Here is a 69,441-nt window from a genome sequence, read left to right as displayed (position 1 = left end):
CCTCGACATCCCAACAATTATGAAGATCCAAATCAATTTTCCTGCCCACGTCCTCAAAATCGCAACAATTATGAAGATCCAAATCAATTTTCCTACCCACGTCCTCAAAATCCCAACAATTATCAAGATTCAAATCAATTTTCCTACCCATGTCCTCAAAATCCCAACAATTTTGCACCAAATTCCAACCAGTTATCCTTTCATCCCTCTATGAGATATCCATCTCAAACACCCCCGTCTAGTGGTCATATGCCAATGGTGAATGAAAATTTTCCAAGTGTTGATGCACCTGAATTTCCCGAATTTTCAACACAAATGACTCTTGGTGGCATGACAGCTGCTAATCAATTCACTCCAAATCAAGAGGATACAACTCCTAAGAGCAAGAAAATCCAGTCACCAGCATGGAACACTGCACAAAATTTGGTGCTAATTAGTGGGTGGATTAACTGTGGAACAAGTAGTGTTGTGGGGAAAAACCAGAGAGGAGAAACATTTTGGAGAGATATTGCTGAGTATTGTAATCATTCGATCCTCCGCGTGATGGAAATGCATGCCGAAACCGCTGGAATTATATGAACAAAATACTGGGTAAATGGATTGGCGCTTATGATGCCGCTAAGCGTCAGCAAGCAAGCGGTTGGTCGGATAATGATGTTTTGGCAAAAGCGCGGGAATTATTCGCATGTGGGAAGAATGTTCAATTTACTTTGATGGAAGAATGGATACAACTCCGTGATCTGCCACGTTTTTGTAGTCAAGTAGGAGGAAATAATGGCTTAGCAAGTAGTGGATCTAAGAGATCTCACGACAGTGATGCATGTGGCTCAACCTCTATAGGATCAATTCCTCGTCCAATCGGTAGGGAGGCAGCTAAAAGAAAGAATAAAAAGAAAAGTAGAGAAGCTCCCTTGGAGGAGGACAAAGGTTGGGGTTGGGATAAATACGAAAATTTCAAGGAGAAAGAGCTTGTACGATTGGAGAAGATAGCATCGGTGCAAGAAGAGACTAACCAATTGATGAAAACCAATTTGTATCTAAGGCTAACTTCCGAAGAGAACCTCGATGACCATAAGAAAGAGCTGTTGAAGAAGTTGTCCCAAGAGCTATTTGAGAATTAATTTCAATCGAGTATTTGTCTGTATTCGGACAAATTTGTCAGTGGTGTCAAGTCTGTACTGTTTGCTTTAATAACTTGTCAGTGGTGTCAAGTCTGTAGTGTTTGCTTTAATAATTTGTCAATGGTGTCAAGTCTGTAGTGTTTGACTTTAATGTATGGATTATTGTGTTTGAATATGTTCCACTCAATTCGAATCTTGTCCTTTTCCGATTATTAACTCTAGTTGATAACTTATTTCGAATCCGCCAGTGGTGTCAAGTCTGTAGTGCTTGGCTTTAATGTATGGGTTATTGTGTTTGAATATGTTCCACTAAATTCGAATCTTGTCCTTTTCCGATTATTAACTCTAGTTGATAACTTATTTCGAATCCGCCAGTGGTGTCAAGTCTGTAGTGTTTGACTTTAATGTATGGGTTATTGTGTTTGAATATGTTCCACTCAATTCAAATCTTGTCCTTTTCCGATTATTAACTCTAGTTGATAACTTATTTCGAATCCGCTAGTGGTGTCAAGTCTGTAGTGCTTGGCTTTAATGTATGGGTTATTGTGTTTGAATATGTTCCACTCAATTCGAATATAGTCCTTTTTCGATTATTAACTCTAGTTGATAACTTATTTCGAATCCGCCAGTGTCCACCATTCAATGTACTTATATATATGGATTCATAGATCCATTGATGTACCAATATCCCAAATCTCTTCCAGTCTACTTCGAATTCTTGTGAAAATCACAACAACCAATATCCCAAATCTCTTCCAATTTCACAACAAATGGATCCTTTTGAAAATCCAGTTCAAAATCCTTTTGATATGGCAACATACCTTCAAAATTCTGAACTTGAAGAAGCTTATATACTCAACCAAGTTAGGGAGCGTTGAAACAAAATATTGGAAGATAGGGCACCTCGTAGCAGAAAATATGTCAGTAGAGATCATGCAGCGGCAAACCGAAGGCTAATTGACGACTACTTTGCCAATGAGCCTACATATGACGATGCAATGTTTCGTCGTCAGTACCGGATGCAAAAACATGTTTTCCTTCAAATCGTTGCGGACCTTTCAAGTAGTGATAACTACTTCACCCAGCGAGTTGATGCAGCCTATAAAGAAGGAATATCACCCTTAGCAAAATGTACCACAGCAATGCGAATGTTAGCATATGGTGTGGCAGCAGATGCAGTCGATGAGTACATCAAAATCGGAGGTACTACAGCACTAGAGTGTTTACGTAGATTCTGTAAAGGAATCATACGATTGTATGAGCACAAGTACCTTAGAGCACCAACCGAAGATGACCTGCAAAAAATACTACATGTTAGTGAAATGCGGGGGTTCCCAGGCATGATCGGGAGTATTGACTGCATGCACTGGGAGTGGAAAAATTGTCATAAAGCATGGGAAGGTCAATTTACTAGAGGGGATAAGGGAACCACAACAGTTATTCTTGAAGCAGTTGCATCTCATGATCTATGGATCTAGCATGCCTTTTTTGGATGTCCAGAAACGTTGAACGACATAAACATTCTAGATCGGTCACCAGTGTTTGATGACGTGGAACAAGGAAAGGCTCCAAATGTGAATTTCTTTGTGAATCAACGTCCCTATAATATGGCATACTATCTAGCTGATTGTATCTACCCTTCTTATCCAACTTTCGTCAAATCGATTAGACTTCCTCAAAGTGAACCCGATAAGTTGTTTGCACAATATCAGGAGGGATGTCGGAAGGACATCGAACGTGCATTTGGAGTGCTTCAAGCTCGTTTTAAAATCATCCGTGAACCAGCTCGTTTGTGGGACATAGCTGATTTGGGTATCATTATGAGGTCATGCATCATATTACATAATATGATTGTTGAGGATGAACGAGATTCATATGCTCAACGATGGACCGATTTTGAGCAATCTGGAGAAGGTGGATCTAGTACACCGCAATCATACTCGACCGAGGTGTTACCCGCTTTTGCAAATCATGTGCGTGCTAGATCCGAGTTGCGTGATTCGAACGTTCATCACGAACTGCAAGCAGATCTAGTGAAACACATATGGACAAAGTTTGCAAATGCTTCGTGATGGAAGATGATTTGTATCATACTAATTACGTTATTTGTGTGTTGTGTGCTTAGTTTGTTGTCTTGCATTTTAAGTTAAGAAAATAAAATAAATTATTGTGTGCTTAGTTTGTCGTATTCCATTTTTTAGTTAAGGAAATAAAATAAATTATTGTCTATATTAAAAAAAAATTAATTTGTTAAGTGTTTATTGTTTAATTTAATTTAAAACAATAATTGTAATTTTATATAAATAATAAAAAAAATATAAAATTAAATAAAAATATGAAATAAAAAAGTGGTGGGGTAGGGTGAGTGGTGGGGTAGGGTGTTGAGAGAGAAAATCATTGGAGTGGGTAATTGTTGAGAGTGTGTTGAATTGGAGAGAAAAGATGATGTGGAGTGTTGGGAAGAGAAAAAGTGGTGTTGAGAGGGGGTAAATTGTTGAGACCATTGTACATGGTCTAAGGTGTGCATGTATCCACATCCGATGTGGAATGCAAATCTAATTGCCAAATAAAAGTACCATATCGGGTCATCATTTTCCCCTTAGAAAATTGAGTATTTGATTTATATAGTTGATGTGAGAGTTGTATTAATGGACATCCTATTAATATCTTTTTAAATTTTAAATGATATATATGTAGTTCTAGAGGCATGCTCTGCTTATGGATGAAAATTGGACGGGGCAGGAACGGAGAGTGCTTCCCCACTTCCCGTCTCACTTTCCTCATATGTTCTCATCCTCACTTATTTCCATGCAATGTAATTTTTTCCGGCATTCGCATCCTCATTTCCTACCCCCTTGTGAGTTCATGTGGGAATCCCCAAGATGCCATTAAAAATTAAAAATATATAGAAAATAGATAAATAAATACACGTATTTTCCCAGCATACTCTTTTTATTTACTCCCTTTAGTATTATGAATTGGGTTAGCAACACACTCTCATACACATTTTTTTGTAATTGACTATTTCTTAATTATCTAAATCACCCACGATTAGAATCACATTAGTTGAAGGGAGTCCCCGAGGGTTAGCTCAAGTGGTAAGAGCTATGGGACATACGGGTTGGGGAGGGGAAGGTCCAGGGTTCGAATCCTGGAAGAGAAATTTGAAGGAATTTTATAACTTACTAACAACTAATCACTAACCTTTGCCTATAAAAAAACATTAGTTGAAGTGGTCTAATAATAAACTAGTGTGATGACCCGTGCGTTGCACGGAAATTTTAGGTTATTTATTTTTTTTATATATGAATGAATAAACTTAAATTCATTTAAATTGTGATAATATATTTTTTTTTTGTTGAAGAAAACATGATAGTATGTATCTTACATGTTACTTGTGTTGTTTAATAGTAAAAATTTCTAATATGTAAACTGGATGATTTACCTTTTTTTTAGAAAGTTAAATATATATATATATATATATATATAATAATAATAATAATAATAATAATAATAATAATAATAATAATATCAAAAGGCTTGAGAGCAAACTCTTAAGCATGCAATACAAACCAACCAACACCGGCGGCAAAAACCTAAAAACACACCCAAAGACCGAGCCAGACGAAAACCAATCAGAAGAAACCCCAAGACAGAAAGATAGGAAAAGCTAGAAAAGGCCGGAAAGTAAACAGGACAGAGCAAACAACCCAAAAACCCAACGCCCTGAACTGGATAATTTTCTTAGTAAAAATAAGTAAATACATGTTCGTTCAATACAACAAACGTTAATTTTCCTATGCACAAAAAACAAATACGACAAACATTATCAAAAACTTCCTTATACACTACATGCAAGGTAGAAGTAAGTATGTTTCTTGCATCATACAATATACAATTTTAAGCCCCCTCTTTGATCGTACTCTAGAGAGTTCTACGTACAACTGACCGTGAAGAAGAGAAAAAGGAGAGTATACAAATTTTAAGACCCCTCTTTGATCGTACTCTATAGAGTGCTACGTACAACTAATCGTGAAGAATAGGACATCAAAGTGGTACATACAACTTCTAAATTACTTTGCTAATGAATTTATTTTAAAATTACTTACTATAAATTTGTTTAACTACTGCAACCAACAATGAAAAAAGGTAATGTCATGCGATCCAACTAAAATCCATCAATTTGGCATGACATACTTAAATTCGAACTTAAAAACACTTCAATAGTGCGCTCATCATATTCATTATTATTGTTGCTTCTTACATCAGATTCATAGGTGTAATTTTTTTGCTTTGGCAAGACAATCATTCTCTCGACTTGTATAAGGCTCATAGACTCAAAAGGCTCTGGGTTCAAAAGGCTCATCAAATTTGTCCAAGCCTTTACCTCGTCTCATTTCTCCCTTTGAAATTCATGCATAAAGTTAAAAGGATAAGCACGATGGGATGCAAGAATTTTGGAGTCAAGCTCATTGATATTATCTACGTCCGTCAATCTAAAGAATTCAGTCTCATGCTACCATCAACAACATCAGTGATGTCTAACATTCGACGATTGCAAACCAAAAACTCCTTCTAGAACATGGGTGTGCTAGTATCAAGCCCCTTGTCCTTGAGAGCTGACATATCCCCAATGAATTGTGTAATGATGATTGACGATAGATCTTCCACCGGCACCCTAGATTATAGTCTCAAATCCTCAATTGAGAGTCCTTCAAAATTAATCATAGCCAATGTTTAAAACACAGACAGTTCAAAAATCTAAATAAACCTCAATCTAATACACAATATTTTTAATTCATAAATGTGGTGTATTAAACCAATAGGTAGCAAAAAAAACATTACAGATACATAAGATAAAAATGGTCTTGATTCCTTTCCTATGTACTCTGGTCTAACTTCAAATTCTTCTTCTTGGTGCCCACCGACACTTGCAACTTCTTTGCATCTGGATATTTAGATCAAATAGGGTTTCTTTTGTCAACACCATCATTCTCATGACTAACTTCATTGTTGAATAGTCAATGAAGTTAGCTATATGTTTCACTAAAGTATATTATGAAATTGAATCCTCAATCCGGAGCAAGCTTGGAATAAATCTAGCAAGGAAACCATCAGAAGCAAGTACACATCAAAAAACTTGGATAATTATACAAATAAGAGAAAAAGGGCTTTAATAAAGAAAAGTGCATGAATATTAATGATTTAACTTCATCTTGTCTATCATGCTCAATGACGCCTTGACTAAAGGCAAGTTGAAGATTTCCTTCAAATGCATTGCTAGTGTGGGTGCATATCAGAATGAGTGTTAGAACAATTTAAAAATTGGAGGGTCCTTAGGGTACATTTTTCAGTAGATGTTTAATGGGTTAAAGCACAATTATAATTCGTACATGAATAGTGTCACCAAAAGGATCAATTATGTACCAATGTTCATTAATAAACTCTCAACCCAAAATCATAGAATTCTCTCTAGTCATAATAGTTTGCAAACAATTTTAAGTGAAACTATTAATTTACCAAATACCAGTTTCAAAGGTTGGAAACATGGTTCTCAAATGGAATTTGAAAGAAAAACAAAAGGAATAGTCACAGAAGGGAACAAAACTATGGTAATCATATTTTGACATCTCCATCATCTATAAAATAACAAAACTTCAAAACAAACATCTAAAAGTTACACTCAAGGAAACCACTGCTATCCGACCTGAGGAAAAATATAAAAATATTGCATTATTATAGGACCAATAATCATAAATTCAAATTAGCTCTTAATAGCAAAGTGTCATAAACAACATTAATATAGATCTTCAAGTATAAGTTTCCTGCAAGGAAGATGATGAAAACTAAATAATAAAAAAAGTATTAGTGTAGATAGGAAAGAAATTCTCACTGTAAAGCTACATCCTAGGTAAGAAAAGATTCTAGTTTTTGAAACTATGGCATGCTTTTGAATGTCCTCTTGCATCAGTCCATTAGGTTTCTTTAATTTCAATTTCAAATGACCTCTTTCATTTTGATTAGGTTTGAAATTCAACAGACAGTGGTCTTTCAAAAAAAAAAAATTCAACAGACAATAAGGAAGGAAAGTGAATGAGAAACGTAAGAATAGGAGGTGACCACCAAGTCATATCCTCTATAATTATTGAAAGGAAACAAATTGAAAGAGAAACGTAGGTATCCACAAAATCAACCATATGCACATATCAATACTATCAGTCAAGTAGTCAATTAATAACGGTGATTACATATATATTAGTACTTTCTAATATGCACACAACATACTTTTACTTTACATTAGTTATAATAGTATATTTATTCATGAAATTATTTAATTAATTTCAAATTTATGTACTATATATTTATTAATTCCAGTATTTCGCAATTAAAAAAATAATAAAAATGATAATATATTATTAAAATTATTTAAAATTTTAGAAAATTTTATATTAAAAATAATAACTTTAAAGTGTGGATTTATTTTAAGAATAAGAATCTTAATATACTTGAAGTGCTGTAATAATATTGAAAGTTTTATTAGTTTTTACATTAAATGTTTTTATGTAAAATGTTCTTCTCGTGAAAGTTTTTATCCTGTAATCTAAAGAAAAGTAAATATAGAATATATATTAATGTTTTTTTTCTTCGTACGACATATTTTCACTTTCAATTTAACATAATATTATTTGTATAAACTCTTAATTTTTTAAAAAAATATGAAAAAATTCTTAATATAAACATTATTTTTATATTAGTTTTAATATGAAAATAGTTTGATGAAAAATGTTCCTCCTTGCGAAAGTTTTTTACTCTTTAATTTGTACACTAATGAAACCAAACTATATTATTATATAGAACACTTTGAATCTGAAATTATCTGGTAAAGTAGAAAAAATTATTAAAATTTAAAAGAGAAGTGCAAGCAATACTCTCCTTTGAACACTCTTCAACACACTCTTATTAATTAATTGAAATTCATGTAAAGGTATATACTTGTTGTTTCATTATGTTAGCTTTTAGTTGCATTCTCTTAGAATTCATTTAGAAGTGAAGTTAGGACCCTAGAAAATGAAGACAAAAGAGGTTTAAGAAAGAATTATCAGGTACATTACAAAAGGTTGAACTCATAAATGGATAATAAATTATTCCCAACGTATACACCTTCCCAAAGTGTTTCTCCTTTTTGTCTCAAACTAATAATGATAGAGAATGCATACCTCTAATTTAATTTGCCTCTATTTACCAATCAAATTATTTTATTAAAAAACTGAAAATGCTCCAATTTATTCTTGAAATCAGAACAAATACAATTAGGAACCTTCACATGTTGGTTTGGCTAAAAGGCATACTTAATGAGAGATATAATTAAAAGCAAAGATATTTAACAAAAATTGGCATGGGAAAGTAATCGGTGAAGTGAAGTGTTGCAACTGCTACAACTTCAAGTTAATAAAGGACATAAACAGTGGCTAAAAGGTTAGCCCAAGTGAAATGCTTGATTTGTGCAGTTAGAAGGTTAGCCTAAAAGTGACACACAACTACATAAACAAAGGACATAAAAGCAGTAAAAATGAAGCTCTGCCTGCTGCCCTAAATCACCTTCTTAGAGAAGGAGAAAGCAAATATTAAACAAAAATGCAGCAAATATTAAACAAAAATGTAATCTAAAATGGAAAATACAAATTAAAGGAATCAAGAGCATTACACACTGGAACCTGCAGGAGGGTTTCTTGCCAAGGGACCTGCAGGATCAGAACACGCAGTGGCGCGGGATGGTCTTGGAGAGGGGGAGGGGTAGAAGTCGAGGGATTAGGGCTCGAAGGGAGAAACAGCGGCATCATGGAGTGGAAGAGAAAGGCCCTGAAGGAGCATAATCCATCAACTTTGGAGGGGTTTTGGAAGAACACGCTTTGCACGTCAAGCCGAGCCAAAACCATTATGTCAAATGAAACTCCTCTTCGAAATCTCCTAGGTGCCTCTTGACGGAACGGTACAAGAAATACATGCTATATAGCAGCATTCCGTACATGCATTGTGCCTATCTCCCTTAGAAAAGATACATAGCTTAACGTGTCATGCATTTCATTCAAATTAACTAAATGCAATTTGCGATACAACGAACGCCCCTCCACGCCAAAAAAAAAAGATAAAAGAAAAGAGAAAACTAAATCAATAAATGAATCCTACAGTAAATAAAAACTAAATTTTCATTATAGGATTGCATACTTTACGTTTGAACTTTGAATATCTAATTTGTTCAAAAGTTGGTGTGCATAAATCATCAAGATGACATAGTCCAATAACTAAATTCACCTCGTCGTCGTGTTCGTCGCTCTCTCTCTCTGTTCGATTGGGGTTTAGGCCAGATCTGATTTCCCTCACCAGATTTGTTTAAAATGATTAATCGGCAATCTAGCATAGATTTTCAAGTAATGTTTGGTTTTCTTAAGTGTTGGATTTGACTTAACTATATTAAAAAAAGATAATATTAGATTCACGAAAAATATCTACTATCCATACTCATTGTTGTCAATCTCTAGAGATATCTCTTAATCTCTTATGAGATTACGATATCACGTAACAAAAACGAGACTAGCGGGGGTAATAACTTTTTTTCAAATCTCAGCTAATATCTCGAGATATCTCTTAATCTCTTGTAATATTGTGAGATTACCACGAGATTACGAGATTAACTTGTTTTGTTAAAAATGTCAAAAAATGTTTTGTCTAAGGCTATTTCAGTCATTTAACCGACAAATTTTAGGGTTTTCACTCATCTCTGTCGTTCTTTCCGCTTCTTCTCTCATCTTTGCGTGCGCAGCCTTCACACATCTTCTCGCGACCACTAGCGCAACTTCCTCCTCCTTAATTCGACGCGACTTCCTTCTCCTTTTGACGAAATCCAATCGACGATGAATGGATAACTAAAGAGGTAGATGCAGAGGAGAATGATATTGATGGTCATGATGATATTGTGGATATCATTGAATTAGTTCAAGACACCATTGAGAATTTGGTTCTTGATCCTAATGTTGGAGGGTCTAAGTCTATCTCATCTGAGGAAGAACTTTATGCTGATGATGAAGATGATGATTCAAGTTGTTCTAAATACGACGATGTTGTAGGATTTTAAATTTGGATGACTAATGGCTTATTTGTTCTTGTTTTAAGTTTATCATAACTTGTATTGATGTTTTGTTAACTTGTTATGACTTATGTACCTTAGGTTTGGATATTTGATAATTTTTTGCATGATTTTAATTGTCATTGTTGGATAATTTGGATAATTTTTAGTACTATTAGTGTGACTTAATCATTATTATAGTTTTAAAAGTATAATTTTTGCACGAGGTAATCTCTTACACGATTACATTACGAGATTACCTCCCCTCCACGAGATTAGGTAATCTCTAGAGATTGACAGCCATGCCCATATTAACTACGTCCCTTCCATTCCAAACCATATTTTGCTGGGTAATGATATATACACACCTCATCTTTTAAACACTTCATTTCCACCTATTTTTGTTTCTACCTCTCTCCTCTTATCATCCATCACATCTCATACTTTATCTCTCTTACTTTTTCTTTTCTTCCTATCTCTCTCCTCCTCCACCTCCTTCCACCTCAAAATGAGGTGTGAAGAAAACATTTTCCTATTTTGCTATAAACATGCCTTGTCTATAAACCCGAACCATATTTTTTTTCAGAGTAGATATGGTATAGAGATAAAAGAATACCATATTGTGTTGATGAATTATGGGAAAATAAATGTATGCTCACATAATAACATTGAAAATGCTAGCAATACACTCTTCAAAACATTTCAAATATTTTCTAATTTTAATTTAATTATAATATGATAAAATTATACCACCAAATTAATTGAATATATGTGTAAACTACTAAACTTATTTACTGATCAATCGGTGTATAGTTAACAATCTGTGCAAAACCTAATTGAATCGGATATAACTTATTTCGGTTTATAGATTCAATTTAAAACAACTAATTGGATTAATCAATCAGGCAACTTATTATCATAGGGACAATTATTAAAGTAGCGACTTTACTATTAATTTATTAAATAACACACGCCAGCTTTCCCTGACTTTATAATTATTCATCCTTCTAACATGAGACACCCTCTTTAGTCTTTACTAGTATTATATTGAGCGTTTATTCATAAGTAGAACTAAAAAGATATAGCTAGCTATTAATAGAAGGACAACTTTCTGCTTAAAGTCCATGAAAAAGAATCACATTTCAATTTGACTTTTTAATCCAACAATTTTCATCCTCATAAGACTTATCTTTGGTATAACGCACGCCTTTAGAACATCGAACAATAGATTGATCTGATCTTATTCTCAAACAACTTTGTTAGGTCATGAATAGGTGTACTATACACCAGTACATTTTTTTGTTATTTAATGCAGATTTTCTTCTTTATTTCTCTTTTTTTATGGGGTATATGTGGTCTTATCAATTATGATGTATAATAGTAGATGGGAAAGTTCTTATCATAAAAATTCATAACAAAAAAAAGGTTCTTTTCACAAAAGAGAGGGGAAAGTAGCAAAGGGGATTAGGGGAATGATAAAGGAGCCGGATGAGGATGCCAGTATGCCACTGTTAATAGGTCAAAGTTAACTTTAACTTCTAGAGCTACCTTAATTGGGCAACATTTGTCATTTTGTGTTTAAACCAAATTTAGCAATGAATATGAAGTTCAACGGTAGTGAAAGGTGAAAGGTAGGAAAATTTATACATATCACTAAAATTCAAATGGTCCATAGAGCCAACTCCAAAAGTATGAATTATATATTTTTTTCCTTTTCATGTTATTTACGGCTCCAAAAACGTACCTTTTACGTTGAATAAATTTCCGTATTTGTCTACTATGAACCAATAAAAATTTGGCTAAAAAATTAAAAAAGTTTCTTTTATAAATTAATTTTAACACATAATAATAACATCCAAATAACTTATGGATTAACTTTTCATTCAAAAAAAAACTTATGGATTAACTTTTCAAAACCAATGTTTCAAAAAAAAAAAACAAACTTTTCAAAACCAAAACCTACATAAAGTCTATTAAAATATTATGTTGTCCCCATAACTACTTGATTGTTTAGATCATCGCCCATTAACAACTCCTCTTCTTGTGTGATGTATTGAACAACACTATCTAGATTCTTCAAAAACTTTCTTTCAGAGAAACTTCTGATCTGACTTGAGAAGTGTAAGAACTTATGATATTGATAGTCTCTTGAGCCATCTAACATTTTAGAGATAAGATTCAGCCTCAAATTGTTTAACGCTCACCCCATTCTTGTTCTAGTTATTGTTCCACAATAATACACGCGCGCACCACTTTGACCTTCCCTATGTATCAAAGCTTAAATCTCGTGGCACCACTTTTTCTACCATATTAACACACATCTACTAAAATACATTCTTCTAAATTTAATTCCTCCTAACTTAATTAATCATGTCAAATTAAATTATGCTCAACTTCAAAACCAACTTAAATTAACTAATTTTCTAGCATTTAAAGGTTTATTGCCGGCTTTAAAGAAACAACCCAGTCATGAAGCTTAAAGGCATTTGACTTGCATTTGCAACAACTAGGTATATCCCAAAGGACTAAGATATTAACATGAGACTGATCCTAGTATGGACTTCTTGTTCAAATTTTCATTGTATATTTAGTTAATGTACCTCTATATATACTAAATAATGGAATGATTTTATGAGTATAATTTTTTTATGGACTTCTCTATTGTGGATTAAGAAAAATATGATTCAAATATGAAAAAACTTCACTATAAATTATTTTTAACATATTAAAAACATATTATAAATTACATATTAAGTAAATATTAGTTTTATAACAAATAAAAATATGCATCATAAATTGATCAATATTTTTTTACATTGTCGGGCACAAAATTACATTTTCTTTTATAATGGTCATATCTCATAACTGGATTTGATCATATAAGTTGCCAATCACATAAATTATGACAATTTCAATCAGAAAATATTAAGAAGAAAGCAACAATGCTGGTGTGAAGAAAATATATGCAATTTTTTTTTTTGAGGAATACTAACTTTAATTTATTCTTCACATTCACGTACATTTTCATATTATTTAATTTCCGGTTTTTATATATATATATATATTTTTTTATCACATCATTTATTATATTTATCTATCTTTTTTATATTTCTATAAAATAAAATTGAGGTATAAATGAATTATTTTTGCTGTAAAAAGTAAAAACAACAACAACAAAAAAAGGAAAAAGAAAAAAAGCTTTGGCTGGCCTAACAAAGTGGACCCCGTTTACACATCATCATCTCATTCTTTGTATCAGGAAAAACAGGGTACTAGACACCAGATAATTTGATGTCCTGAAACAACAACATATATAACGTAGAAAGTGATGGATAACATGAGTAGTTATGTCAATTTTAGTTTTTCAAAAGGCATGAACGCTTTAAAGGTTGGAAACAACAATCTACTCACATGTGGGGCAAAGCACATGAAAGAGAAATGACAGATCTGGACAACTTTCTTGAATGAGTAGTGATATGATATGTGAACCTGTGTTTTTGGACTTACAATCGGTATATTTCTTTAGCTACGACTAAACACAATGAATTAAATACAACATTTTAAAGGTTTCAAAAACCTAGGAAAAAAATGCAATTAATTTTGAAGCGGGTTGTGCGCAGAGTTTCTAAACTGTGAGAAAACTTTAAAAAAAATGTTTAGCATGGGATGCTAAAATTTCCGCAAAATAAACAAAATAACTTTGTGCAATCTCCCAAATCGTTAGAATTTTTTCACATATTTTGTAAATTGTGACTGTTAAAAATCTGCGATTCTTGAATAACTAATTTTTTAAATAGAAAAAGTTATGTTACTAATTGTAGTACTGAAGAATATTAACATTCTCTTGTTAAAATTTCACATAAATTTTTCTTATCTATCTCGTTTTCCATCATTACTAAAATTCCCCTTTCAAAAAAAAAATCATTACTAAAATTCTAAGAGGATTATATTATATCAAATTGCGTAAATAATTAAAAAAAGAGAAATAGACGCAAAATAATATAAGAAAATCACATAAAATTTTAAAATAAGATGATATTTTCCGAATGAAACTGGCCTCTTTCATGAGCTAAGCATGCAAACTTAGGACACGTCTGAAATATCTAAAACTTATCACGAAGAACATCTTCCACTTGTATTAGTGAGAATAAAGAATTTGAAAACAATTAAAAGGACATTACGACAAACAGATGGGTGGACAGTTAAAATAATATTAGTATACTTGGCCACGTTCCCCAACTTGTTCTTGCCTTGCACAATTCTATTTTTGGTTTAAGATGTAAAAAATGAAGAAAGAGGTAGCTAGAGCAGGAAGTAGTATCCCTATAAATAGTGGAAAAGGATTAGTGGCAATGTTTGGGTAAATAGCCAAGTTGGTCCCTGAATGTGTCAACCGCCTTTAAGTTGGTCCCTAAACTTCTAAAATGCATCCCGCAATCCTTGGATGTGGCAAAATGCATTCAAGTTAGTCCAGACGTTAAAAATCTTAACAGGGGTTAACGGAATGCTGACATGGATTTTTTTTTTGTCAAGGCTGAAGCTTAGGTGACATTTGTATGTTGAGAAAGTTTTTAAAGGTTTCAATTTACTCCCTATGGTTGAAAAAAATTTCATTCACTCCCCCATCTTCCTCTACCTCTCCCCACCACCATCACCCCCTCTCTTCCTCCCACCTTCCTCCTCAACCGACCACCCACTCCACCACCACCACTCTAAAATCCCAACTCAAAAACCATAAACCATAAACCAAAAACCCCCAAATTTATGGAAGAAGGATGAGCTTAACACACTTTATATCACAACCCCATTTGGAGACTACAGACTACAGAGTTGGAATTGGGTCTCCCACCTCACCTTGAGCTCCTCCCTCCGCTGTTGGATTTGTAGCAGATATCCAGAAACAATAACCAAAACCCAGAAACCACAACTCCTACTCCTTCATGCTTCATGTGGAAGCATTGCTAATTAACATAGGTCTTACCTTATATATACTGATGCATATGTTTGAGTTGACATCAAAGTTGCTAAACAGTTTTATTAATATGAACCGGGTAATTGAAAGAGAGATATATTTTGTACCCAAAGCTCAGGGTCTGGGCAGATACAAATTAAAGCTGCAAAGAAAGGGAAAAGCATTGCTAAGAGACAATAACTTTGTCTCTCATACAAGGACAATGTACACATGATTGTTTCCTTTTTTCCTTTCATGTGAATCAATGTATAGAGCTATATTCATTACCAATTTGTAGTGCAATGAAAATAAGTCTCCAAATGCAGCCGTTTATTTCTCCTTGTCTTTGGCAGATAAAAAAATTACCGCCCCATTCCACAAAGTGATGAAAGATCCCCTGTCTCTTCCCGGAACCGCCATGTTCAACCCAGAAATGGAAACATCGATTCAAAAATCCCAAAAACACTAATTTAAAATCCCTAAATTCAAACTCATAAACAATAACGTCTAAACACTAAGATAGTGATATTGCATATTGATTCAAGGCTCTGGTGAGGCCAAACAGAGATTGAGAGAGAACGGGGTAGAGCGAGAGAGAGAGGGAGAGCGACAACCGACTTTCCCAAGTGACTCAAACCCTCCAAAGCTTTCAAATTTCACCCTTAGACAACACAGATCGAACATAATACCTCCCTCACCCGTCAAACAACACGAGTTTGAGAAGATCGAAGTCGTTGGAGTCCAGTGCGATGTGGCGTCGTGGTTTAGAGGGAAGTGAGAGAGGAAGAGGCAGCGGGAGTGGAGGTCTTAGGCGGCGATGACGCCGAACTGAGGGAGGCTCAGAACGATGAACGGTGGTCGATGGTTCTAGATTGAGCATAGAGGATGTATCTCTAGGGTTTGAGATACAGACTACAGTGTTGGAATTGGGTGTTTATTTTCGATGTTGTTGGTGAATGGTGAGTGGTTGGTGCAGTTGGTGGTGGTGAATTGTGGAAAACACCAACGTTGGAGATGGGTCGGTGAGTGATTCAACAGCGCAACAGACAAGAGAGGAGCGTAGCTCAAATTTGAAAACTTGCGATAAGCATATGCGATTCACCTGTTTGAAAATTTGGGGGTTTTTTGGTTTATGGATTTTGAGTTGGGATTTTAAAGTGGTGGTAGTGCAGTGGACGGCTGAGGAGGAAGGTGGAAGGAAGAGAGGGTGATGGTGGTGGGGAGAGGAGGAAGATGGGGGAGAGAAAGGTATTTTTTTTAACCATAGGGACTAAATTGAAAATTTATGTTTCGGTCAAATCTCTTTTCCGACGTGGAATTTCCAAGTGGAAAAAAATATGACATGCGAGCCACTCCGTTAACGTCTGTTAAGATTTTTAACGCCAGGGACTAACTTGAATGCATTTTGCCACATTTAGGGACCGTGAGATGCATTTTAGAAGTTTAGGGACCAACATGAAGGCGGTTGACACATTCAGGGACCAACTTGACTATTTACCCGGCAATGTTTGGAGTTCTAAATTAGTACATCTTGGCATGATAAAGTAAGTCATTGAAAAAAGAGAGAGACAGGTGGTAATGCTCAGCTGCTCAAAATAATTTATTTTTTGATAAAACATATTGTAACTAAATTTGATTGAGTGGATATTAGCCTTGGATTTCCAACTTGTACATGGTACATGGTGTACATCATTATATACATGTTTGTTTATGCTATGGGAAATCTCGCAATCCTTTTTGAGAAAAGCTAGTTATACTTTTTGGATGAGTTTCACTTTTATTAGAATTGTTTTTCTTCTATGAGAATTAATAAATCTAGAAGCTACTAGAAAAATTTCTTCATAAAATTAATTCTGTCTTAAAAATTATTTCTAAAAACATTTCCAAACATGCGCAAAATGTAGTTTCTCAAACTATCACACTGTTGAACATACAATTTTGGTCACATTATACCTCGTCACAATATGCAAAATATTTAAAAGAAATCTATCTAAAGATTAGGAAACACTGTATAGATTGCGATTAAACATTTTTTTTATTAACAGAGGTTGAATTTCCTTAAACTTTTTTTTACATTTCATGTTAAAAATGGTCGTTAAACATATATGTCGATTAGATGTCACAAGCTCAAAGAATTTATGTATAAGAACGTAATCCAAACGCACATTACAGCTACAGGGAATTTTTTTGTTAGATAGGACGGCAAAGAATTTAATTTTGATGTATAATAATAATCCAAGTTAGAAATAATATAAAGTAATGAACTAGGCACATAGTACTAAGATGGTGGAGGGTCCTGGTTAAGCATGAAAACCAAACCCCATTGGTGTATTATTTTTGTATGCATTTAATTAATCTCTCTTCTTTCCCAGTTCCACTTTCTCTCACCTTGAGTGTGTGCTTCATATTATACCGACATGGCTCCAATCTAATGGGGTTTTCTCTGCTTAAGGATTCTTGCTGTTTCTTCTTCTGCTTGTCAGTGCACTTTCTTTCTATGTTTCTTCTTCTTCTTCTTGGAGTTTAACTCACTCTATTGAGCTTGACTTTCTGGTTATTTTTGGGGGAGTATATATTTATTTTTCATTAATGCTTTCTCTGTTTTGGTTTTGTTTATGTATCTGGGTTTTGTATTTGGTATGTATGGTTCATTGTTTGTACTTTTCTGTTGGGATTGTTGTTGGACTGTGTCTTTCTTGATTGTAATTCCCACCTTACTTTTGTCTTCTTTCTACTTATGTCCACTCCTATGTCCCCCATGTTCAATTTTTTTAAGTTTCTATTGCTTAGGCTTTCTTGTGTGGTATTGATTTTTTTATATTATTATAGTTATTGATAAGGTGTGGAAATTGAAATTCTGTTTTGTGTATTTTTCAATCCAGCTCCTTTTTTCTGACGTTTATGCTGAAGACTGGATAAAAATCCCAGGTAGAACATACTGTTTTTGCTTTTTCTACCTTCTCTTTTATTGGAAAAATCTGTCCTTTTAGAAGCTGTATAATGTTTCTGGCTCTCAGCCTTGCTAATTGTTTCACTTGTTTTGGTATTTGTTTTTCCATCTTACCTTACAGGAAGTTGTTTAAGGATTAACTTAGAAATAATCTTTTGGATAATTTTGGAGGGTGCATATGGCGATGCAAACTGCTAATCTCATAGAACATGAAGGGATTGCGCACAATTTTGTTGGGCAGTTGTCATCTGCAACTTCAGCACCATGGTGGAGTGCTTTTGGATCTCAAGCTGTTTATGGTGAGTCTTGTGGCCAAATGAAACCCTTTTCGTTGGAGCCGCCTATCTCGGTAGACCAACTTGCTGCCGGTAAGCAATCGGCTAGAGGAGCTGAACAAGTGTTGGCCAAAGGACACACAACTCAGTTTACCATCTTCCCAGGTATTTAATTTGATTGTGGATGTATGATGCACAAACATGTAAATAACACAATAAGTTGGTTTTGGTAAAACTGACCGTAGTAAAAATGAGTTCAAAGTGAAGTGATTTATGTTTGGATGCATTAATGAAATAAGTGAATTTTGTAGGGTAATGTTGTGACATCTAGTTGCAAAATCTCACAATTAATTATGTTCAACGCAAAAGCTACTCTGTCTAGCTTCTAACAAATTGATTTTGGGACTGGAATCAATTGTCCAAGATGACTCCCAAAAATCTATATTGTCATCCGAAAGTGGTTTTACTCGGGGAGAATTGATTCTAAGGGAAGCTGCAAATATCAGTGTAGTTGCACATGATTTGGGACTTCAAAGACAAAGCAAGCAATATTCTTTTCTGCTAAGCTTTTGGCAAGTAAAAACTTTGCAGCATCTCTTGCTATAGTCATATCTTGGGTTCTTTTTATTTCCATGAATGGGACATGGTTAAATATCTTCCATATGAGGGCCCATTTTCATTATAAGTCATTCTTAGTTGAGAGCAGAAAGATATGCAAAGTATAGAGCTTCTTGTTAGAATTCTGAATTGCTTTAAACTATCAGAGAAAAGCTTCTTTTTTCCCATTTGTTTTGAACTTTGAAGTTACAGTTTTTGCTGCACTTGACACCAACTTTCCTGTGGGATTAACTTTTAAGATGTTTCTTCTTCAGATGATTGTAAAGTGTTAGGTAATGCACAGAAGCCTCAGACAACCATATCACTGCAGTCATCACCTACTGATACCCACTCTCGTTTTGAGCTAGGATTTAGTCAGCCTATGGTAAAACCTCTGCAAAACAAAACCACTTTGATGATTTAGTATTTTGTTTGTAGACATATTTTGCTTATGCTTGGTATCTTTTCTTTTGTAGATCTGTGCTAAGTATCCTTACACGGATCAATTTTATGGGCTCTTCTCAACTTATGGACCTCAAATTTCGGTTTGTCTTTTACTTCAGCAAGCTTCTTGATCTACATAATCCAGACTGTGCTTTCATCATGGTTTTGCCTTTAGTTATCATTTGGTGATTGACTGGTAAATTTTTTCCTACTTATTCATCAATGTATGTATCGTGCTTATCAATATAGGGACGTATAATGCTGCCACTTAACCTGACAACCGATGAAGGACCAATTTACGTTAATGCTAAGCAGTACCATGGAATCATTAGGCGTCGGCAGTCTCGTGCCAAAGCTGTGCTTGATCGCAAAATGACTAAACGTCGTAAGGTATGATTCCTCATATGGGTGTCCCAATTTTTTGTCATTCTCAAACATTATTTTGGTTTCAAAGCCCTGTAATATGGAAGCTGCTTTGGTCTCAACTAATTTGAGTTGAATTATGTGGACTCAATTAAGGCCTAAACTCTCCTCATGCTTGTTTTTTCTTTCCACAAAACTTGCACCTGAAACCTTGTTTAAGGAGAACTGAGCATTTTCCAATTTGGACCATCAAGAATTGATTTTGTCATCTTTAAACTAATGAATATAATATGGCTCTAGTCTTGGCTTTAGAACATTTTAGTGTTGATAGGATGGTCTGACCAAATTTATGTGGAAAGTGGTGCACCATCACTGTCAGTGCAAAGTAATTCTGTACTTGACAAGAGCTTTGTTAGCTGTAGGCTGATTACAAATTTCAACTATGTGTGAAATGGTATTGTTTCCTTTTCTCTTCTTTTAAGAGCTATTTGTGTTTGTATTTGTCTTACAGCCCTATTTGCATGAGTCCCGCCATCTCCATGCACTGCGACGACCAAGAGGATGTGGTGGTCGTTTCTTGAACACAAAGGTTTCTGCTAATGGAAATGGCAAAACTGGAAGGGACGTGAAGAAAACTGGTGGTGAACAGCTACAGTCCAGTGGTTCTCAGGGTTCTGATGTCTTTCAATCTGAGGTTGGAACTTTAAACTCTTCGAAAGAGACTAATGGGAGCAGTCCAAATGTTTCTGGTTTAGAGGTGACTAGCATGTATTCAAGGGGAGGTTTTGACACCTTTTCTTTCAACCATCTTGGATCTTCTGTCTACCCTCTGGCAGACATGGTCGATTGTGGGCGTGGCATCATGCCCACAAAATGGGTTGCAGCGGGAGGTAACAGCTGCAACCTTAACACTTGATCGGCAAAGAATCAAGTGCAGGCTTGGCGCAATGTTGTACCAAACCCTGTCCTTGATGAGGCCAGATAGCAGTGGGCTTGTCTCCGCATCTGGTCTTAAGGCAATCCATCCTTGGCTCATTCTTTGGCAGTTCATCCTTGGCTCATTGTACTATAGGTATCATCTGTCTTACTGTTCAGGAATGTCTCAGTATGATATCCTGATACAGAAGGCAATTGTGTGTCTGTCTTTGTGTGAAAATAAAAAAGCACAGACATTCTAGTTATGTGTGCTTTCATTAACGCCTGAATCTGGTGTTTTGTTCTGTATTTCTGACTTTGTGGATCAATGTAACATAGAAGTTTGGTATGTTATTTGTTAGAAAACTAAAGCATAGCAATGTCAAAATTTTATTATGTTATGCATTTGAGAATTAGCAAGTACAGCAAATCAGCAAACAATTCCAATCGATGAACTTTAGAAAATTGTTGGACCAGTTGATAACACATTAATCCATCAGCTGAATATCAAGAATTATCAACCAGACGACTCTTGTTGACATCAGGATGGTTTATTCAAGAATTATAAACCAGATAACCATTCATGTTCTCATCAGGATGGTTTATCAATAAATATATACTGCCTTCGTTTCTTATATGGTTTAGAAAAGGTGTCAACCAAATCTAGGAAAATTTCCTTTAAGATTCAAAGGGTTTAAGAGAGAATTCCATAGGTGGCACAAGAAGACCCTCCAATAGAATGATTTAGAATTTTTCAAGAGGTTGTTAGAGATGCAGAGCATAAGTAATTAGAGGAGGTGGATTGATGAAGTTAAAAAAATACTCAAAAAGTGTATTGGGAAGTTGTGGTGGAAGGAAGAATTTTATAGGATAAAAATACTCACAAAGAAATATCCGTAACAAAATAGCGACGGAAGTGTCCGTCACGAATCAGCGACGGAAGCATCCGCCACGAGATAGCAACGTAGGTATCCGTCACAAAATAGTGACGGAAGTACGTCATAAAATAGCGACTGATCTGTCCGTCACAAGTTAGCGACGGATTGTATTTGACAAAATATTGATTTTTCAGTTGAAAATTTGTGAATGGAAGGGAGAGTAACATTTGGACTTGTGGAAGCAAAGAGCCCTGGATTTGGCACCCCAGGGCTTAGAAATGCCACCCCACTTAAAAGTGGGGAAATACTATTATGCCCCTCCGTGTTTTAGTTCGGACTAACCATTTCCGATGTACTTCGGATTGCTCAATTCCGATATGCTCCGGATAATAAAGTTCCGAAGGATGTTATTATTAAATCAAAACACGGGCTCATTTCCCATTTCATTCCGAAACCATTCTTGAACTTCCATTTCCGAAGCCCTCTATCAGAGCTCTGCCTTCATCATCTTCTTCGTCAACTGGAATTGCTCCTGGAACTGGGATTCCGCAATAGAGGTAATCTTCGTTCATCTTCATCATCATCAGAGCTCTCCCTTCATTCATCATCATCTTGTTTTTAGGGTTACGGATTCGATTCGTTGGGTGCGGTTTGCTATTAGGGTATTAGGGTTTATTGTGGAGAATCCTATACTAATTCATGTTTGATATGAAAAACGATTGAAATTCATGTACGGGCACCATGTTTTCACACCCCAGAACGAATTGAAATTCACATCCCTTTCACTGTTTGTTATCTACCCTGAGTTTTGGAGTTTTGAGTTCTGGAAGCTGCATTTTCTCACCTGTTATCTACCATGTTTGCATTTATTTTTCTTAACATTGATCCATTAGTTTTTTTTGATAGGCAACTGTGAAATTCCCCTCTGAACTTAAGAACTTGAGCAAAAAGATTTGATTGAGCACAAAGGGAGAACTTGTTTCAGGTACACTTACTCTCAATCTCATGAATAATTGAGACAGAACCATTACTCTTTTCTAGCATAACTTTTGATTTGCATGAAATGGTAGCTGTGGAACAATAAATATAGGAAGTTGTTGCTATAGGTTGCTGCTATATAGGTTGCTGCTATATAAATAACCATTACTAGGTTGTTGCTAACTTTTGCTGCTATATAGGTTGCTGCTATATAGGTTGCTGCTATATAAATAACCATTACTCTTTTCAGGTTACATAGGTTGCTGCTATATTGATGATTGTTGCTATATTGCTGGATTTTTTTGTAACTTGTTGCTATAAATTCCCCTCTGCTATATCTTTGTTGAGATATTTTAGAAAGAAAGTTTGTTGAAAGCCTAATTACAGGGCTGAAACTCCAGTTTTTCATTCCAGTTTTTACCTTTGTTTGAAATTGTCTCTGTAAAATTTAATACAAAAGAATGAGATCATGAAACTTAGATATTTCAAATGATAATGGAGTGGCATACTGTTGGGATATGCAAGGAGTGAAGTCTGAGTGAAAAATAGAGAGGGTGTTCAAAAGATATTTAATCAAGAAATTGATAGCCAATAGACTAAGAAACCAGTAAGAAATATTGTGGGAGGATGTCTGTTGGTATAGGTAGATATTTAGGTCTCAACACGCGTTCCAGGTCCAGTATATTACTGTATTATACACTAATTGTTCAAAATATTTTCCCCCTCCTTTCTATAGTGTTAAAACAAAGGATAATGTCCGATTCTATACTTGTTTTCCTTGTTTGGGGTTAAGGAACTTAAAACTTTCATTTTAATGAATTTTTCACCCTATTTAATTTAGGATTTAAATAAAAGGTAGAGCAGTGTAATGAAGCTCTAGCAGTTTAGTGACAATGTTGTAATGTCACAATGTACCAAGTTACATTGAAATGAAATTGGGCTCTAAGGGTATTGTTTAAAAATTAAAACAAATGAAAGAAGTTAGATTCTAAGATAGATATGCCATGCTATTGATAACAATGGAAACCCACAAGTTATCTAGTTAAGCTCCAATAAGTCCATTCTCACAAATTGATTATATTTCCTTCTGTGTGTCCACTAATTACATTAGTTTCTTAAGCAGCCTAGTGTCCCCTGCTGTGTTGTAAAAGTTAGTGAAGCTGTGTAAATTATGCATCCTTTGTTTGTGGTACAATGTACTTCACATACAGTTTTCATAGAAAGCAAGTTGAGGAAAAAATAGTTGTGTTTGGCTTGCTCTGGGCTAATTGCTGATTTCGGTGAAGCATAAAGCTAGATGCTAATAAATTTATGAAGATATCTTTGCATTGTGAGGGGGCTAATAGTTATGCTGTTTGCCTGAATTTATCTTATTTAGTGTAGTGAAGGAATATACAGATAAGATGTGAAAAATATCCATGAGAAATTAGCTGAATAAGAAGGCAAAGGTTCTCTCACAAATCATGAGGATGTCTATCCTACCATACACTGTATGAAGAAGTTAACCATTGGAAATGATTCACCCCACTATCTGATTTCATTATGCTCCCTAAAAGCCTTTTCTCCAACCAGATTTATATAGTATGCTTGCATTGTTCCACTTCTGATTGTTTCTTTTACTATTGATCATGTTTAAAGAAAAGTTGATCTAAACATCCTCAACATACTTGATAATCTGTCTTGGTACATATCTCTTGCTGATTGCATGAATATTCAGTTATAAAGCTCATCAATTGGTACTTTTACAATTATCTGATGAGTATTATTTTTTCATAGATGGCTAAGAGGAAGAGCCAAGGGCGCAGGAAATCACATGTTGCTGGGAGCTCCCATGATGCCACGGAGGATGTTGAGGATCGCTACACAGCCCCTGATGATGTTGAGGATCGCCACAGACGGCTGCATGCTTCTTTTCGTAGAGTCAGAGGCAGATTTGGTGAGGACCAGGATGTTGGTGGGACATCAAATGAGGAGCGTCGAGACCCTTGTGAGATGATTCATGAGCCTTCTCGTCAGACGAATCCCGAGCCTTCTCCGCCTTCTCGTCGGATGACTCCTCAGAGTTCGGCAGAGAGTGAGCATGAGGTTGATGTGGAGCATGAGGTTGATGTGGAGCTTCAGGTTGATGTGGAGCCTGAGGTTGGTGTGGAGCTTGAGGGTGATGCTGGAGCACGACGGGATGAGGTGCCAGTCCAGACAGAGGCACCGTTTCCAGGGGGGCCTGATGATCTGTCACTGTTGGTCCGTTACCCACATCACGTTGCGCCGTGTCTGTGGCATCATATTATAGGCACCGACCCGCGTTACCCCGATAGAGGTGTGTTGAAGTTTGCCAGCGCTGGGATGAAGCTGGCAAAGCTGACATGTGAGGGCGAGGGAGACGATATGAGCGCTGTTCGTCAGCGTGTGGAGGGGACCGGACTCTATCCGCTCTTCAGTTGCACCTATCTGGAGATAGACACACCCCTTCTATCTGCCCTCGTCGAGAGATGGCATGAGGATACCAGCAGCTTCCACATGCCATTCGGGGAGATGACCATCACCCTGGATGACGTGTCATCTATACTTCATTTGCCGATGGGTGATAGGTTTTATACTCCCGGACAGGCCAGCAGAGAACAGGCAGCGGAGACCTGTGTTCTGCTCTTAGGAGGGGTAGCCACGGACTACATCATGGAGTTTAAGGCGGTGAAGACCATTGGCTTGCGATTCGGGTTCTTGCAGACTCTTTACACTAGGGCTCTTGCTGGTTAGTTGTACTGTATACTTAATTTATTTATTTGCAACTATTATATGTGAATTAAATGATTAATGGTTTCTTTGTTGTACTTTAGAGCATCGGCATGACCATGCAGCACGGATGTGGCTACTTCACCTCCTCGGCTCGACCTTGTTTGCGAACAAGAGTGGAGGACACTACACTTCTGTCCATTGGATCGGCATGCTGCAGCATCTTGATCGGGTGTCAGAGTATGCGTGGGGCGCCATTGCACTAGCTACACTGTATGATGCACTTGGTCATGCCTCACGGAGGAAGACCAAGCAGATGAGCGGTTGTTCTTCCCTCCTGGTAGCTTGGGTGTTTGAGCACTTCCCACCCACCATTATTCAGCGGATTGAGGTCCCCGAGTACACGGAGGACCAGCCCAGAGCGTGCAGGTGGATGGAGTCCCGGGCTGGGCATGCTGGACTGATGGAGAGGCGAGTTCTCTTCGATCAGATGACGGCAGAGGACGTCATATGGACACCGTATGAGGAGCACAGGAGTCACAGAGAGCTGGACGTCCGAGCTTTATACTCAGGCTACATCCGGACTCCCATCCGGACGGCCGTGCGACCTCATCTTCCTGAGCGTGTGATGCGGCAGTTGGGTACGTGCAGCCTATCCCGCGACACCCATCTGTTGTGATGGGCATGAGTTCTGCTGCGGAGGTCGTTGATGCAGCATACCAGGATTATGAGCCACACTTGATTCCAGGGGGGGTCCCTAGTATAGTGGATGGAGCGGCAGTAGATGATTACCTGGACTGGTACACCGGTGTATCTCACCGGTTCATCATCCCGGATGAGAGTAGGGCCGATCTCAGTGCTGTGGTAAGTGTGAACTTAATTTTCTTTATGCATTTGTGGTTTTGTGTATGCGGTTTACTAACATGTATATTGATTTATTTTCAGGCTTCTTTGCGTCGGGCCGTTGATTTGCTAGAGCAGGGACTTGAGGTCGACGACGGTCCCCCTAGAGATACACGCTCCCGCACTTTATTAGAGAAGTGCCTCACTGTCATCAGAGACTTGAGCAGGACCCAGGGCGTCACTTTCGTTGGTGTACGAGGAGGCAGAGGTCGAGGCAGAGGAGGAGGCGGAGATAGAGGAGGTGGCAGAGGCGGAGGCAGAGGTCGTAGGGGTAGGGTGGGTCGTAGGGGCAGGGGGCAGTGACATTATTATTATGTGTACTTTTATCGCACTATTAGTTTATACACGCTTTATTATCGGTCTGTACTTTTATCGCATTATTAGTTTGGATTTCACATTATCACGCTTTACTTGATTTGATTACATTTTTATCTCTTTTTAAATCAGGTAAAATAACAAACAAAATCCAATGGGAAGTGAAATAACGCACATAATCCAATTGAAGCAAAATAACGTACATAATTCAAGGGACGCAACATAGCCTACATAATCCAGGTCAAGGATTTTTTAAAGTTGCAAATAATTCAAAATTAGCCAAATAACATTAATCAATCTTCTGTAATGTCAGTGAATGTTTCAGATGGAGGTCCACAGTCACTGGAGAATACCTGTGAAAATTCACATAAACGAAAATTGAGATGTGTAAAAATCCACAGTCACTTTTATTTTAATTATATATGTGTAAAAAAGATTTCCATACCTTAACTATGTTGGGCAATGTTATGTTCAGGTAACAATTAGATTTTCTAGGAGAAAACACAGCTACCTAAAAGCAAAAAAGGAAGAAATAATGTTCAACTTGTCTAAAGAAGTAGAAACAATAGTCAAGTCGGTTAGAAATAATAAACCTTCTGGATAAGCATAACAGATCCAACATTTATGTCCTTCGCGAATTCGCTTTCAGTGAAAACCTTGTGATGGACACTAGCACCGACAGTGCCCGTAGGATCCTGAAACTCAAACCCATATGGCATTGACAGAGGACATTTAAATACCATGACATTGATGAAATCGAACGCGGAAGATGGAAATACCTTCAGGGTAACTGACACATCGCCGAATCCGTTTGGCGTGCATGATTTGATAACTGCGACGATGAGATCGACCCTTTCTAGATGGTGAGTGATTGAACCCAGAGGAGTTGCAGATCCGCCTAATTGCAGGGCTGAAAGCCAAGCATTGGAGTGAAAATCGGGATCAGTGTCGTGACCGTCTTCGACGACGCGCCTAACAAATTGTTGGGTTGGAATGAGGTGTCCGTCGGTGGTGGAGCTGCGTTGAATCATGGCGGCCTGGACAACACCAGCAGGGCCGGGAATGAGAGGACGAGAACTTGCAGAAGAGTTGCCTCGGAGTTTGCAAGGGCGGATGAAGGTGGGCAAATCTTGTTCCATTTTGATTTTGAAGGTTTCGTTGAAAGAATGAAAGGAGAGGATGAATACAAGAAAGCTTAAATCAAGCAAATTTATAGATGAAGGAGTAATGGGGTTGGTTGTTGTTGGTGGTTGATAGTAATTAGGTTGGCTGTGGTTGGATGAGAGTAATGAGGTTGGTTGTGGTTGGTTGTGGATAGTGATGGAGAGACTTAAAATTAAAATGAGAAAAAAAATTAACGTTCGGATCCCCAGATTCCGAAGTTGTTCGGATCCTATAAATCCGAACTGTCTCGGAAACCTAAATGTCGAAGATTGTTTAAACTTGGGGGTGCCAAATTTAAGTATATGACACGGAAATGGAAAGGAGTCGTCCGAAAGATTTCGGACTCCGTAGTTCCGAACTATTGTTTTCGGACTAGAGCCTTCCGAATGGTGAAAACAAATGGGGTGACATTTTACCTGACTCTAATAATACGGACATTAGCCTTCCGAAGTACTTCGGAAACCAAAGTTCCGAAATTTGCTTAACCAGTTAAAATGACAGTACCAGAAACAATGCAGGCAGAATCACAAGTTCTCATAACCAGCTACATTGCAGGGCAGAAACAGATAAAATGCACATGAGAAATAGTTTAATACTACATCATAATACTTTGAACTTCTAATTAGTTGTACATATGTCATTGCTACAAACATCAATCCTAGTCTCAATCTTCTCCAAGGTCTATAAAGACATTCTCTTGAGGACCACCCGTAGGATCAATCCAAGCATTCAATTCTGCCGTAAATGTAGCCAAACGCGCCGCATACGGGAAGATCCATTGGTCGGTGGGTTCTTTGGCCAAAAACGGCCATTGGGGAGCTATTGTTGGCATAAGATGTCCCGGCTTAAGCTTGAGCTACATTTGAGAGTATAGCAATAAAGTTAGATAAGAACAAAGTGGCTGAGTACAAAGTATACTAATTTAACGTGACAAGCGAGTGTAAGGTACTTCATAAAAGTTATACCTGAACAAAGTGGTTGGTGACGTGACCAACTGCTATAATGGGATGTACTTCCGGTGGGGCGCCTCCTCTCAATGGCAGATAAGTGTAACAACCTTTTAGTGAAATGGAGATGAAGACAACTTGCAACCTCGTAGCAATGAGGTACCCCATCTCCGGTAGAGACATCCACTTGTCTTCCGTTGCAATTGTACCAATCGGAAGGATGAGACGATTTTGTAGAGACTGAACCCTCTCATAACCAAATATGTTGCTATAGTAAGCGGTATTCTGTGAGAGTTCTACAAGCAACTCTTCCCTAATCAAAGGCCAACCGTCTTGACCTATGTCGGGTCTGAACAATGCAGCAACTGATCTATAACCACAATTACCATCTGCAATAACATCTATGACTTTTTCTATATATTGATGGAAGAAAGATGGCAAATCATCCAAGTATATGCTGGTGGAGGACTGCTTGCTCTTCTTAGACTTCTTGCTTCGAGGACAAGAGACTTTGTTAGGTGTTGGCTTGAGGCTATTGTTAACATGTTCCCAATAACAAGGATCACGTTGTAAGGATGGTTTTTGTTGACTAGGTGGTTTACTCTCCATAGCCTTGGACGAGCGCTTGGGCTTTATCTTCACTTGAGGAGGACACAGTGAACTACTAGAAGGACAATAGAGCTCTTTTACCTTCCTCCTTAGCATACTTTGGCCCGCAACATCCAAAGTGTTGAAATAAGCGGTCAAGCCATCAATCTCTGACTTGAGGTCTCCTTGGTTTGAGGCTTGACTCCCAATGGGTACATGGTCCCAACCAAGTATCTTCCAGAAAGTATGGATTGCCTCATACGGAATTCTATCATAACTATGAAGTGCACACGCACAAGGAAGCCCATGGGTAACTTGGAATGCGCATCCACAACCATCACGCATCACTCTATTCTGTTCATCTTCCATGAGTTGCATGGCCTTTCTGGACACAAATCCCCTGATATTTGTATACATGGGCGACTTGAAACGATGTTCTACAAGGTTGATACTGCGCTCAAATGATGCCTTGATTTCATTGTGTCGTACAGTGGTCAACCTATCCACTGCATCCCACGAGGCGCACAAGTCACCTCTGCCGTCTTTCAGCATCCTCTTCAAGGTTGAGTGTGCACTTTCAGCCCTGCATACAAAAGATCATACTCTATCAATTTCTGGTAATAAAGCAAGACTATGAAATGAAAGATCACAACCAATAAAGTGTGCATTGTACCTGTTACTCGTTGTAGTTCCAAAATGCAACACAGAATTGGTCCACGCACTCACAAATTTCTCCTTGTGCTTTAACCATGTAGTAGAAATGTAGGATATGAAATCTGGGAAGTCCTTACACATGACACACATTTCCTTCCATTCCTCATCAAATTGTTCCACTGTTTCAGCATAAATCAGGCATTTCCAGTTCTCCATCACTGAAAGGGCAAAATCATCCGTGCCAATCAACACTTTGCACTTTGCCTCCACATTCTTGTTTATGTGGAACCGGCATAATAAATTGGTACAATTGGGAAGACATTGCTTAACAGCACTCAGTAAAGCCAAATCTCTGTCAGTCACAATCACTTGAGGTAATCTGGCATCATCGGCAATAAGAGACTTCATGCACTCCAAGGCCCAAACATAGTCAATTGTGTGCTCCCTAACTATGTAGCAAAATGCTATGGAGAAAGTCAACCCCGTAAAAGTGAGACCAACCATTTCAAGCAAGGGGATCTGATATCTGTTTGTCTTGTACGTGCAATCCATGATGACCACATGAGAGAATGTGTTGAAGAGTCTGACCGCATCAGGATGAGCCCAAAAGAGATCCCTAATCTCACTTGAATCAGCTTGTTGCCTTTCAAAGTGAACATACTTGGCTTCTACCAACTTCTTCATCAAATGTTGCATTTCTGTCAATGGTCCCCTCTCCTCTTTTTAAAACCTTTTGTTGCAACTGTAAACTTGAGTGATTGTAGTCAAGTTACTTGGATTGTTTTCCTTCAATGCCGCTAGTATTTGTCTCGGTGGAGTCCAAGTACTAGTCATGGTGCCCACAAGCCCCTTCTCTTCCTCTGTTAGTCGACCAACGTAGGGGTGGCCAACTAGTGATTTAGCTGGTTCATGGTTGTGTTTACCATCCATCACTTTCAGCCACCACATTCTATCACCCTTCGTAGGTCGTCCTTTGAGATTAAACTTACAATCAGTCTTTTGTGATGCGGTCTTTTTGTACTTGAATGTATTCGGGTCCTTGTATGGCCTGTAAATACCATGCTTCGCACACTTAATAGTAACAAATACCTTTCCTCCACTTATAGCATAGTCAGACCTTGCAATCACCAGCACATAACCATTCGCCTTTCCAACATTCTTAGCCCATTGTTCAAGCTCATCACGAGTATCAAATATCTGTTCAATGATAACATATTGCTTTAGAAATAAAACATCCTACCAACCATCACTAATTATTCAATGATCATCACATCATTTTCCAAATACATAGTAGTATGTTCCAACAAAAATTATTCAATGAATACCTGGTCAGTTGTAAATAAATGTGTGGCGTCCACGCTTATACGAGGGGGCACCCACAGAATGATATTGCTAGGAGGCTCAACATTCCCAGAACCGCATGCGGCATCAACCAGTAAATCTTCTTCATATAGGTACGGTTCAGTCATTCAGCCTGCATGTAACAAACTGCAACTGGTTAACTACTTCGGACATTGGGATTCCGAACTCGTTCCGATACAGACAATCCGAACTCGTTCGGATACAGACAATCCGAACTCGTTCGGATACAGACAATCCGTATCAAGCTCGACAGCATCAGAATACAAGCAAACAATGGTGGTGCAAAACGAACTTCCAACAAACAACAATGAAATGTAACTACAATGATAAGTAAAGCAGGATATGAAGGGGGAGAGAAATGAAACTTACCAGAAGGAACTTGGTAGCAAGGTGGAACTTGGAAGGAGATGGTGGTTGAGGGTGGAGCAAGTGGAACTTGGAAGGAGATGGTGGTGAGGGGGAGGAAAACAAACGTGGAGGAAGAAGAGGAAGAGTGGTGGTGGTGGAGTTTTTTGAATCTGATTGTAATGGGGGGGTGGTGATGGGGTTGGTGGTGGATGAGTAATGGTGATGGAGTTGGTGGTGGAGGAGTAATGGTGCTCAAAAGGTGGCAGTGTGCGACAGGTTTTCGGATTCAACGAATCCGAAGTACTTCGGATTGTACGTTTCCGAATTATGTCTGTCATTTAAGTGTCAGATTCAACAAGGTATTATTCGAAACTTTGGATTCCGAAGTGTTACGGATACCCGTGTCCGAAAGGGTAGTTCTGACATTTTTTAAAAAATCTGGGGTGCCATTTCTAAGCCCTGGGGTGCCAAATCCAGAGCTCGGAAGCAAACCTTATCCTTCTCAACTGTCAAATTGAAAGCCTCAGCTCAACAATGGATTCATATCTCCCCTTCCACACCCAACTCATTCCTCAACTCTGAAACCATCAACATTCTCTCTTCTTTCACTCCATGGCTTCTACAACCTCTGTTTCCTCTTCTATCTGCAACAGAATCTACAACCTCTCCTTCAAACATTCTTCCCTTGCACTCACCTGCAACTTCTCTCAAAGACCCATATCTCAAAAAGCCTTCAATCTCAACCTCAAGTTCCAAAGTTTTATTCTTTCCCCACTTTCACTTCACCGTCTTCACCCACCATCTGCTTCCACTGATGAATTTGAAGTGGCTCAAGACAGCACAGATTCCCGACAAGACAACCCAGAACCAGAACCAGAAACAGAAACCTCTGATAAACCACAACAAGAGGAAGAGCAGAAGGTATCAACTTCCAGTGATGATAGGAGGCTCTATGTTGGAAACTTGCCATATTCAATGACTTCTTCGCAATTGACTGAGATCTTTGTAGAAGCTGGCACTGTGGTGTCTGTTGAGGTTTCTTCTTCACAACCCCTTTTCACTTTTTGTGCTTTTCCTGTTTTGGTGATTAAATCAATATTTTTGTGTGTGGATATTATAGCAATCTAGTAATGGTTTGAGCATGTTCTGTTTGATTGAATTATGTAGGTAATGTACGATCGAGTCACGGATAGGAGCAGAGGATTTGCATTTGTTACAATGGGGAGTGTTGATGATGCTAAAGAAGCAATTCGAATGTTTGATGGCTCTGTAAGTCTCTTACATTAGCTGGTACTTAGTTTGATTGGCTATGCCATGTTTTCTGCTTTTCTATTACTGAGTTATCCAAGGATTTTCAATAGTATTGTGAATGAAAACAATAGGGTTCAAATAGTTTTTCCGGAAATGGATTCCCTGCGGTTACGCAGTCGGGAGTCCCTACATTCATGTAGTCACGCAATTTGAGTTATCAGTAGGCTCAAATTTTAAATCTATATCTACCATCAAATCTTGTTGAAATATATGAACCAACCTGATTAGATGACTGATTGCGTGCTGCGTAAATGTGGTGTATCCCTGACTGCATGAAACCTGAATTCAGTTTTGCCAAGGTTCATCTGCTACAAATTGAATTAGTTGGGGCTACTTTCAGACCAAAAAAGGATTATAAAATAGTCCTAAGATTTTACATTATGAACGCCGTTGCAGTCGCATTACGATCAAATGTGCCTGATGTGTCTACAATGAGCATTCTAATCTGCATTATCATCACAGATTATAGGTAGCTAGCTATATGTAAAGTTTCAATGCTAATGTTAATGGTTGTGATGATGTTCAGCAAGTTGGTGGTAGGATTGTCAGGGTGAACTTCCCGGAGGTGCCCAAAGGAGGTGAAAGGTTAGTAATGGGGCCAAAAATACGGAACAACAACAGAGACTTTGTGGACAGCTCTCACAAGATATATGCTGGAAACCTTGGCTGGAGAGTGAGCTCTCAGGATCTTAAAGATGTTTTCGCTGAGCAGCCTGGCTTAGTCAGTGCCAAGGTCATCTATGAGAGAGACAGTGGAAGGTCTCGAGGTTTTGGGTTTGTCACTTTCGAAACTGCTCAAGATGTAGAAGCTGCTTTGAAAACTATGAATGGTGTGGTAAGAACAATTTCATAGACTAGTTATGCAACGTCAAGTTCTTCTTATGATATCTCATTATGATTATATAACCACATTCCTTCTTGCAAATGTAATGTTCTCAGGAGGTTCAAGGTCGGGAATTGCGATTGAACTTGGCTGCTGTAAAGGCACCTTCATCTCCTTCAGTAACTGAGGAAAATGAAGGAAGTAGTGTTGATACCTCTGAATTGGTGTCTAGTGCCAGCACATGAAGAAATATTTTTGTAAAAATTTTGCCCGCAAAATGCACCTATATCTACTTGCCCTTCTCTTCATCTTGTCACATTTCCTGGCAATTACTAGCCACATTGGTACACACTAACTAGACCTTCAGGCAGTTGTGAGATGTATCTATCATTGAACATGTATTAAAGACCTATAAGGGGTTATATAATTTGTAATTATAAAACAGAGCTTTTAGAGTTTTTCGGACTAATAATTCATTCAAGCGAAGATTATTTTGGTGCTAATCTTCTCCTAAGAGAAACCAATACAAACTTTAGAAAGGGACCTTGCTTGTAATCTTCTGATCATAAATTTGGATAACTAGTCCAACCAAGTTAACCAAATGAGACACCTTAAGAAGGATTTTGCAACGAAATCACGACTTAGGATCAATGTCCGTCATTATCAACTATAGGTTCTATAACACTAGTTAGACTCTTTCTGAAAGAAATTATTTTATCTTATAGCATAAGCGTTTATGCAAGTTGAACTTGGTCTCATGAAACCTTATGTAAAGCTTATTTTCATAAGTTGATCATATTAGCTTATTAACTTATGAATAAGATTTTACACTGTCCAGGCTTGAACTCATGCACCTTGAGAATACAGACCATTAATTTACTTCCAGTCATGGCATTATTAACTATGAATAAGATTTTACACTGTCCAAGCTTGAACGCATGCAACTTGGGAATATAGACCATTAATTTACTTCCAGTCATGGCATGTCAAGCAAAACCATTCCAGCCAACTGGAATCTGTTTGCTTCGTGTTCAGAATCAGCAGTTTTTTACATTGTAAGTTTGATAAAATAGAATACATAAATTTTTACACACTCGCGAGGCTGCCCCCTGGAAATCCCTTTCTGATTTATCACTTGCCAGCAAAGGGACAGAGCAGGTAGACAATCTCAATTTCACTTCAAGAAATGGAGAATGAAGAAACTGAACAGCTCCGAATAAAAGCGAAGAAAATAGCTAAGTCTATGAAGAGTTAACCCCAGATAGAAGAGCATCAGCTAGAGAGTCCAAGTCTTGCGGGAAAAAGACCCTGCAAAGCAATATTTCATTGGAGCTCCAGAATACATAATAGCTTAGCAATATATCTACACACACATTATAATACCAAGAGAGAAAATCCTTATGCACATAAATCACCAGCAAATTAGGTAAGTAGCATGCCATTCAATTCGGCAATTCGCCAATGAAAACCTTTACCATCTAATAACTCAGCACTCAATTCCACATTTAACTTTTTTTTTAATTATATATCAGGGCAATCACTAATCAGGGTCAAATTTGGCTTAGCTCACAATGGGATTAACGCTCTGTCCCCTTTATATATTGTTTTTATAATCAGAGCTTACCTTTCTTCTATTTTTCCAACAAATAAGATCAATAATTCCATAAGTGAGCACTACCATCTGTAATTGACAGCCAAGACAAGCTATGGTACCTGCAAGTGTTGTGGTACAATGTTCTGCTCAGGTCATCCACGTCATTTATGCCTTTACAGCCAGCAACCACCTCAAGAACTTGCCTGGAAAATGATAGTCATTACAATCCATAAGACATTAGTCAAGGAAAGTAGTCTATTTAAAATATGAAGGCAAAAAATTAGCACATTGTATATCTTGTGGCATAGGTATCACGGTGAAAAGCAAAAACATCCTAATTAGTAATTACCTAACCAAACAAGGTTCATTGCGGCCTTTGACAACACACTCTTGATCATGCTTCTCTTTCTTCTTAGAAGGCCATTTGGATCTAACAAAACCAATTCCCGCATGAGTATTCTTGATTTCACAGTACGGTGAGTCTGTCTCAATCATCATTCTCTCAACAGGAATACCCTTCACAACATCAAGGTTCTCTGTTGTTTTCAGAGAGCATCCATTAACACCTGCCACGGCGCAAAAGATATTTACCGTTCATGAAATTTAACCGAAACTTGAGTATTCAATTATCACAATTCAATATCTGGGATAAAAATTTATGCAATTTAACTAACAAGGAAATAGATATTCAAATTTCAAACACACCAAGAGCCTCTTAGGAAACACAATTAACCTTTACATACAAATACACCATTCGTATGTTTTTTTTAGTTATTTTTTAGATCAAAACATCAAAATCAGTTATGAACATAAAGCTACCAAAGTATGTTCTTATGTCAAGGAAATTAGCACAACAAAAATTTATCGGTGGTTATATTTTCAGAAAGCCAAAGACGAAATATGGAGACCTGTGTGACTTGATATAGGTTCGCAAACATAATAAAGATGGACTTACCAATATACATTTTATCAAATGAGAGAAGCTTAATGCAGTCATCCTTACTACCAGTAAATGAATGGGCGACTCCACCAGTAAACCTGTCATATAAGTAGACATGGTTAGTCTATTTTACATCTCGAAGTGATTATGCCATCGAATAAAAGAAATAAAACAAATGCACTTTTATGTTAATATTGAAGGGAGTACAAATTAGGCATGAGGAACATTGACAAGGTAGAAATGACCTCAAGGTTATCTATCTCTTAATTGCATCTAATTATTGTATTATCATGGACTAGCAACACCACAAGGTAACTTTTTATCACTTCAAACGATAGCTTAAGGCTTAAGAGTTTGAAAAGATCTTATAAGCATTTCCATGCAACCCAACCTATGAACTGTTCCCGACGCATAATGCACACTTCATATCTGTTTTTCTCCCAATTTCTGAAGTTTAAAGCTGAAACAACATAACCAAGGTGGCAAAATACTTTAAAATCCTCGCAACTAAGTTCATTTCTTGAAATAGATAGAATGGTAAGTGATAGAACTCAACCAAGAACTCTTTCTATTTCTGTAAAAGAACCCTAATTCCCAATTTGGGAATCAGAGAAGATACATGAGAGAGATGCCAAACACCCTCCCTAACCCTAGAAAGAGAACCACTTCTCTCTCTAAACCAAATTCCAAATGAATACCAAGATGACTAATGTTCTCTAACCCTATCTTATTTATAGGCAACAAGCCTTACTAACCCTCTTAACTAACTATCTAATTATATGATAACTCCCTCACTTAACTAACTAAACCATGTGTACCTATCAGTAAGATAAACAAGAAACACATTAAAGCAAAATCATTTGAATATTCAAAATAGTGAGATCCAGCAATCACACCTGTCCCTATTTCTCTCAACTATTTCACAGAAATCTGCAGCTGCTTCTCGCATGTGCAAAAACATAGGCAGTTTTGTGATATGTGCTAATTCAAATTGCCTCTCGAAATACCTTGCTTTCACCAAACAAGATTCATCAATGACTTTAATATATTATGAAAAATAAAGGTAAAGAAAAAGCTAAAGTGACACATATTTAACAGTAGTTATCTTGTGTCTGTTTACTTCTTTTGAATGTCTGCTGGGCAAAAATGAAGCCGGTCATAGTCCAATCCACATTCTCCAACTGCAACCACCTTGCATATGAAAAATAGAAAAAAGAATGAACAGATTTCTAAATGGCTACTTGGAAAGTAGTTTCTGAACAAGAACACAAGTTCTGCAACTATATGAGATAACAACACATATCGTGATGATGGTTATTTGTTAAAAAGAATGAGGAATACAACTAATTTGGCACTAATAATAAGAGTATAAAACAATTAAGGGCCGGTTGGGTTTCCATTTCCATTTTATATTTTCATTATTTGTTTTCACTTTTCAGTTTTAATTGACAAATATGATACCTTTCATTCACTTGAAAGTTTTATACAGGAAATAGTAAAAGCAACTACCTTCCCTTTCTGAATTCCCTCCTTAGCTAATGACAAAAGTGACTGAAAATGCTTTTCTGGATCCCCGCTCTCCTCAAATTCCTGAACCAATAGATGAAATCATAGTTAAAAACATCCCCATCCCAACCACAATCCGGAAAAGAGTTCTCAATGGGAAAAAAGAAGCAACCTTGCAACGCGTAGGATGCACACCGACAGTACAGAACAGGCGTCCTATGAACAATCATCAAATTACAGAAAAGAAAAACCACATTCTGCATTTGAAAGTCATCAAGAGAAAATGATGGTAATATGACAAACCATCTGTTTCTGCAATTGCGAGCGCCTCCCTCGATTCCTCAAGTGACCCACCAGTTACCTGCAACATAAAAAGCAAGTTCTAACCATAGTCCACCCACAGATAGAACACAATTCCTAATTCCTATGTATGACACCAAATGGGGTTTCAATTTCAACTTTCAATTTTATAAACTCAATTCCATGCTTGAATTTTACTTAATTTTCTGAATTAGCTAATAAAGCAAAATGAAGACACATAGAGGAAAGGGGAATACAATGATTCTGTGAACGCCGGCAGCCCAAGCTCTGGTCAAAACATTTTGTATATCTGCGACGTGATACTGCTTGCCATTGTAGATTCCCTTGAACATGCCATCTGCAGTGTTTGAATTAGAGAGTGACAGAGAGAATAGATAAAAGCAAACAAAGTGTTTGATGAAATGCCTGACCTGTGAAGTTGACGGCTATATCTGCATTTGTTGCGATAGAGAAAGAGAGATTATGAGTTTGAGTTTGAAGATCAATTCAATGGTGACTATGAAATTAAGGTTGTTACTACTTACCTATCATTCGAGTAGCTGCTGCCATGTCTGATTCACTCAAACACCAACAAGATATGTTGCTCTTTGGTTTCGACAAACACTCATGTTTTCTTTCTTTTGGTCGGTCATACAGTGATGAAGAGAATGGTGCAACAATTGGGGCTGTCGGCTTTTTGACTTTGGCCCAAGTTATTTTTTACCAAAGCAAAATTCGATATCTATTTATAATATAGTAATTGTGAAGCGCGCAATGTAGCGTTGCCAAATCATCTATCTTATACTCACATAAGTTTGCCACATCAGAATTTTTAATTACGTGTCATTGCATCTCCTACATTTTACACAACATACTATCAATTTCTATGCGCCGTTTTTTGCGTTCTTCTCTTTTCCCCTCTCCAGCATATCGAGCATTGATTCAAGACTATTTCTTTAGGGGACGCGCCGATCTAGAATGCCACCTCCTCTTAGCTTGCGGCCGCCACTTCCATTCTCTCACAAACTGAGCTACAACCACCAAATCGCTTGCACAACCGCACTCATCCCTCTTTCCAAATCGCGCTCCCTACAACCTCGCGCGACCTTCACCCAGCGCTGCCTTCATTTATCCAGCGCCGTTGCCGCCTACTCTCGCCGGGACAAACACCACCATCGTTCACGCATCTGGTTTGCTTCTTTGACGTTTTATCTCTTCCTTCTCTGTTTGAAAATGATTTATCATGCTGATGAACAAATTGTTATTGTTATTCTTTTGTTAGTATGTTGTCTATTACCATTATGTACAGTGAAGCTCTGAGATGCTTGACAGTTTTGATACAATTAATTTAATTTGGAATGAAATTGAACTTGATCCCAATCTTTTCAAATTCTTTTGTTATTGTTATTCTTTTGTTAGTATGTTGTCTATCTGGTGTGGCTTATGGCAACAAGGAGGTATCATTCTTTCTTATCAAAACATATTTTCCTTTGAAAATTGACAGCCTCTTTTACTTGATGCACGCTACATGTTGCTAATTTGCTATGCGATTGGCAAATCTTAAAACCCGACCAATCCACATCGAGCTCAAGGTCTTAATGAAGGTAATATTTCTCTCTTCCATTTCACTTACAGTTGATCTACTAATCTATGGCATTTTCACATTTCTGATATAATAAGTGGTTGTGTGTGTTTCAGTTTAAGGATCTCAGGCTAGAACCCACTCAGGCCTTCACGAATCACGATGATGATCAGACTAAGGAGCCCAAGATGTTGTTTGCTCTGATCCACTTCAGAAGATGCCTACTAAGATCCGACGCTTCTTTTGAGACTCCCTTCTAAGGTTTGCATTCAACTTTTACATCTATGATTGCCCAATTTTGTATTTATAATCACAGCTTCATTGTTTGATCACTGAATCCTCGCATTTGAGCTCTTATATGAAGTATCCTTCCTCTAATCCGAATTCTCTTTCTCAATTCATTGACATTCTTAATAAGAACATATGTTGTAATCCTTTTTACTTTTCTGAATACCTAAACCATGTAATATTCAGGTTACTTGTGAATGTCACGATGAAAAACCTAGATTGACATTAAGAAACTTGGATAAAAGTTTTAGTTCTCATTATTCTGTTGCGTAGGAAAAACCCTAGCTCCTCAACCAGATCTTGAAGAGACTGCCAAGTCGAAGAATCACACCGCTCACAACCAGTCCTACAAGGCACACAAAAACGGCATCAAGAAGCCCAAGAGGCACCGCCACATTTTCACCAAAGGGATGGATCCCAAGTTTTTGAAGAATCATAGGTACACTAGGAAGCACAACAAGAAGGATGTTGAATCTGTCACTGAAGAAGAGTAAAGTGCTGGTCAGTGGTCACTGATGGAGCTATTTGGATTCTTAGCTTAGATTTCTTATTCAGGCTCTATATGTTTTGTTTTGTTTCAAACCTATCTCTATATTACAGTCATTTTCATGGTTTGTTATGAATCCAGACATAATGGAATGGTTGATTTGATAACATTATTGTTCTATTTTGTTGAAGACATTTAAATTTTATCAGAGTTTTAGTTCCCATATTAAATTGAAAAAGGAAAGCTCAAACTTCCTTTCATATCTGTGTTTGTATTGCTGTATATGTTTGTACTGCCACGACGTAGAAATTAGAAACCCACATGCTTGCTACATATGTGTGTTTGTACTGCCATGAAATTTCCTTAAAAAACAATGCTTGGATAAGGAATTGCAATATAGGAGCCAAGAACATCCACTATAGGAGCAAAACAAAAAGCAAGGAAGGGCAAAAGTGCAAACAAGGCCTCAACATAACATATAATAGGACATAACTTTAATTAACTGTCATTTTTGTAATTTAGACATTTTAACTTTTGAATGTTGCACATGTCATCTTCTACGACCTTACAAAGGTTGAAATTCAAATTCCCTTTCAATGACGTATTTGCTCTTTTTTGCTCTCTTCATATCATATCTTATTAGTTAAATGAAAAATGATTCCATTCAATACATGTACAATGATATGATAAATGAAAATTTGTTTCAAAGTCATTTAATTTTCTTACTTCTAATATATTAAGATTAATTAACTAAAGTATAGCTATATTTACAAGACTGCATGTATCACTTTTGACTCTAACAAGAGAAATAATTCATTTTGCCAACCGCGCATCGCGCGGGTCTTAGTCTAGTTATTCTGAATTGAATTTGGTACTTCGGTGCCTCAAACTTGGATATCGGAGGCTTCGCTGCGGCTTTTGTATAGCCAGGACCACCACACGGAGATACATATCATTTAGAAGTGGTTGTTAATAGTCACTAATGCTAGTCGTGGTTTAAAATTAATTGTCGTTAGAATGATATTGTGAAATTCCATATGTACATGAAACATCCGTTTTCTTTTCATTTCTTATCCTCTAGTTTTCTTCTTTGATAAAACCTACAATTTATGAAATCTAACTTTGATTCATAATTACAGCACAAAATTTTGAACTTCCATATCTCAGTGCGAGTGCGTGTCTTAACTCTTTGGGTTCCAACTACTCTCACGGTGCGAGCTTCGCAACATTATCATCAACAATTAGAGTCCCTGCAAGTGTTATACCTAAGGGTAGATCTAGTCCTTTCTTCCTTGGACTTCACTACCTTCAATTCCAGCAATTCATATTCATATCACAATTCATAAGAAAACAAGGTTAGCACTCAAGAATTTATAGTCATTGATTTCTACTATAGCTTGTAATTTTAAGCTTCATTAATAACAAGGATTTGCATGTTTGAATTTTATTCTAATTTTTGTCCTTAGGTGGCTTGTTTGCAAGATTGATGCCCAAAGAAGAATATTTTTCTAGACCTTTATACACATTTGATATTGGACAAAATGATATCAGTGTTGGTTTTTATGACGACAACATAACTATACAAGAAGTTCATCATTCTGTACCGGATATAATCAAGACTTTCGTAGAGAATGTCAATGTAGTTCAACACTCTTCTGATATATTTATAAACCAAAAGCAAATTAGTCTTTTTATAATGGAGTATTAACTCATCACACTTTACTTTTTCTTATATGTCATTTATAGTACTCATCACTTTCTCACTTTCTCTCTCTCTTCTTTTTATATCACATTATTCTAATATTCTTCATGTTTCTCATTTATTCTTTTCTTTTTATATTTCTCCTAGTGTAAGTATATTTAAAGGATGAACAAAACATTATTCTTCAAAATATTTAAAGACTTAAAAAACATATTTATAATTTTCCAAAAATTAATTTTAGTAATTTAAGGAGTAATTAACACCATTACTTTTTGAAATTAACTATTTAAATACTCAACCTAAAATTTCTTGTTAGCCGATTTATTAACGTATCGTTCTAAATGAATGAAACATGGTGATCAAGCTCATATATGATTTGAGGGCTAGATCATTTTGGATACACAACACATGACCAATTGGATGTCTCCCTGCTATATTGACAAATTTTCCAAAAGCTGAAAGAGATCATTATGGTTGTGCAACATAATATAATGAAGTAGCAAAATATTTCAACCAAAAATTGAAGGAAGCATTAGCTCAACTCCGCCGGGAGCTTCCTCTCGCTGCAATTATATATGTAGATATTTACTCTCCTAAGTTAGATCATTTTCGCAATCTTGAGAAATACGGTGAGACAAATCAAAACTATTCCAATTCATATTCTCAAACTTACCTAAAATGAATGTTACAAATTGAAAGCTTTATCAATATTGTAGGATTTGAGCTTCCACTAATCAATTGTTGTGGATATGGAGGGAAATACAATTATACCCAAGGAGTAGTATGTGGGCAAACTATAAACATAGATGGTGAAGAAATTTATGTGGGCTCATGTGAAAGACCATCTACTAGAGTGATATGGGATGGGACACATTGTACAGAGGCTGCCAATAAGGTCGTCTTTGATCTGATATCTACCGGAACTTTCTCAGACCCACCCACTCCCTTGAATATGTCATGTAGCAGAAATTACATATAAGATTTTGGTGCTTGTCATTCTAGTAGTAATGAAAATAAAGTGTCCTTTATGTGATTTCCTAATATTCTAAATTAAATAATAATAGTGATATGAGCAGAGGTAGCATTTGGCCAAGCTACTATTTGCCAAATTTGTTTTTAGAAATCTACTATTTTCCAAATTGAAATCAATGCTATTATAAAAAAGGGATGGTGTGGATAGTAAAGAGGGATGGTCCAAATAGTCTCTGCCAATAAAGAAAACATGAGTGTTTGTCGAAACCAAGGAGCAACATATCTTGGTGTTTGAGTGAATCAGACATGGCAGCAGCTACTCGAATGATAGGTAAGTAGTAACAACCTTAATTTCATAGTCACCATTGAATTGATCTTCAAACTAGAGCAGGATTCAGAAGTATTGTAAAAAAAGCACAAAAAGAGAGATCTGACTACTTAGAAACTTCATTAGCATTAGGGACATGCAATGGATGAATACAATGTTCTACGAATGAATCACAAAGGAACGTACCTTTATATATAAAGGCATGACACAAAGAAGCTGGCTTATTTTGGACATTAATTAAATTAGACCATGGGAGGTTATGACAGCGTGGGAAGAAGTTATTAGATTATTTACAAATCATTCCTTGTTAAATCAACGAACATATCAACACACCAAATTCCATCTCAAAAAAAAAAAAAAAACACCAAATTCAATTCACATTCTCAACACAGTAACTTAGCGTTTGAAATCAATGCAAGTAGGAAGTAGGAACCTTAAACGTGAGCCACACATGATGCTACTTTGATCTTTGGCCATTTTTGAAGGAATCGAACAGAGAGAGAGGTTTGAGATGCAGTTGAAGAATAAGAAGAGTGTTTGAGAGAGTGTGAGTGATGCGGTGTTGGACTAGGTACTTGGGTTTTTATTCATGTGGAGAAAACAATGCCACTTCAAAGGTTTCTAGAGGATGGGCAAATAGAGGGTACAAAGGGTGGGCAAAAAGCAAGCAGCATGGGAGGTATTTTCTGGTTTTCTACCTAACGTTATGTGAGAAAGATTGATGAAATTATAGTTATTTTAATTAGCATTCCCTTTCATTTTATTTATTTATGAAATGGCCCCATACCTGGGCGTGAACAAGTGGGGACTAGCACGGACATGAGTGTGCAGAAAGCACTAAGTGAGGCTGTGATTATACACCTACTGCAATCTGTCCTTATATCCAAAGGTCTGGTTTTCATTCAAATTAACTTATTAATTTGAACCATATATATAGTGTTGATATTGACAATCTAACACTTTGTTTGTTTCTGGCGAGTTAGGCAAGAGAGAGTTGCAATAATAGATGGAGCTAGGCAAGAGAGACACTTTGTTTGTTTGTGGAGAGTTAGGCAAGAGAGAGTTGCAATAGATGGAGTTAGGCAAGAGAGAGGTATGTCACCCTTGTTTGGTTTGCTTGGGGAGAGAGGAACTTTGTCAAAAATGTGGGCCCTACACACTTTTTCAGGTTTCCTCCTTTTGCGAAGAGAGTGAGAGAAGTGTCCATACATTTTGTCAAGTACAATTTATGTCCTTTAACTTTTATTTCTTCCAATAATATAACTGGAGCCACCGCCTCAGATTTTGCAATTCATTCACTCCTGTGCTATGCAATCATCCATTTCATTATTTCATTTCTTTGCCTCCATTTTATTAAATTAAATAGTGTTGTGAGAAATATCTATAAAAACTGTATTGATTAGTTTACTTCTAAATTGTTTTTTTTTTCATATAATCAATTTATATAAAATATTTTCATATAATCAATTTATAATAAATATTTTCATATAAAGTATATATACATTTTTAGATTTATATAAAATGTATATTTTATATATTTATAAACGATATGTATTTACATATTTATTTAATACAATAACTTTATAATTAATGTGTAATATTATATATTTTGGGTAAAAATTAAATGTTATTGTGCACAAAAAGCAATATTCTCTCTTCTCTAACTCTCTTCTATTTTTATCATACCAAACAATCTCTAAATCTACTCTATCTCTCACCTATTTCTCTCTACTCAACTTCTCTCTTCTCTACTCTCTCTACTCTACCAAATGGAGTGAGTGTAAATGTTTCCAATTCACTTCACGTAAGAGGGGTCGTCATCATAATTATATTATCTTTTTTTTAATCCACTTTGTGTCCAAGTCCAACCTCTTAATAGGAGTTGAAGTTATATCACTATTATACTTTTTCTATATTTACAACAAATAGAAAAAAATCCCATTTTATTAACAAATCAATTTATATCTTATACTACTTTATCAAATAATACCACAGTTTTCACAACAAAAAAAATATTATACCATACAGTTCTTAACTAACAACTTTTTACACAGTAGTAAAACATTTCCGTCTTGCAAATCTTAAAACTAAAGCCCTCTAAAACTTCTTTACTATTTTGTTTTTGACAAACTTTAAATTGTACATGAAAAATCAGAAAGAACAATTGCTCCTCTGAATCAGGTCCAAAAAATTAGGGTAACCAATTCTTGCACTGCTTGCACCCTTATCCCACCCTCAAAAACTCTGATCAGGTTGCCTGGGCATTCAGAAGAAAAGGTGCAGATTATCTCGACAAAAGTTACATGCTCATAGCTTCCTTTCTGAAACTTGGCCAGTTCAAATACACTATAGTCTGTTCCATGATTCCAGTATTTTTACCACTGTTATTGTTTGGACAAAAAGAACTCTTACTACACTTTTTTTTCCCAAACTTCAGAGTGGTACTTGTTTCTAGCATGTGTTAAGTGAACAGTGAAGAGTTTTATCAACTTCTCAAGTGGATTGGATCACAGTAAGATAGTATTTATAACCATGACACTTTCCTGAATGCTTTCTAGTTTCGTCACTTTCAACTTGACCTCCGGATTGAATATTCCAATTAAGAACATAATTTGACAAGTCATATGTCCCTGGAGAGAACACACAGATCTGAAGAGGAATTTCTGCAGATGACAAAGGACCAAGGTGGAGATTGGTTGAGCTTGATCCAGACCAAATATGCGAGGAGACACTTTCCAGAGATAGTGCCTTTCCTGGTTGGGTTTCAAGAACATTTGATGTTACTTTGGATTCATTCACTGGTGTGACATCATGCCATCCTGATTGGTTATCAGGAGTTGCTGATTGAGCCACATTTACACTGTTCATGTGACCAACATTACTAGCAGAATCTAAGGTGTCAATACGCACAAATACAGTCGCACCAGATGAATTGTAAAGATGCATCTTCAGATTTATCTCACAGTAGGATGCAGAGAAGTCATGTTGCAAGGTTTGTGGTCCATCCACTAGCCATGAAATGGGCCCCGTGCAAGCAGTACTATCAGAAGACAAAGGCATTAGCATATAATCCCCCAAAAGGCAAGTAAATAATAGGCTTAAATATGTTTTCTTTTTACCCTATATGGCTATAATGACTTTTTGGTTTTAGTCTTCTCCATCTTTTTTCATGATGTGTCCCTTGTTTTTATAAAAGTAAACTATTTTGGTCCCTTAAATTAATCAACATCTGTAAAATGTTGATGTGTCAAATGGAATGTCTTTTTTTTTTTTGAAGTTCAAATGGAATGTCATGTCATTACCACATGTGCACTTTTTATCGAACATGGCATGATGGATGTCACGTAAGGTGAATGAGGTGAGGTGGCTATGGTACAGAAAACAATTACAAGCACATGGAATGTCATGTCATTACCACATGTGCACTTTTATCGAACATGGCATGATGGATGTCACGTAAGGTGAATGAGGTGAGGTGGCTATGGTACAGAAAACAATTACAAGCCCACTCTATCATCAGACTTGATCCTAAAAATTGTGAACGACTTCATCTTTGCTCTCTCCATTGGCAGACTAAAATGCTCCACCAAGACCCCTTTAATTTGCGTGCACAAGTGAAGCTGATTAACTAGTTTTCCTCTGCACTCTAGTAAAATGGTGGGAGGAACACAGGCAGAGGCTTTTGATTCTGAAAACGCAGGGTTGGAGAGTGTGTTTAAAATAGTGTTGCTAGCATTTCTCTTTTTTTTAATTACTCTTGGGTTGAGCAGAAACTTTAAAATTAGGTTATATGGAGCAGAGAACCACTATGAAGTAGTTGCTGGTTCACAGTTTTTAGGATGAAGCGTGTTGATGGAGAGTGCGCATGTTTCTCTGCGCCACAGCCACCTCATTCACCTTAGGTGACATCAATATGTCATGTGTAATAACAGTACACGGGTGAAAATGACAATGTGGCATTCCGTTTGACACGTCAACATTTAACAGATGTCAGTTGACATTAGGGACCAAAATAGTTTTAAAAACAAAGGATGCAAATCATAAAAAAACAGATAGGACTAAAACCAAAAAGTCATATAAATATAAGGACCAAAACATATTTAAGCTTAAATAGTATATACATGGTAATAAAAAATCAACCAGAGTAAAAAACTCGATCATAAGCATTATGTATGTAATGAAACATACCTTAAGTGACACACATGATGTGACATAACATGATGAGAATAAGATAAACTAGGATTGTTGTTACTCGTGATTGGCCGAGAGATCAACAAAAAATCAACAGTATTTGAGTCACCAACGTCCTACAAATAGATTAAGATCATGTCAGTAATAGGAGAGAAAAAATAATGAATAGATAATGGCAGAATTTTGCAAAGTCAATCCCAAATTTTCTATTACGGCAATAACAAAAAGTCTTACACACTAAGTGAGGTCAGCTATATGGATCATATTACGCCATACAGCTCGTTCAAAAACCAAATTATGGGGAATATTATAAACAATAAAATGATTTTTAACAATAAAAAAGTCACCAAGGTCCTACAAATAGATTAAGATCATGTCAGTAATAGGAGAGAAAAAATAATGAATAGATAACGGCAGAATTTTGCAAAGTCAATCCCAAATTTTCTATTACGGCAAAAACAAAAAAAAGTCTTGCACCCTAAGTGAGGTCAGCTATATGGATCACACTACGCCATAAAGCTCGTTCAAAAACCAAATTATGGGGAATATTATAAACAATAAAATGATTTTTAACAATATCTTCTTAAGCCCTTTTTGTTTCTCCCTCTACCCTCTTCACATGACTAAATACCATGGATCACAGATCGGATTGGTAAACAGAAAAAGGCTTGGTGATGCCTGAATTGCCTTTATGCTTTGTGCTGATACTGGATTGATAAGTGGCTAGTCAAGATTGCAAACCATGGATCAGCTATAATTGTAATTGGCTGCTGCAATCTCACCCATACAGCTATCTTCATAACGCTCCATAGCTGCAGCAAATGATAGCAAACCAGCATCCAAAGACTAGCCATATGGGAAGTTAGGGAATTTTCTGAAGATCGGCAATCTAGAATTCATTGAGAAGAAGCTGATCACCAAGAACTGGGAGCAAGAAAACTAAAGGGAAGATGAATTTCTGAAGATAAACAACCAAAGTGACAAAGAAACCATCAACAAGGAGATGGAACCAGTGAGTGAAACAATTGCAAATATAGCTTTGGCAAGGAAAGATCCAGAATCAGACCCGGAACCACAAAAGAGACAGAATGAAGAACCTAGCGGTGTAGGTAAACGAAAAACCAAAAGTGGGACAAAGTTAGAACATAAACCGATGGTAGAAGGTGTCAAGGTGGAAGCTGAAGGTAGAGAAGCAGCGGTAATGACCCACGACTATCGTAATATGGATCTTCGTGCAACAATTGGGGGGTCAACATTCTCAATTGGGATAGTTGGTTTATGACAGTGCATTTGATCGTGTTGGTCGAAAAAATTACTGCTTGGTTAGTAAAAAACAGAGACACGTGAAGAAAAAAAAATATAGTTCACATTCACTCTAGATTAAATTTATTTTCAACCTGCATTTGCATTCTGCCTTACTAAACCAAGCATGCCCTAAATGAGGATATGAAATTCAAATGACAAGAAAAGAAACGGTTTGGTCGGACATTATAAGAGCATATAAAAATGTGTACCTGCGACGCTTTCTGATGCAGTCTTTCATAATGGTGGAAATTGACCAAAGGTAGACTATTTGTATCGTAAACTAAATCCTCACTGCTTTGAGCAACCAATTTTACATCACTTCTGACAGGCATAGTAGATGTGTTTTCCGCCGATGCTGATAATTTACCGGAGTTCTAAAGGAAAACAATAGCTTAATTCAGCCAATCAAAATCACCACGGGTGTGCACAGGCACGAACAAACTTGATGAAATTTTACGTGGCCAGCACATCTTGGACAAAAGCACACATAAAAAGTAGATATATAATAGAATAGTACAAATTACTTGTCAGATAAAATCAAGTCAACAGAAAACACACCGGCTTAGATAACTAATCATTTCAAGATACATATTCTGAAATATCAAAGTGCAGTCTATTTCTGATTTTTTGCACCAAAGTTTTTCAACCTCAGCAATCATTCTATATTTTTCTGGTTGTTTCGAGGAACAAAAAATTATAGACATTCTTTAATAGAAAAAGACAACGAATTTATACAAATTATGTTTTTAATAAACATCAGTAATTAAAATATTCATATTAAACTGTTTAACAAATTACTTGTCCATCATTTTACATTTCAATAAAAACTCTGAAACGAAACCTGTTTGCAATATCAAAAACACGTTACAGAAATTAAAACCTGTAGCACAAACCTTCAGTGTGAAGAAACATGATATTGCTTGACCAGCCGTCAAAGTTTGTGTAGGAAAAATAGTGTCAGGAGGTTGAAGTAAAGAGATTTCCCAGTGTTGCCCAATAGTGGACAACTGATAAACTTGGAAGCCTTCTGAACTTGTCTTGTTAATAACATCCAATCGAACAAGAAATTCTTGTACTCTTAACCGAGAAGGACTGATTTGAAACGAGACATCCAAGGATGGTAATACCTATGATACACCAAATTTTGGCACTTGAGAATTAACTAGGTCTATAAATGGTACATGTGATTTAGCAAAGCTTTTTCATCTAATAATGTAGTAAAATATCATTGACCATAATAACTCAAAAAAAATTGCCATCACAGTTGAAAAATCATATATAAAGAATAAGAATAAACACAATGAAGCCCAAAAAGTTCCATTCAGTAAAAGTTACACTAACCTGCACGTTGCAATGCAAGCGAAGAGTGCGATATTTAATGACGCTTGATGTATCTCCCACTTCATAATATATGCTCATGTAAAGAGAAATATCACCTGGAACAGCAGCCCTAAACCAAAGAGGCCACAGCAAGGGTGTTTCACCTTGAACTGAAGTGCCCTGAAACAAAGAAAAATTCATGTGACAAAGATGTAAACATATGCCAAAGAGGTTATACCCAATTTATGTTGGAAAAGATTCAATACTGACCTCTGGAAATGAAAAGACAGTGTCAGACATGATATTAGGATTAGCATGTGCATCACCTTGCACTGAATTTATCTTTTTTGTTAAGCATGCAGGAAACTCCGACTTCATATTTTCTTGATTCCCGATAATCAGGAATCTGGGATGACTTATCTTCATCTTCAGACTCTGCCAAAACCACAAATAACTACGTGTTAAAGACTAATAGCATGCCAGAAAGAGCAGGAAGAAAATAAGTTCCACCCATTACAGGGATGTCAGCAAGCAGACCACATCTATCTTCCAAATTCCAATCACACCATGCATGCGCCGAATACAACTAACCTTACAATCCATAATTAAACCACACAAATTAACTCTAAACATGGTACCTTAACAGGAAACTCAGATGGATTCCTCAACTCCAGCACAAGTTGCTGTAAATCTCCAGCATATGCCTTTCCAGGTAAAGATTGAACAGAACCCTGAAGCTTGGGTATGCTCTGGAATTTTAAAAGGAAAAAGCTACTTCAGTATAGATGTCAGAGACTAAAAGAAGGAGGAAAATTCATCAGCAAAAATGACATAGAGTAGGGTAAGAGCACCTACCTTGATCACCATAAATTTAAATTTCTCATTAGGAGAGAGCTTTGCTTTCCTTCTTCCTTTTACAATATTCTTCTTTGGGTGGCTCAATTCAAAGTTGTGAAAGCCAACTATTGTACCAGACAATTTCCATCGAACACCAAGAATTTCAAGAGTACCTACTGCCATGGGAGTAACTGATAGTTGAACCTGGAAAATAGGTACTTGACAAAATCAACTTTGCTTTGTGTATAACAACAAACAACATCTGTTAGTTCAAGTTTAAGAAAGTTCACTTCCTATTAAGCAGGCTTGAGTTTTGTGAGCATTAAAAATAGGCAATATTGAAAGCTTTGTCCTCCTAAGTGAGTTCACCCAACTGAACTCAGATTAATCAGAGTCCAATCTAGCTTTCAGATACAGATGGTCTTAAACCAAAATAAAATTACAACAAGAACATAGAAGCCATTCCTTAGTAGGTTTGAATGTGTGATTGAATAAATGGATCACATGATGCCATAACTTAATATTGTAAATCATCTCCAAAGAAAAATCGTAGTCTAAGTCCTTCTTAATGGTTTTGCATATAGTTTTTCTAGGCCTCCCCCTACTTCTAACTATTGGATTACCCTCTGTCTAGTCCACTTTTATTGGGGCTTGTAGCTGTACAAATCTTGGCATACCCATTATCTGTCCTCTCTAATGCATTCATTCCTAGCCCTACCCACTCATCAATTTTCATCTTAACAACAAATAGTATTAGCAAGGTTGTGTTTTATTCTAGACTGCCTTATTCACAAGGAAGAGGATCCGGAAGCTTTGTTTCCACTTTACTAGAAAGACCAATTGTCGACATCTTCAGGACTCAAGCCTAATGTCATTCTACTCAAGCTTCAATTTAATTGGAGATATGCATGAAATTAAGGTGGAAAATATGAAATTTCTTGATTTTTCACAGTGCAACACAATTCGCATATTTAGTTAAGACAGTATCTCTTCTAAGAAATTCTGATAGAAAACAAACTCACCATGGTTGTTTCACCATCTCCTAGTAAGAAATCAACCTCAGATACTAAAAATGAGGAATTGTCTGAGCTCATATCCCTGAAGTGGTCAACTTCAATATCAGTCTCCACCCTTGTTTCAATTTTATCTGTAGCGCCAATGACAAACTATTACCAATAGGAAGAAAATGGCAACCAATACTAAATATTAATGAATATATATAAAAAGACGTAGAAAGCAATAAAAAAGGAAAAAAGACATAAGCAGAACAGAAACTCATTTCTTACCTGATGTAAGTTCATCAGTACTAGCAGAATATTTGCATACGAGTGAAACACCAGATATGGGAATTGAGATTTGCAGAGGGTTTTTGAATTCAATATTAACGTTCACAGCTTCTGCAAATGGTGCAGTAAATGAGCAATGCAACATTACACATAATGGGCAAAAAGTAAGCTTCTTGAGCTGATTCCTTATGAAAACTTATTTTTTGAAGTAAAATATAATAATATTGTAGTGAACCCAATCCTGGTTAGGTCAAAATTCCTTTTGCATAGCTCTGTTTCATTTCATATTTTTATAATTTAAACTAATATCAACAGAATTTACAAAAGAAAGACCTAAAATTTCCAGTCCAGAAGTACACTCCTGGCTAAAAACTACCACGTGTCTCAGTCTTAACTTAATAAAACTTGACATATGCAAGACTTATTATCAAAACTCAGTGCATATTAAACAATGAATCTCATGGATGCAAAAAGGATTCACTTCACTAGCAAAATGATAATGAAAGTGAAGTGTAAAACAATAAAACGGACAAAAATTGCTTATTCAAACTACATTATTGAATGATCACTCAGAATTTACATAAAATTACACAATGGTTAATATGACACATTTGTTCATAAGGTCTAAGAAAACAGAAACCGTGATATATTCTACATTAACACATAACATCTCCAAGCATACATTCACATATTACTGGCATTTTGAAGCAAACTAATTTTCTGCTCCTAGGGCTTAATTGTAAGAAAACACGTATTACTACCAGTTTTCACTAGAACTTCAGAAGCCCACAGCCAGTATCAATCATGATACTTATGGTTCATTCAATCTAGTGGTCCAACGTTTAACCATTTTTTATTTTCCCTGCCCCTTTAGTTCTTATGAACACCATCCCTTTAATGAGACAAAATGGTGTTGCTATCATTTAAAATGCATGACAGAAAACTAACATTCTTATCCTTCAATAATCAGGATTGAAAAAAAAAATCTTGGAAAAACATTAAAATGAAATAAAATGATATGATGAGTAAGATACAACTTCATATGAAATTTTACCACATACCTCCAGCGACACAGACATTTGATCGACTGAGCTTTGTTGAAATAAGCTTTGATTGCAACTCCAACCAATTAGACTTGACAACAGAGAATGATGGTATCATTTCTTCTTCCAGAGAATGCCACAGGTCCTCTCTAGTGTTAGCCTGAAAATTTAGTTACAACTGAGTAGTGACACTTAAACCTATCAAACTACAGCATTTAACTTATTTGTAACCTACGTGCAACAAAACCCATGGAAAAGAAATGCTTTGTCAAACAATCAATTATCCCAAAAGCTTAAGTTGTTGGGTAAGGGCCACATGAATGATTTTATGTTATTATTTCTAACACGCCCCCTCACACAAGAGCTCGTTTGAGCTTGACGTGTGGAGAAAGCACAAGCCCACCTACTTCATTTTTTCATTAGAAGAATTGGGGCGGCAAGGATCAAACTCTAGACCGCTTGGTCATAGAGGCTCTGATACCATGTCAAAGAACCAATTATCCCAAAAGCTTAAGTTGTAGGATAAAAATACTTTTGCATTGTTGCTGTTATTTTTTTGATTCATTGATATTGGCTACCAAAAAGAAATTTAATCGAAAGCGGGACAAAGAAGTGATTTGAAGATATAAAAGGACAGGAAGTATATGGAGAGTGGAAGTTAAGAAGAGAGATTATTCTCATCTCGTATCACCCCTCTTAGTTGATATGTCTGTCAACATGTTGCTTGACATGGGTACAAATATTTTGCAAGTTTTCCATTACCTAGGAAGGGTGATACCCAAATCTCCACGTCAACTAAAGGTGCTTACATATATCATACTAGGTTGGTTACGTATTTACAGTAAGAGTGCCAGACCTCAGAGAGAGCAAGAGACATGAAGTGATTGGGAGAGGAAAAATTAGTTTCTATTAGATGATATATAATATTCCAACAACAAAGCTATACAAATTTACTTATCACTAAAGAATAATCTGTTGCCACCTTCTAGCAAAAAACCAGCCTGTTAAACAGTAACACGGACTACTTAAATAGGTAGGGTAAAACTTTGAGAATTAAAATCCCAAAAATACACAGAAAATAGGAGAAGCATAGAATTGGGTTCAACTTACAGCTGAAAGTGATCCAAAAGTTCGGTGATCTTCAAAGATGACCTTGAGTGAAGAGATGTTGATTACAGGCAATTGAAGTTTTGTTACCTCAAAAGTTCGTCCAGTTTTCTATGATATACATGAAAAATTAAGACAGCTGACAAATTAATTAGCTTCTGTCCAATTCTGCATCAAAATACATATTAAAGCTAATATATGCAGTCATGCAAAAAATTATTTCAGGAATTGCAAGAAATCAAATTACTGCTAGTTCAGATACGTTTTATGCAGACAATCAGATTCATAAAATCTAAAAAGAACATAGAGGGATTATTACCTGCACAATTTGGAGAAAGTCACTTAGGAATATTTCCTGCATTGTCTTGGACTGGTGACTACAAGCCAAGATTTCCGTCATATGCTTGACAGCCACATCATACATCCCAAGAGAAGCATACCACCTGAAACAATCATCTAAATTAGCAAACTTTAAAGAATGTAAATGTCACGCTTTTCGATAAAATCAGGATATACTATTGCCGAACCAAGTCTAACTTACTGTCCTATGTGGAAATGAACATGATCATTGATGTAACTCCAAGTAGTTCCTCTGCAAACAGACAGAGCACTTCTGTATGTTCGAATTGCATGTTTGATCTGAATATGGCAACGTTAACGGCAGATTATTACTTATTAGTAAGAAAAAACAAATCGTTAATTTTTTTGGGGGGGCGGGGAGGAATAGGAATCTGCATGTTGCTGACACCCCATACCTGATCACACTTTTTGTACTGCTCACCGGAAAGCACTAGATGAAATCCATATTTGCGTAACATGGAGGGTTTAGAAACCAAGTAGCAGTGCGATGCTTGTTCAAGCATCACAGCAGAATGTAGGATATCCTAAGGCAAGGAATTGGTCAACAAAGAACATAATATTCCCAAATTACTAGGGTTTATTTTATTTTCTACAAAGTACTACCTCACCACAAATACGAAAATAAACAGTAGCCGCCTCCTTATATAGATCTCGTGCCTTCAACATTTCTATCCACCATAGACCACATCGTGTTGCATTTTGCTGACCCAATGACCCAAGTTTCTGGACATATTAAGCTTATTAATCAAAAGAAGAATGTAAAAGGAATGTAGCAATAGCAGAGCATCTTCTTGAAAAGTATATTAATTATTCTTTATCGTGATCTAAAATAAACCATACATACTAAATATGTGTTGAAAGCATTTTCCATGCAATACTCGGCTTCTTTTCTTGATTGATCCAACAAGAAGTACGCAAGTCCCATCATTTCCTGAAAAATAAGGGAAAACCAACAGTGATTAGTGATGCATCTTCAGAACATTCTAATCAGAAAGTGTGTAAGTTTGGCCTTGGAAAAAATAAAAGTAAAACACTACACCACTGGGTAAAAAACAGTCCAAAGTCCAAATATGAGGGTTTCTTCTTAAAGTTATTTTACTTCTTTGGGTAGGGAATGATATGACTCGTGTCAATAATAATTAATAAGTAACAGAATAAAACTACAATATTGAAAAACATATTTGACAATCATAGGCCCATTAAGAATGGATAATTAAAGGTCTTACTGTGTATCTGAAAACGAAGTCTAATTATTACTTTACTAGTCAAATCCAGAACACTATGACCTTAAAATGACAAGCAAAGAGCAATGAGTAGTATCTCACCTACAATATTTATAGGGTTTAAAAGTTTCATATCTTAAGAACAGGAATCGATCCCTCAGTAAGAATGTGACACAAAAGGACAGCAGACATTCCACTGGTGTGGTAATTAATGAGACTTAAACCATTTATCAAGGGAAGTTATTCCTTATTTTGGGGGAAAGATAACATCCTTCCACCACTTCTTTACAGAAAATCCTAATCTAACTTAAACCCCTGCAACAACCATGCATAATCTGAAGGCCCTCTCTACTTGGAAATGAAAACATAAAATTACCTGCACGCCAGCATAACGCTTCCAGGCTTTATCAATCTTGTAATCCGTGGAAATTAGGCGATAATTTGACAAGGCAAGTTCATAATCTCGTAACATGAAAGCATAGTCACCCAAAACTCGAATCTGGGATTCAGTGGAGTTAAAGTTATACCTTTAACAATGGAAACCAAAACCATATTAGAAAAATTAAAGAAACTGATTGATATATGCATTGCATACATGTACTTTCCATATAAGATAGGTGTATAGGTGTATATGTGTGAACGTACATAGGACCATTGGGAGAATCTGCACCATCGTCTTTCCCTTTTCTCCACCATAAATTTTTTATTTGGTTTTTAAAACCTTTTCGTGTTGCAGAAACCTAAACAAAATGAAATATCAAAGAAAGAATGTAAACGAGATCAGAATATAGGTCAAAATAAGAAATACTAGGGTCTCAGAACAAATTCAAACCACCAACCAAAATAGGGGCGCTGAACATTAACAACCTGTTGATTGAGCACACGAATTTTTTGCTCCATGCTTGGAATGATGTGCTTAGATGATAAATCTTGCATTAAATCTTTGATCTGTACCCAGGCAAGATAAATGGAGTAGCAAAATAAATCTATAATTTAAACACATCCTATATATTGAACCAAACAATTGGTGATGGTGGAAAAAGTAATCTACCTCATTGATATCATCAACGTTAAGAAAGCAACCGACATCTTGACTAGTTGAAGAGCCAGATATCTGTCATAAATTTCAGGAGACAATAGCTTAAATTGCATATTTCACATGAATGGAACCGAACTTTTTATGAACACAGGTTCCAGAAGGAAAAAGCAAGAGGCAAGGAAGAAGAAGTAAATAATGAAATTTCATTTTGAAAAAAAGAAAGAAGAAATTACAGGTTGTCCAAACAGACTTACATTAGAAGCCCAAGGATTATCTTGATAATTGATCGAAGCATCTGGTGAAGAATTAATGCAGAGCAACAAACAGTCACTTGTACCAAATGTATTCCTCATTTCTGTCAATATTTTACTTGCTCTGCTAAAGAAGAAGAAGGAAGTCAAACAAGTCTAAGACTACACGAAACTATAAATCATCTCCATGGAAAAAAATAGATAGTGAAAGCCCAAGGTTGCATTAGGTTCCAGAGAACAACTGTAAAGTTTTCATTCTCTAGTACTTTATTAGAAAACAACTTTCACTGAATGATCCCTATTCTTTTACAAAAAGTTAGGCCAGGCCTAAGCAAGCAATCTTCATTTAACACCAAAACATATATCTCCATTCCCAACATGTACGACTACGAGATAAATTTCACAGAATGACATAAAATAATAATGTTCAAAATGGAAAAATCTTTCTTGGGATATAATGAAGTCGCAATTCCATGAGTATATATTAATGGCAACCAGTATATATTAATGGCATCCAGGAGTAAATATTTATGTATAAATTAGATTTTCAACACAAGAATGACAGAACGTTTATACCTGTCGGCAGGACCATCTTGATTATCGTGCACTAACAGGTAATGCTTCAAAATCTTTGGATCCATGGCACCATCATTAAGAAGGGAAGGAAGCTTGTTGGTATTGAAAAGGTCAATAAATCTGTTAATAGGCTGTTCATCCTTTGAAGAAACAGCTAGAAGACCTGCAAATCATTTTGAGGAGAAAAGACAATTTAATCTGAAAAGATGATCAGATGAAAATGCCAAAAGGAAATTATCTTAAATATGGATACTACTATATCTGCAAGAGAAAATTAAAGGAAATAGTACAAATCAAATAGTAAGAGCTCTAACGAATCCCAAAATCTTACATGCCACGGGATGGTCAAAAGCTTCATGATCTGAAAAGGAGGCCATTCGAACAAGCTCTTTATTGAAAAACTGAAACCAGGATGGTGTATTACTGTATTCAGAACCTACAAAAGTTTTTGTTAATCAAACCAAGCCTTTAGAAAATGACATAATGCTGTCGCCAACTACTTTTACAATTCATTCAAGGAGAGAAACAAGCAGTGTTGTCAAATAGCGGATATCGCGGCGCTATAGCGTAGCGCTCTGAAGCATAGCAGAGCTCTAGTATGTTCTCAAGCTTGCAGAATTAAATTATTAAAATAAATCGTCACACCCAATACTTAACCAAACTAAAATCTGTCTGCTTAAGATCAGATAAATTCCGAGCCCAAGCAATTCAAAATGAGTATTATTTATATGATGTGTACTCATACATGCATACGTGTATAAATTAAACTATAATAAGAAATTATTTTACCGTGTATAAGAAAAACACTAACAAGATACATATTACAATCCTAAAGTACAAATGTACAATGTTATGGCATGTTCGTATAAATCTACGATTACAGATAAAATCATATGTAAATTGTAAATGAAGGATACATATGAACTACAAACAATTGTTTAAGTTAACTGTCAATAAACCAATTATTTCAAAAACTTAAGTTGTTGGGTAAAGGACTTTGAATAGTTTTATATTATTATTTCTAACACGCTCTCTTACGCAAGAGCCCACTTGGGCTTGAAGCGTGAATAATGCACATACCCACCTACCATGTGCTGAAATTCCACTTTTTATAATGGGGGCGGCAATCATCGAACTCTAGACCACTTGGTCACAGACTCTTATACCATGTCAAGTAACCAATTATCCCAAAAACTAAAGTTGTTTGTAAAGGACTTTGAATAGTTTTATGTTATTATTTCTAACATTAACTAAATAAAACAAAGCATGGAGTGTGACTTACTCCCAAGTTCATGATTGATTTCTGGCACATCTGAATCCAACTCGGAAGACACTTTCTCCCCCGCATCTGTGATAACTTGCTTCAATTGCTCTTTAGCTTCCTAGAAAAAAGGTATGCATACACAAATCTCAGAAGCAAGCCATGGTCAATGGAATTCGTAAAAAAAAAGTCAGTGCTAAGAATTGGTTTCTACCTTCAAATCGGGCTTCCTGACATCGGAAGCATAGAACAAGCGCAATTTGAACTTGTGAAGGCGATAAGGCTGGTCACTGGCGGTCCTCACCGGCACTGCAAGAGAATGAGCAATGCTTAATGCCAGTCATAGAATCAGGTGATAAATAGGGTTTGAGAATTGAGGAAGAGGGAAATGATTTACCGTCGATGTCGTTGAAGGAGCAGAACGGAGTAAGCATCTGGAGAAATGAGAGGTTGTTCTTGAGGCAAGCCTCTTCTACGGAAGGAGTAGAAAGGACCATCACCACCGGTGTGATCTCCTCCAATAGCATTTGCCCCAGTGGTGTCCTCGCCGGATCAATCGCCATCTTCTTCAGGTTTTCACAGCTAGCCGATACGGTGGTGTGGTGCGGAGGAATCCGCTCACTGTGTGGCTGAGAAGGCTATCAGATCGGATCTCTGCCGTCAAAGAATAGTTTGATCGTGATTGAAGAACCAGTCGCCAGATAGAAGGAACCGGTTCACTTGGCTTCCACGACGTCGTCTTCGGGGTTCAGACTCAAACAAAGACAGGATCATGAAACATGAGAAAAAATTCTAAGATGCCGGGGTTTTTTGGACGGGTTCATCTTGTTGGGCTTGTTCTTTTCTTGACCAACAAAAAAAGTAGTTTTGATCCATGGAATATTAGATCATAGTCCAAAAATATCATGGTCATCATGGTCTTTTTATACAAAGACAAAAAATAAAATAAAGGTAGGAACTAGGAGACATATGAGTTTGGTAGGGGAGGTCCAAGGATCGATTCATGACGGGTGCAATTTATATTTCTGATGTATCAAAAAAAATATGGGATATGAACACGCCGGAGTAATCTCTAAAAGCCAGGTCGTTCAATCTTGTTAGAGGATGTGAATGAAAACAAAAGTCATAAGTTGATTACGCGTCGAGCTTAGCTAAAAAAATTAGCAATTATGTTCCCCTTGCAAAAACAATGCTCAAATCTAAGCACTTAATGATAAGCGCGTGTTGATGGACGAGAGAGATATCCTTCTAAATTAGAGAAAGAGTAAGCAAGGATTTTGAACGAACCACCACCAGAGGAAAACCATAATCCCAACAAAGGTGAAGGCTATGAAACACTGACGCACCTTGGCAGGGGCATGAGTCCATGTGTTGGACACGCGGACGATACCAACATGGAACAGACACACGTGTTCAACACGTGTGAGAAGTGTCTGAATAAAAAAAATTCAACTCAGACACGACCGGGACACAACTTGGACGTTCAGCCGACACACCTTTATGGCTTGACATTTGTAAGGGTCTAAGGGATACTTGTAGTGTTATTAATTTATATTTTTTTAATTAATTTAAACCATATTTTCAAGAAAACAAGAGTAATTAAATAAATTAACTCTCTTAGAATGAGAGTTTAATTATTTCTTAGAGGTTGTGTTTTTCAATGATGATAATTACTAAGAAGGAGGAGAAAGCCGTTAGATAGGTTAACTATTTTTATGCAGATAAAGTGTTTAATTTGTAAAATGAGGCTTATTGGTGTTTTTTTGGTGAAACTCATTGACATAAGATAGAAATTTTAAGTTTTCACCGTAAATAGATTAACTTGTGTTTTAACTTTAAGAATGTTGCATAAAAACCGTCTCATGTTGATCTCTTAATTTTATGAACATATACTATCTTGTTACTTTTGAAAGAAAAATTGTTTTTTAATATATTATTTTCTATATAAGTCATGTCCTTGCGTCATACTTTTTGAATTTTACTCGTGTCATGTTGTGTCTCGTGTCCGGGTTCATTCTTCATAATTATTTACAATATGCTCCTTAATTGTCTGCTTAAATTAATTTGCAAAGGAATGAATTGTTTTAACTTATGAATAAGGTTTTTTTTTCCAAGGTCTCACTAAACCATAAGGTAAATCATCAAATTTATCTGAGGTCTATCACCGACTTCAAAGTCACCTTATTTCTTGCAAAAAGTCTTCATTCACATCTTATTTATCTTCTTCCAGCATTTAGTTAATGGTTCAATCTTGAAGTAATGTGTATGGAAGATTTGTTAAGAGAGTTCTATTTACTTAATGCGACCCTTGAGTCTTGAGATAATTAGTTCAATCACGGATGTCTGTATGCTTTCCTTAAAGAAAAAAGGAATTTTGTTAATTAATAATGTGAAAAATATTCAAACCGTATATTGAATAAAAAAAACTATTCACATCAAGTCACTACCACACTATTATTTCTCTCACTTATTTTCAATGTACAATGGAGTAGGAAAATTTTATATAATTAAGAAAAATGATTTTTTTATACCCATTTAAAGTGGAGAGGTTTTAATACCCTTTAAATTTAATTTGTCATGATTTATTTTATACAAACTTTCTAATTTACAATTTAATTTATTTTATATTTTAAATAATGAACTGAATGATTTCAAACTCTTTTATTTAAGAAGGGTACCAGAACAACACACTTAAACAAATATAACCCAAAATAGTCAACAGAGGTGTACTAATAATACTAAGTAAAATTATTGAAAGAGTGCTCCTCAACTATCTTTAGAAATTCAAATCAATGAATAATAGTACATGTCGACATTTATATTCCACTTCAAATTTCTTTTTAAAGTAGCTTGTGATGTAAATAGAAAATAAATGAAAATTAGATAAAAGAGAATAGAAATTATGAGTGTATATATAATAACCTCTCATGTCAATTGTATGGTATATATAACTAATAATATAAGTATATAACTGGTGGTTGGACCAAACTTGTAGCCGGTGGTCATGACAAATTGCCAACTCAACTATAATGTTCTCTCTTCATTGGCTGGTCAGAAAAATCATATTCAAATTCGTTCCTACGTTCATGGATATATTGACCTCCAATGAACAGTGGCTATATATGTCACAAGTTGGATTGAATATTAATCACCAACAAGAGAGCCACCAGCCTCACTTATATATAATTATATATGTGCAACACGTGATCTCAGAAAAGCCCATGACCTAAGAAACTGGCCACACCACCACAACAAACGTATACTTTATACTACGTATAAAATAAAATACTAATAAAAGTCTGGCACATTTAATTTGATTGTTAGTTATATAGGGTGTTCTTATCTTGTGTTTTCTCGAGGAACCATCCCAATCTAAGCTATGGATTTGAGTTCTGTCATTACTCGTGAGGTACTTTATTTGCACCCAAATTATTTTAATCGATCTTATATTATTTCACATGTTTTCTTCTTTTTCTATTACATTTAATTTATCATGTCGGATCTCAATCTAGATTGATGTGAAAATGGAGGACGAATGAGATATTAGGAGTTGTACCATATTTTATTTGACAATATTCGGCATTATATACACTACAAGAAAATTGGCATTTAGCGACGGACATTCTGCGGCGGTTACGCATAAACCGCCATCGCGTTTCACTCTCCTCTACCTCACTTCGCGTCTCAGCCTCTCTCTCAGATCGCGATTCCTTGACTCCATGGCTTGAACCTCTCTCAGCGATGGCGAACTCCATGGCTTGAAGGTAAGCACTTCGTCCTGGGTTTGGTTTCTTAGATTTCTTCCACTTCGATTTGATGGTTTGGTTTCTTCGATTTCTCACGATTTCAGGTTTGTGATTTGGATCTGTTTGTTTTGGTTAGGAATTAGGGCTCGAATTTATCTTGTTTTGGTACAATCGAGTGGTTTCCTGGGTTTGGTTTCTTCGATTTCTTCCACTGTGCACGCTCTGCTTCAGATCCAAACAAGGTGAGCCCTCTCTGCTTCGATTTCTTCCATTCGTTCAAATTGAAGATGATTTTGATTTTGGATTTCGTTTTACTTTATTGTGTGATGTAACCCTGTTGTTGATTCTTTGAATAATTGGAGGATCTCTTGCTGCTAAAATTGACAAAGCTGGTGTGGTGTCTTACTGATTTTCATTTTATAGCTTGAGACTTGAAACTGTTTGATCCTTTGATTGGCAATTTTTCCTATTTCCAAGTTGTCATTTGATATGCAATGCATCCAAATTTCAATAGGATTTTTTAGTTTTATCCTGTCAAAAAATTGACATTGGGATTGAATGAGATTTTTTAGCTTTTCATTCTTCATTGGGATTGAATGAAAAGCTATATTAGTACATGCTATTTCTAAGTGTCTGATTTTGTGCCATGAGTTTTTGAATGAGATTGTGACATTGGGATTGAATGAGATTTTTTAGCTTTTCTGAGTGTCTGATTTTGTGCCATGAGTTTTTGAAATGATTACAATAAATCCATTCAGTGATGTTAAATTTCATGACCTCCCTTCATGTGTATTTTAACTGGACCCTATGTAGTTTACTCTCTATGTCTTTAAGTTTCTGTAAGATTTCACTCTACATGAAGAGAGGTAGTTTGGATCAAGGCTCGGCAAGAGAGGAAAATTGACCCCATACTTGCAACAAAAGAGGTGTTGTTTCAAATTTTATTCGGTTAAGTGAATTCAAATGCAGATCATATAATGAGAGAATTCGAATAAAGACAAATTGGGTTCTTATATACTTGAATGCTTGTAGTCTGACCTTGTCAACATTGAAATTATTCAGAGATTTGGAATTATTCTGTTTTTCATAACTAGGTTGGTAATGGTTTCTCTAATCTGTCATGTTTTTGTGCTCCTTAATTTATCCTTTTTGCCCCTCTTAATGTTATGATTTTGACAGGCAATTAGTTCAATATATTATTAGTTCAATATATTAGTTCAATTAGTTCAAATTGGGCTCACTCACTGTCATGATCAAAAGGAAACAGATGAATAATTAGTCCATTTTTTTTTATTTCATGGATTTTAATTACTATTGTTTTTTTTTTTAATTTCCCTAGTCTAATTTTATGACAGTGACACAATGACTATTGAAACTATATGATGGAAGGAAATGGAGAGGGTAGGGGAAGTTGTAGGGTGAATAGCGGTGAGCTGAGTAGTTTATTATTAGAGGATGAAGGCCATGGGGTGGGGAAGAGTAGATTTTTCCACTAGCAGGTTCAAACCCTGCTTCTCAAGGATGCCTCACCCACTCTTTTACCACTTGAGCTATCTAGAGGGGGACTAATCAAATTTCATTATCTAAATAGAAGAACTGAAAATCAATTGGCTTGAAAGTGGCTTTAGTTATGCAGACTTGTATTGCATCACATTACGGAATTCTAGAATGAGCATGATTTCTGTTTAGTTTTCTTTTCATACTTGAAGTAATCATTGTTATTGTATTTCATTCTATATATGCAAGCACACATGTTCCTGGAAGCCTATTGTTAGTATTTTGTTTGGTTTTGGTGTGGTAATTTTCAATGTTACATGTGCTCGTGTCAATTGATATTTTCTGAACCTTCATTGTTTTATAGGAATGGCTAAAAGAAAGAGGTTCGCTCCTAGAACTCTTTCTACACCAACACAAATTCAGGGTAATGCTTCTACCATTAGTGAAAGTGCATCCCATGCTTCAGCACATAGTGAGCCCGTAGTTCCTACTAGCTCATTCATCCCATCCATTAGTGTTGCATCACAAAGCCCCCAAACTGCACACTCATTTGACCAAAATGACAATCTTACGGAAGTTAACAGCCCAATTCCTCAACCTGCGCATAAGAAGAATAAGTCGGAAAGATATTGGACAGTTGATGTTATTGGTATGAAATTTCTGATTTGTATACAGTTATATTAGTAGAATCTGATATTTGACTTAACTTAAGTCTAGTTTTCTCTATTACTTCTTTGTTAACATTTTTTTGTTTACTCTACATGTAGATGAGGATGGAGTAATTACAGTAGAAAGTTTACAATTAGCAAGTTTGAAAAAAGTGGAGGGATAGTCGTGCGCGGTTGTTTGCTGAATGTTATAAACCTGCACTTAGTTGGGAAGCAAACCTTGATAGGCGCCCAGAAGGCATACCGATAGAGCAATGGGCTTCTTTCCTAACTTACCGTCTGAAGGAGGAAACAATGGTAATGAGATATTTTTGTGTGATAATTCTCTAATAATAGTTATCAGCTACTGATTTTGTTATTTTTTTATTCCTTCACAATGTAGAAAATGTTTGAAACGAATGCCTTAAATAGACAAAAACAAACTATACCGCACACGCTTGGCACAAAGACCATTGCAAGGAAGAGGCATGAGCTGGTAAAATCACTAATCTGATATTTTTTTATTTCATTTCTCCTATGCTGTTTCTCTCCTCTGAATGTTCTCGGCCTATGTCATTGATATTCCTGGTTGAAATCAGTTAGTTTTCTGCTATGCAAGCTGGCATATGCATTCACAGATTGCAGTTTCTTTTGCTTCTGTATGGTTTTTTCTTGTGGCGTATTTGGCCCAAGCAGGTGCCATTCTTTGTGTATTTTTAATGCTGATTTGTTCTTCATCAAGCTTGTTTTTCCTGTGGTTGCTGGTACCTGGTTGTGCTGAAATTTATGTGCTTCGAAATTGTTTTGAAGATGTTGCTGCTGCTGTTAGGATTAGAACTTTTATTTTCTCCTATTTCCTTATTCTAGAGTTGTTGCTGCTTTTAACTTGTGGTTGTGCTGATAATTTTTCTAGGAAATTGAAACCGGCCGATCGTATAGTAGAGCGGAAATGTACTCCATTTCACACAAGAAAAGTGATGGCTCTTTTGTAAATGAAGAAGCAAAACAAAAGAGTGTGAGTATAGTTACAAGTTTCTATTTCCTTTGAAAATTTTATAACTATCAAATATGCTTTGTATGTTTGATGGCATGCACATGTTTAATTTTTTGTGTAGGATTTATTGGAGAAGGAACTTGAAAAGAATTGTTCTGAAGAGGCTGCCTATGTTAAAGTTTTTGGGAAAGATCGCTCAGGATACGTGAGAGGCATGGGCTTTGGTGTTTGTCCATCTCAAGTGTTGGAATCTGCTAGCAGCTCTAGTAGCTCGCAATTTGCTGGCATCACATTGGCTGAATGGAATGCCATGAAATCAGAATTGCAGGAGAGCAATGCGAAATTTCAAGCTTTAGAGGAACGAATGAATTCTTTCATGCAACAGTTTGGAGGTCAAGGGCCACCTAACCAGGTATTGAAGCTTTAGATTTCAAGTGTGTTCATCTTGTTTCAATGTTTCCCTAGCTCTTCACTATTTTCTATTTCTCTTTCACTCTTATCTTTGTGACTAGACACTGGAAAAGTTGATCAATTTATGGTGATAATGCTAATGTGACGTTGTATGTGTGTTTACTTCAGATTGATTCAGACTATAAATTGAACTTGTACTAAGAAAGAGTTAAAGTGATTGAGTATTGTTTATTTGAACTAGTAGTAATACATTTGGGTGGATGAAAGTGCTAGTACATTTGGCATATTTCCAAGGTGTTGGGAATTGGTTGATTTCTTTGCTACAGTTTATAAATATTATAAGCTTCATTTTATTTAAAGAGATCATTTTACAAAGATTATAAGCTTCATTTTATTTAAAGAGATCATTTTATAAAGATTATAAGCTCTATTTTATTTAAAGAGATCATATTATAAAAGATTATAAGCTTCATTTTATTTAAAGAGATCATTTTATAAAGATTATAAGTTTCATTTTATTTAGTGATTAAATATATAATTTGACTTTTGAAAAAAATTGAAAAACTATTTTAAAACTCCCTGCAGCAAAAAAAAAACTCACTGTAGAACTTTGCGGCGGTTAGAAACCGCCGCAAAACAGAGGCGGAATGAATTCCAGGTTTTGCGGCGCTTTTAACCGCCGCTATATACTGCGGCGGTTATTCCAACGCTTGGACATAAGCGCCGCAGAACGGCCCCCGACGCTCGTAACTGCGGCGCTCGAGGAAACGCCCCATTATACATTCTGCGGCGGTTTTAACCGCCGCAAAATGCTTCCAAAAGCGCCGCAAAATGGCTTTTTTTTTGTAGTGATATATGTTCATGCATGTTAACATTTAGCTCGATTATTTTTTCCACAACATATTTTCCATCTTCATCAACACTTCAAAAGTCTAGGCATAACTACTAAAATTGTTACCAAAAAATATAGGTAATAAGTAACCGTTTTCAACTAGTGAGTAAGCCGATGTTATCTATCTCCTTCAAACTACTTTAAGAGTTTATTAAATGATGATAAATTTTGCGCGTCTGTTTTTTTTTTTTTTTTCAAACACAGTTAATTTGCGGTTGCAGCTTTTAAATCAAATTCCTCTCATTTCCCGCCATTCACGTTTGAAATGTTTCATTTCAATACCTTAATGTCTAGTCATGATTGTATCAACACATCATTGACTTGTATTTTCCACAACCAAGTTTTATTCCCATCAAACTTCATTGGGATATCATGTGTAAATAAGAAGTCTCACATTTAATGAAAACTTGATGGTAAATTCTGTGGTACCCTGAATTTTTTTTTGGTATGGTACCCGTATTGCGTAATTTAATAGATTATTATCATGTTATTCAAGGTAAATACTACATCTTTATATTTTACTTTACTTATCAATTAACTTTATCTTATGAAATTCATATTTTAATGAAAAATGAATGAGTAGTGGAAACGAATGATGGTGATGGAAATGTGCGTAAAATGACCATGGTTGATGAATAAAGCTCAGAAAACATAACTCGCAAATCTCACGTTCCTAAGAATGTAATGCTGCATTAATTCGATAGAATAAAATCAAACTTTGAATCAGTATATCGAGTCTTTATTATTGAACGAACTCATTTTGGGTACCACGCCTTAAGCTGGCTTAAGGTACCACAGCAAACACCAAACTTGATTGCTGAGCACTTTATAAGTGAGATGATTCAACTTATTAAAGTTTTGGGTGAAAGATGTGAAGTCGATTTCAATTGTGATTTACTCTTTATCTAAATATGAAGATCCCCTAGAACTTTATGTTTCTAGTATCAAAGCACTTGAATAACTTGACATTGCAGTTGGACGAAGACGGTAAATCATGCACGAGGACTTGATATATACTATTGTTAAGAAATAACACAATTGAATAAATAGAATAATTATGCACAACCAAAACACAAGAATATAACATAGAGAGAAACTTCAAAATCAAAGGTTGCTGTCTAAACCAACAATTAGATAATATTCAATTAATACCATGTGAAGATTTTAGGACACTTACATTTCTCTCTACTTCATCTCAGTATTTCAGTACACTCACACTCTCATAAAATAAATACTTAAGATAATTTATATATAGCTTAAAGTGTTATTGACTTGTGCGTTAAAAAAAAAAACTTAGGTCCTTAATATTGTGGACGAGGCCTTCGCGACTACCCCGGTTTGAGGGAATTGTGGACGAAGCTTGGGGCTTGGGCGCGGGGGAATTTCCAGTAGGAGAATTTCAAAGATTGGTTGAGCTTTTCAAGCTCAAAGTGAAAACATAATTAAATTTGTGGTGGGGCTCTGGTGTATTTGAAAATGGCGGAACAACATGGTTTTAGATCCTCATCTTTGGGTTGTCGAAGTAGCTTGGCGTAAGCTATGCCATGAGCATGATGACATTTCTAGCCTGCATACCCAGAATGAGAGCTACAATGTTTATTTTCTAGTGCAGATTATGTAGCGTCCGCCCTCCGCTAGAGTTCATATCTTTGAACACTGATGGCAGCTATCGAGAGGATGCAGATTGTATGGGAGGAGGTGGGCTTCTCCGGTGTTCTTCTAGAAGATGAGTGTGTCGTTTCTCGAGTCATAAGGTTGGTGGCTCCCCGATCATGGATGAAGTTGTGGCCCTTCGTGAAGGTTTGCGTTTGGCTTGGATCAAAGGGTTAGGAAGGTGTGCGTGGGGATTGACTGAAAGGACTTAGTATCTCTGGTTGTTGATGGCAGCATAGAGAGAGAGTCTATGTGCATCCTCAAGCTTCTATTCACCAGGAGATTAAGCATCTGCTAGTTAGGAATTGGAGAGTAGATTTGTCATGGATTCCTCGAGATGCCAATGCTGCTGCAGATTGGTT

The 69,441-nt window shown here is 36.3% G+C and overlaps 9 protein-coding genes, 2 long non-coding RNA genes and 1 pseudogene across 13 annotated transcripts; 6 read left to right on the top strand and 6 right to left on the bottom strand.

The window, feature by feature from the left end:
• Window positions 1-17,517: 17,517 nt before the first annotated feature.
• Window positions 17,518-21,089, top strand: LOC130730822 (nuclear transcription factor Y subunit A-10-like). Of its 2 annotated transcripts, XM_057582938.1 has the most exons (7): window positions 17,518-17,674; window positions 18,079-18,124; window positions 18,268-18,586; window positions 19,294-19,403; window positions 19,495-19,563; window positions 19,712-19,852; window positions 20,337-21,089. In XM_057582938.1, exons 3-7 carry the CDS (start codon window positions 18,325-18,327, stop codon window positions 20,739-20,741), a joined length of 987 nt encoding a protein of 328 aa, XP_057438921.1. In that variant the 5' UTR covers window positions 17,518-17,674; window positions 18,079-18,124; window positions 18,268-18,324; the 3' UTR covers window positions 20,742-21,089. The 2 variants fall into 2 exon arrangements, with proteins under 2 accessions (XP_057438921.1, XP_057438922.1); XM_057582939.1 differs by lacking the exon at window positions 17,518-17,674 and having other exon boundaries at window positions 17,728-18,124.
• A 3,283-nt stretch (window positions 21,090-24,372) lies between these two features.
• Window positions 24,373-26,411, top strand: LOC130725981 (protein MAINTENANCE OF MERISTEMS-like). Its single transcript, XM_057577179.1, has 3 exons — window positions 24,373-25,345; window positions 25,431-26,190; window positions 26,272-26,411. Exons 1-2 carry the CDS (start codon window positions 24,373-24,375, stop codon window positions 26,003-26,005), a joined length of 1,548 nt encoding a protein of 515 aa, XP_057433162.1. The 3' UTR covers window positions 26,006-26,190; window positions 26,272-26,411.
• Window positions 26,412-26,478: 67 nt separating this feature from the next.
• On the bottom strand, window positions 26,479-28,048 carry LOC130730821 (uncharacterized). Its single transcript, XM_057582937.1, has 4 exons — window positions 27,324-28,048; window positions 27,138-27,239; window positions 26,990-27,055; window positions 26,479-26,897 (listed from the first exon to the last, which is right to left on the bottom strand). Exons 1-4 carry the CDS (start codon window positions 27,681-27,683, stop codon window positions 26,838-26,840), a joined length of 588 nt encoding a protein of 195 aa, XP_057438920.1. The 5' UTR covers window positions 27,684-28,048; the 3' UTR covers window positions 26,479-26,837.
• Window positions 28,049-28,609: 561 nt separating this feature from the next.
• On the bottom strand, window positions 28,610-30,378 carry LOC130732697 (uncharacterized). The gene is made up of 2 exons (XM_057584695.1): window positions 29,917-30,378; window positions 28,610-29,826 (listed from the first exon to the last, which is right to left on the bottom strand). Exons 1-2 carry the CDS (start codon window positions 30,303-30,305, stop codon window positions 28,668-28,670), a joined length of 1,548 nt encoding a protein of 515 aa, XP_057440678.1. The 5' UTR covers window positions 30,306-30,378; the 3' UTR covers window positions 28,610-28,667.
• A 242-nt stretch (window positions 30,379-30,620) lies between these two features.
• Window positions 30,621-31,186, bottom strand: LOC130725957 (uncharacterized). The gene is made up of 2 exons (XM_057577157.1): window positions 31,169-31,186; window positions 30,621-31,094 (listed from the first exon to the last, which is right to left on the bottom strand). The coding sequence occupies exons 1-2, from the start codon at window positions 31,184-31,186 to the stop codon at window positions 30,621-30,623; spliced, it is 492 nt and encodes a 163-aa protein (XP_057433140.1).
• An 893-nt stretch (window positions 31,187-32,079) lies between these two features.
• On the top strand, window positions 32,080-34,199 carry LOC130730820 (33 kDa ribonucleoprotein, chloroplastic). The gene is made up of 4 exons (XM_057582936.1): window positions 32,080-32,642; window positions 32,775-32,876; window positions 33,445-33,753; window positions 33,858-34,199. Exons 1-4 carry the CDS (start codon window positions 32,220-32,222, stop codon window positions 33,984-33,986), a joined length of 963 nt encoding a protein of 320 aa, XP_057438919.1. The 5' UTR covers window positions 32,080-32,219; the 3' UTR covers window positions 33,987-34,199.
• A 404-nt stretch (window positions 34,200-34,603) lies between these two features.
• Window positions 34,604-38,798, bottom strand: LOC130730817 (uncharacterized). Its single transcript, XM_057582934.1, has 12 exons — window positions 38,627-38,798; window positions 38,513-38,533; window positions 38,339-38,439; window positions 38,085-38,142; window positions 37,954-37,997; window positions 37,785-37,865; window positions 37,396-37,466; window positions 37,172-37,282; window positions 36,291-36,373; window positions 35,685-35,901; window positions 35,455-35,538; window positions 34,604-35,049 (listed from the first exon to the last, which is right to left on the bottom strand). The coding sequence occupies exons 1-12, from the start codon at window positions 38,649-38,651 to the stop codon at window positions 34,983-34,985; spliced, it is 963 nt and encodes a 320-aa protein (XP_057438917.1). The 5' UTR covers window positions 38,652-38,798; the 3' UTR covers window positions 34,604-34,982.
• Window positions 38,782-39,925, top strand: LOC130730819 (uncharacterized). The gene is made up of 2 exons (XR_009016477.1): window positions 38,782-39,685; window positions 39,780-39,925. It is a non-coding gene; the product is annotated as an uncharacterized LOC130730819 (long non-coding RNA).
• Window positions 39,926-40,021: 96 nt separating this feature from the next.
• Window positions 40,022-40,867, top strand: LOC130725948 (60S ribosomal protein L29-1-like). Its single transcript, XM_057577149.1, has 2 exons — window positions 40,022-40,126; window positions 40,203-40,867. The coding sequence occupies exons 1-2, from the start codon at window positions 40,022-40,024 to the stop codon at window positions 40,443-40,445; spliced, it is 348 nt and encodes a 115-aa protein (XP_057433132.1). The 3' UTR covers window positions 40,446-40,867.
• Window positions 40,868-41,433: 566 nt separating this feature from the next.
• LOC130730818 (uncharacterized) lies at window positions 41,434-44,291 on the bottom strand. Its single transcript, XR_009016476.1, has 2 exons — window positions 43,874-44,291; window positions 41,434-43,085 (listed from the first exon to the last, which is right to left on the bottom strand). It is a non-coding gene; the product is annotated as an uncharacterized LOC130730818 (long non-coding RNA).
• Window positions 44,292-45,415: 1,124 nt separating this feature from the next.
• LOC130730816 (uncharacterized) lies at window positions 45,416-60,004 on the bottom strand. 2 transcript variants are annotated; one of them, XM_057582932.1, is made up of 27 exons: window positions 59,637-60,004; window positions 59,454-59,548; window positions 59,261-59,360; window positions 58,310-58,414; window positions 57,979-58,141; window positions 57,406-57,529; window positions 57,164-57,226; window positions 56,980-57,060; window positions 56,758-56,852; window positions 56,489-56,639; window positions 55,734-55,820; window positions 55,493-55,612; window positions 55,285-55,413; window positions 55,071-55,168; window positions 54,849-54,972; window positions 54,533-54,640; window positions 53,441-53,582; window positions 52,380-52,490; window positions 52,116-52,240; window positions 51,112-51,297; window positions 50,895-51,005; window positions 50,527-50,691; window positions 50,278-50,436; window positions 49,830-50,063; window positions 49,146-49,310; window positions 47,629-47,747; window positions 45,416-46,480 (listed from the first exon to the last, which is right to left on the bottom strand). In XM_057582932.1, exons 1-27 carry the CDS (start codon window positions 59,800-59,802, stop codon window positions 45,934-45,936), a joined length of 3,873 nt encoding a protein of 1,290 aa, XP_057438915.1. In that variant the 5' UTR covers window positions 59,803-60,004; the 3' UTR covers window positions 45,416-45,933. The 2 variants fall into 2 exon arrangements, with proteins under 2 accessions (XP_057438915.1, XP_057438916.1); XM_057582933.1 differs by having other exon boundaries at window positions 57,406-57,526.
• A 2,533-nt stretch (window positions 60,005-62,537) lies between these two features.
• Window positions 62,538-67,090, top strand: LOC130730814 (uncharacterized; annotated as a pseudogene).
• The last annotated feature ends 2,351 nt before the right edge of the window (window positions 67,091-69,441 follow it).

This window comes from Lotus japonicus, chromosome 1 (genome assembly GCF_012489685.1).
Source record: "Lotus japonicus ecotype B-129 chromosome 1, LjGifu_v1.2".
Classification (NCBI taxonomy): domain Eukaryota; kingdom Viridiplantae; phylum Streptophyta; class Magnoliopsida; order Fabales; family Fabaceae; genus Lotus; species Lotus japonicus.
The sequence above is the reverse complement of the archived record's forward strand: the minus strand, read 5'-3'. Positions and strand labels throughout refer to the sequence as shown.

Bases quoted from the DNA above. Each gene is read 5' to 3' on its own strand.
- LOC130730822 (XM_057582938.1), top strand. From the start codon at position 18,325: ATGGCGATGCAAACTGCTAATCTCATAGAACATGAAGGGATTGCGCAC. The intron at 19,404-19,494 runs GTAAAACCTCTG...TTTCTTTTGTAG, and splicing joins TAGGATTTAGTCAGCCTATG to ATCTGTGCTAAGTATCCTTA. The intron at 19,564-19,711 runs GTTTGTCTTTTA...TTATCAATATAG, and splicing joins CTTATGGACCTCAAATTTCG to GGACGTATAATGCTGCCACT.
- LOC130725981 (XM_057577179.1), top strand. From the start codon at position 24,373: ATGGCTAAGAGGAAGAGCCAAGGGCGCAGGAAATCACATGTTGCTGGG. The intron at 25,346-25,430 runs GTTAGTTGTACT...GTTGTACTTTAG, and splicing joins TTACACTAGGGCTCTTGCTG to AGCATCGGCATGACCATGCA.
- LOC130730821 (XM_057582937.1), bottom strand. From the start codon at position 27,683: ATGGAACAAGATTTGCCCACCTTCATCCGCCCTTGCAAACTCCGAGGC. The intron at 27,240-27,323 runs GTATTTCCATCT...TTTGAGTTTCAG, and splicing joins ATGTGTCAGTTACCCTGAAG to GATCCTACGGGCACTGTCGG. The intron at 27,056-27,137 runs GTTTATTATTTC...TTTTGCTTTTAG, and splicing joins CTGTTATGCTTATCCAGAAG to GTAGCTGTGTTTTCTCCTAG.
- LOC130732697 (XM_057584695.1), bottom strand. From the start codon at position 30,305: ATGAAGTCTCTTATTGCCGATGATGCCAGATTACCTCAAGTGATTGTG. The intron at 29,827-29,916 runs GTACAATGCACA...TTTTGTATGCAG, and splicing joins GGAACTACAACGAGTAACAG to GGCTGAAAGTGCACACTCAA.
- LOC130730820 (XM_057582936.1), top strand. From the start codon at position 32,220: ATGGCTTCTACAACCTCTGTTTCCTCTTCTATCTGCAACAGAATCTAC. The intron at 32,877-33,444 runs GTAAGTCTCTTA...GATGATGTTCAG, and splicing joins TTCGAATGTTTGATGGCTCT to CAAGTTGGTGGTAGGATTGT. The intron at 33,754-33,857 runs GTAAGAACAATT...TAATGTTCTCAG, and splicing joins TGAAAACTATGAATGGTGTG to GAGGTTCAAGGTCGGGAATT.
- LOC130730817 (XM_057582934.1), bottom strand. From the start codon at position 38,651: ATGGCAGCAGCTACTCGAATGATAG. The intron at 38,440-38,512 runs GTCAGGCATTTC...CAAACACTGCAG, and splicing joins TATAGCCGTCAACTTCACAG to ATGGCATGTTCAAGGGAATC. The intron at 37,467-37,784 runs GTAGTTGCTTTT...TTCATATGCAAG, and splicing joins AGGGAATTCAGAAAGGGAAG to GTGGTTGCAGTTGGAGAATG.
- LOC130725948 (XM_057577149.1), top strand. From the start codon at position 40,022: ATGAAGTATCCTTCCTCTAATCCGAATTCTCTTTCTCAATTCATTGAC. The intron at 40,127-40,202 runs GTAATATTCAGG...TAAAAGTTTTAG, and splicing joins TTTCTGAATACCTAAACCAT to TTCTCATTATTCTGTTGCGT.
- LOC130730816 (XM_057582932.1), bottom strand. From the start codon at position 59,802: ATGGCGATTGATCCGGCGAGGACACCACTGGGGCAAATGCTATTGGAG. The intron at 52,241-52,379 runs GTAAGAAATGAG...TTGGCGCTACAG, and splicing joins TACTGATGAACTTACATCAG to ATAAAATTGAAACAAGGGTG. The intron at 47,748-49,145 runs GTACACATTTTT...ATCTATTTGTAG, and splicing joins TGCATCAGAAAGCGTCGCAG to GACGTTGGTGACTCAAATAC.